This window comes from Dermacentor albipictus, unplaced genomic scaffold (assembly GCF_038994185.2).
Source record: "Dermacentor albipictus isolate Rhodes 1998 colony unplaced genomic scaffold, USDA_Dalb.pri_finalv2 scaffold_20, whole genome shotgun sequence".
NCBI classification, from domain to species: Eukaryota; Metazoa; Arthropoda; class Arachnida; order Ixodida; family Ixodidae; genus Dermacentor; species Dermacentor albipictus.
In genome coordinates, this window is record NW_027225574.1 from 5,726,737 (window position 1) to 5,798,825 (window position 72,089).

General features: G+C 45.8%; 1 long non-coding RNA gene across 10 annotated transcripts; it reads right to left on the reverse strand.

The window, feature by feature from the left end:
* Positions 1-4,070: 4,070 nt before the first annotated feature.
* Positions 4,071-47,497, reverse strand: LOC135920056 (uncharacterized). Of its 10 annotated transcripts, none has more exons than XR_010570150.1 (7): positions 47,027-47,497; positions 45,907-46,196; positions 44,184-44,765; positions 43,261-43,442; positions 37,444-37,669; positions 34,793-34,964; positions 4,071-4,460 (listed from the first exon to the last, which is right to left on the reverse strand). It is a non-coding gene; the product is annotated as an uncharacterized lncRNA (long non-coding RNA). The 10 variants fall into 10 exon arrangements; XR_010570152.1 differs by lacking the exon at positions 37,444-37,669 and adding an exon at positions 38,548-38,634; XR_010570148.1 differs by lacking the exon at positions 37,444-37,669.
* Between the last annotated feature and the right edge of the window lie 24,592 nt (positions 47,498-72,089).

Below are 72,089 nucleotides of genomic sequence, written 5' to 3' on the forward strand. Positions count from 1 at the left end.
GTATTGGGCGTGGAGAATGAAAATTTAATGAATGTCTCGTGAGCGAGGAGCCTTTTGCCTTCATACTCTTTACCGTATGTTAAGTGAGTGCCAACTTTTTATTCAATGCGAGGAAACAAGACCGAAAATAAGGCTTATGTTATGCAGATCAAAAATGACCCGAGGCAAAGCCATCAAAAGTGTGGCGCCTTCTCACAATATAAGCACGTTGTTGTTTTTATTTACATAATGAAAGTAAAAGCAAGGGAAGGAAAATAAAGAAAGGGATAAGGGGGGGGCTTGCTTTTCCCAGACAAGCAAGTCGCAACATTTCCGCAATGCTTTTCTTCTGCGCAGCATAGTTGATGATTCGGTCGAGTACCAGGAATGAGAAGCGCTTTGACGACATGAAGGCCTGGTGGGGAGCAACAGTGCCCCAAAGTTTTAAGCATGCCCTTGTCCCATCTTTTTCTCTGTGTGTAATTTTTAGCACCAATTTCCCCTCAACAGTTATGGTTAACACGATCCGGAATGAGGTAGGGCATGCCTTGGGTGGGGCCACAATATTCTTCCTGCTACAGATGTCGGGCAACACCTTTCTCCTACTTTTCTTTCCGAAAGCAGCGCTCTTCTAGCATACATTTGGCACAAACAGTGTGGTCCTAAACATTGGATTCAGGGGAGGGAGATTCTACAGCTGAAAAAATTTTCGTTGCCTCTAGTCCTAAACATTGAATTCAGGGGAGGAGGATTCTACAGCTGAAGAAATTTTCGTTGCCTCTCTGATTAGTATACCTCAAATATGCTTGCAAACTGCATATATTACGGCAAGCAGCATGGTCAGGCTACGCATCTCTTATCTATGGAGGATCACATCAGTGGTGCACTTTGTGTGCACAACTGGTGACAGGCCCAAAGCAAGGGCTAGTTGTTCTCCAGAGAACCACAAGCCATCATTCTTTCAATAAAAGGAAAATGTGCGGTTGCTTAAGACAGCATTTTGCATGCTTGTCAACTTTCCCTTCACTAAAATTTTTCTCTTTCACCAGTACTGTAATCGCTATGTGCCTGACATAGGCATATGCACCTGGGGAGAGCAACAACTCGGATAAACATCGGAGTTCACTTCGACAATGCCTTGACAACCGTCGTGAATGAAACTAAGGCACCTGAAAATTTCTGCTATATTACTAGACACAATAGACCATCAGTTTGCGCCTCTTGAAATGCGCTCTCTTAATGGTCAGCTCGCCCTCTTCATGCTCACTAGCCGGTGCGTCCTCTGCATGGGAGGCAAAATGTGTGTAAATTGCCCTAATATTCACTATTATAAATACTGTAATTATTGCAAATAGGCCCTCTGTACTTTTTTGTTCCCCACTCTGTGTTTCTCCAATTAATTAGGTAGTCTCTTAATTGCACCATCCTCCTTTCTGGCCAATGTTCAGGGGTCGGCCATCGCCAGTGCAGCTAAACAAACTCTTTCTTTAGTCCAACAAGCACAAATGCAGTCACTTTTTGCAAATCAGACGCGAGCTGATGTGGACGAGCAGCAAGCTGCACCTTTTACCTATTTGTGCTTGGCGCTATGGTGAAGACGTTTTGCGCGTGTGCCTGAGACAGGGGATCACCCAAATGGTACTCCCCCCTCCACTCAGGCAGCCACTAGCCCTCTTTCTGAGCCTCCCTCCTGAAACTTTCTGTTGCGGGAAAAAAGGGGGAGCAAGGGGGGGAGGTTCAACCCCCTCGCACAAAGGGTAAAGAGGTGACAAGACATGCAAGCCTCCTTTGCCCGCGTCTTGATCTTGCGATATTACTCTGTCATTATCTACCAACAAGCCTAAATTGTTCTCATCAGCTACATTTACTAATTCTCTGTTCTTACAATTACGTTGACACAACATTAGAAGGGCAGATGAACCCGGGAAGATGAAGACTTGAAATGATGAGGTGTGGTAGAACAAGGAACATTGCTCGAGCCAACATTTCGACATGGGGAAGGAGACAAGTCACCTTGTTGAAACATTGGCTCCAACATTCCTTGTTCTACCATCACTTACCATTAAAAGGGAGCCTTATTGCTCTTGCTGAAGTATTACGCAGTATGGGAAAAAAATTACAGGGTGAAATGTTAACTTGAAAGCTGTCATGTACTTTAATGCTAGCGCAAGAAACAGGCAGAAAAACAACAATAAAATGTAAAAGGTGCGTTATTTCTTACTACCCAACTGGCCAGCTTCATTCTCAGTTTGCACTTTATTTCATTAACAGCTGTGGCAATTTGTTAACTGAATTAGCTTGGTGATTTACTGATGTTAAGAGATGTTGAACTTGAAATCATGCAGCATAACATTACTGCAGACTGAGGTAAAATACTGTGACATTTTAAAATGGGGGCTTGCAGTTGATTAGCAGATCACTTGATGACGTAAGCCTAGGTATCAGTTGAGCTTACATGCACAGCTCTGCTGCACATTGCTTTTCGTCTTGTCCATAAACATAAAGGCAGTTTTGTTTTTATCAGGGTTCTAGTTGTATTGTAGGCCCTAACCATTTACAGTATACCTTTATCTGCATTGGCAGTCATGTTACATAAAACACTGCTACACTTTTTTTGTTGTAAATCGTGACATTGCAGGACCACTTTGTTACAGGTACAGCCTGGCAGCTCCTGCCCATGCCCCCCATTACCATGCCGTCCAGACAATGTCCACTAGAGAGTTGGCAGCCTTAGGAGGGATGAGACGAAGCAGGCCAACAGCAGATATCAGCATGCTTGTAAATGCATGTAATCTAGCCACATCTGCTTGACTGAAGCAGGTTGGCACCACTCAGTGGTGAAGGAGTTACGTGAAAGCAGTTTAGAATCCCCTCATAAGTGCAAGAATGCTTAAGTTCATGCATTTTGTCTCTGCTACCAAGAGGCTCTGTAGATGATGCTACCAAGAGGCTCTGTAGCTTTTGCACACTGTTGGGAATGATCATAGAAGCCAAGGGCACCAACGAAGAAACTATTCGCAAAATCGCAGTCAAAGTTTCTCAGACGATGCGATTGATCAAGAGAATCACCAACAGGCATGAGGGAATGAAAGAAGCAAGCGTCATGAGAATCATTCAGGCGTTCGTCATAAGTCAGATCACGTATGTGGCGGCATAGCACAGATGGTGTGCCGCAGAGAAGAAGCTAGACGGCCTGATTAGGAAGATATACAAACAAGCGATTGGACTCATGCTAAGCATGAGCATGGCGAAACTCCTAGAGCTGGGACTGCACATTACGCTAGAGGAGCTAATAGAAGCGCAAACGTATAGCGCAATGGGAACGCCTCTCCAAGACGACAGCGGGCAGACACATCCTAGATAAATTAGGGATCCGCTACCACACACAACATGGAGACAAACGGGACATACCCAAGGAAATAAGGGCCAAACTCATGGTACCCTCCTTACCAAAGAATATGCATCCTGTACTCCACGAGGGCAGGAGAAAAATCAGGGCTAAGAACTACGGAAAAAACAAGGATGTGCTCTTTGTAGATGCTGCACGTTACAAACACAAATGCAGCTTTGTGGAAGCAGTATACTTAACCACAACAGACAATGCTGCACAAGCTTGGCTATAAACACAACACGCATCGAAATGGCGGAGGAAGTGGCTATAGCATTAGCCATAGCACAAATCAATGCATACTATATAACCAGCCATTCCCAGATGGCAGTACGCAACTTCGCGAACGGCCGGATCTCAGCTGAGGCGCTAAACATACTCAGAAAAGGCAAACCTACAAGGGAAGACAGATGCGTCTAAATCCTATGAATACCAGCCCACACCACCAACTCAACGGGAGAGGACGACCATAATGTGGCGGCACACAACGTAGCTTGAGGACTGACTTTCTGAGCTGCGATGAACGTAGACCCCTTGACAGGGCCCTCCAAAGTAAGGGAATGGGAAGACAGAATGACCAGGTTCAACGACATCACCAACGACTACAGGATGCAAAGATGCACTTATCCGCCACCCCATCCAAAAATCACCAGATCGCAAGCTGTCCAGTGGCGACAACTACAAACCAAATCATACAAGAGCCTGATACTAATGCACGCTATTTATCCAGACATATACACAACAGATAGATGCAAAGTGTGTGGCACCAGAGCCACACTGGAACACATGCTATGGGAATGCCAGGGGCTAATGCAGGACAATGCGAGCGAAGCCTCCATTGACAGCCTCTGCACGCGATGGCAGGCCATGCTACTCAGCTCGAACCTGGAAGACCAACTCTGGGCAGTCCAGCGGGCCAAGGAAGCCGCCGAGAGGCAAGAAGTCTTGGCCGTAACCTTGGCGGGTGCTCCAGCCCTTTAACTCGCTGGACGCAAATCGTTCTGATCCGAAATAAAGTTTTCTCACTCACTCACTCACTGTACATGTCCTGTGCACTTGGAATGCATAAATCTTCAGCTTGAAAGCCAGTTCTCTGAAGAAAAAAGAAAGTAATAGACCATGTTGTGCATTTTTAACAGCCCATAATAAATTGAGCAATGGCTAATAATCAATTACACACAATTTTTCTGAGAAAGATTTGTTTTGCTCTCGTATTGAAAAAAATTTTTTTTTGGCCCCACCTCTTAAGACGCTAGTTTGGTGCTTTACAACAAAGATCACAAGGTACTTCTGTCGATAATAATTTTTTTTTCACAGGAAATATTTTGTGAAATGACCTTTTGTGTTATACTGAAGAGCCTCCAATTTTTCAAAAAGAGATCGCAAGTGGTCAAGTGCCAGGTTAGGACAGTTAGCATGGAATAACCCACTCAAAGAAACCGGGCATCCTGAGGGCCTAGTAAATGCACAACATACATTATGTTGAGGTACAACTATTAATGCACACAAGACAAAACGAGAAACATATCCAATAAGCAGTTCCACACATTTATTTACACCCTTTTTACATTTTTTTTACAAAGAGTCTGGTGATGTGTGTCTGTTTTCGTTATTTGCCATGTGCAAGTGGTAAGCTTGAAATTTGTCCTATGGTGAATAATATTTTGGTGCTTATAGATATCGACTTGCATTCCTCAGGTTGCCTCAAACTTTTACTCAAGCTGTGCCACACACTTGCGACAGGCCCTTTGGAAATGATGCATAACCAGACTCCAGGCATGGATGTCGAATGAGTCTTCAGATCAATGCAACCTGCGGTGCCCCAGCATGTAATTTTTGGTGGCCCTTCTACATGTTTCACCTATTTTCGCAGCTGTACCTTGGCTGCCATCTATCCAAAAGCATCACTAGCTGTGACCAACCACTGAATCATTAGCAAATACTGGAGTGTAGCCTCCCTGGGATTGACATTCTATTTGTCTCTTAGGATTCTTAGCATATACTCCTGCTAATATAAGTTATATGCGAACGTAATGTCCAGTTTTTAATGGTTACTTTGTTTTACGCTACTTCAACTTTAAATTTATTTCACATCCATAAAAGGTACAGATCACAGGGGCACAGACAAAGCCAGAAATTCAGCTTGACATCATCTTCTGCTATCAAAATTTATATCTATCTCTATGCCCAATTTTTCGTAGTTCTTTTTGTATTTGTGTACGTAATTGCTAGGTTCTTAATACTTGTAATGCACCAGACTAAAATGCCGACTTACAAAACTTTTTTTTCCTTTAATATTGTACACCACTGTAAAAGGTTCAAGAAATGTAACTTGACAAGGGCTCTGGGGCAGGTTAAATTTAGGAGTAATATGGAGTATTCTTTCATGCGCCCTTCATCTGTAAAACAGCAATAATACCGGTGCACAAGAAAGAAAATAATGAAGTAGACAACTCTGAGCACCCATCATAAGTGTGGTAGTAATGCAACTTCTTTTCAGTGCAATGATACCAGCGGCACTGGCACACAAGGTTTGCCATGCTGGCGAATGTTAGAGACATCATAGGTTTCATGCACACATTGGTGGCCATGGTAGACCTCATCATCATCATGATCATCATTTATTTTTCCTTAAGGACCCCTGTCAGGGTATGACATAAGGGGGGGTTACAGAAGATAAGGATAAAAACAAAGATATGGTTACAATTTCTTACAAGACTCAGCCTGTGGATTCGCATTAAAACAAACAAATAATAACAAAAAAAAGCCAAGAGGCACACTGAATAGAATGCAAAAGCAAATCAGCAGAACAGTCACAATGTGAAACGGCAATCACAAAAGAATGAAGACACAGTACGGTCATTATAAGGTTAGGGTTTAAGGTGATCAGTAAGCAGCTGCTTGAAAATATTGCGGTTGCGCTCATTGACAACTCTATCTGGTAAATTGTTCCACTCTACAATGGTGCTAGGCAAAAACTATTGATTAAAGGAAAGTGTTGAACCATGCAAGCGCTGGATGCTGCAAGAGTTAAAAAGGCGACGAGATGTACGGGTTGGTGGGATTAAAAGCCTTCCATGCAGTTCGGGGAAGTTATAATAAAGTCGCTGGAAATACCTTACGAGTATTGCATTTCTTGAAGGTTGATAACAGTGCTTTCAATGGCAAAGACATCTTCTAATATGTCCATATATCCATAAATTATCTTTTTTTGGTTGGCACAGCACTGACAGGTGACAGTATGAAGGTCTTTCAGATGTAAATATGGGCCTCGGGGCCTAGGTTGGTCTCCTCCTACATTGAGGATTCTAGGCCACAGTCCACGTACAAGAGGGAAGTTAATTTAAATGGGTAACATAAACATCAAAAGATTTTGATCATGACACTGATACGACAATCAGCAAGGCTCATTCTGCATTTATTTTCAAATTTGTGAGGATATACTTCATGTCACTGGTTTCATTAATGTGAAAACAAATATTTGTTTATTGTAATACTAACGCTGATAGCACCCATTTGCATGCAGTTTCTTTGCAGGCTAAATGTTCGGCATATTAATAGGGTGCTTTAGGTTTCGGGCACTCAATGTTCAAGGTGTGTAAACTGTGGCATTAAAAAAGAATACAAAGGAATGCAACAAGGCATGGAGCTTTGTAGGCAGAGGCGCTTGGGTGTGCCATTTCTAAAACTCCTTGTGGTCTGCGTCAAGGCATTTTCTAATGCTTTGGTAGAGTACATTAGTAGCCACTTATTAACTCAATATTTAATGTACAGAAGGGGCTATTTGCTATAATGAGCTACAACATAGCTCACAAAACTGAAGGCAATTCTTGTCGAAGCGACTCTAGGGTGTCTTCCCTTGGGCTACTGTTGAATGCTGTGAATTTCCCTGTGCTCACGAGAAGTGCAGCACTGAAACTTTTGGGAATGTGCCAGTTATTCACCACACTAACTGGAAAAGAAAAGACGTTTCTATGAAATGCAGAATCGACTATCACTCTGTACGACATTTAAATTTTGCCTCCATATTTTTGCTTCATTACTGCTTACATTACTGAGAGTTTCACTAATGACTGCCTTTAATTATTGAACATTACTGCTTCAAAACAGTGCAACATTTTTTGCTAACAAAAATTTATGGCAATGGCAGGCTTTGGTATTACATTACTCAAAAATTTCTGCTTTGTAAGAACTCATGCAGTAGCACTAGTTCTGAGATACGCATCCCCAAAGCCAGTGATGGAATAGATTTCTCTTTCACAGACAATTGTTCCCTCCCCCACCGAAAAAAAAAACAACACTCAGCCGCGCATGGCCGCAAACACTTGTGCTATGTACTGCGTTGCAACTCCACTAGCAGCCATATGTCAGTGCAGTGCCAAAAATGAGCACTTCAATTCCATTTTGAAACAGAAAGCGGCTATGCTTTTGTCCTGACTGCACCATAAACCATGTAGATGCCGCCTTTGGAAAATTTTGGAAAAACACTCGCATTATACTTGGGTGACACTACAAAATCATCACATTACTGACCAAGTTTTCTTGCTGCTGGTGGCAGCATGTGCTTCACTGGAGACGGATTGTGTTAGGATACTTTTTCTATTTTTTGTACCTTTTTAATTGGTTCGAATGAAGTCATGCATAAGCGAATAGAATCGAATAAATAAATCGTAACATCTAGTACGGCTCCTTCAGCATTTTGCGGCCGTGGCTTGACATCAATTTTGAAACCCACCCGCCATGGTGTTCGGCTGCTAAGCATGAGATTGCGGAATCAAATCCCGGCCATGGAAGCCACATTTAGATAGAGGTTAAACACGAAAACACCTGTGTACTTAAATTTAGGTTCACGTTAAAGAACCTCAGGAGGTCCAAATTATTCCGGAGTCCCCCGCTACGGCATGCCTCATAATAATATTGTGGTTTGGAAATCTAAAACACTGTAATTTAGTTTCATTTGTTTAAGGTGTGGTCACATTGGGTCGATACGAGACTGACAAGATGCTGACACCAACGATTGGCAGGGTATTCAACCCAGTAAGTCGCTGAGACTATTTTATTATACCAGGTCGATGACAATGCAACATACGAGCACATTGTGTCATAGTGCAATGGGCTTGTTGATGGCACCAAAAAAATCAGCTTGCTGACCATCGTTCGACTGAACCCTGTGCGACTGGCCGTCGAACTGACAATACGATAGCCACAGCACCTTCACTTGTATATATAATTAAATGTGTGCAAAAGGAGTCAAAACATGCATTCGAAGTTGAAATGTACAAGCTTCAGCCCTCTCAAGCTGTGCACATGAAGTCTGAGCCAATTTCGGTCCTATTCAGCGAAGGTTAGGTCTGGTGCCGTCGAGTTCATGCATGGACCTGAACTTAAACATAAGCAGTTAGGATGAAGGAAACTGCTTTTATATTTATTTCTGGCATTAGCGATTCCATATTAAATACTTTTTGCTTCACATGGAGCGTACATGATAAGTGCAGGAAGCAGCGACAGTGCTGTGCCAACATCTGTATGTCTCCGTTCCCGAAGGCTGCCAGTCGCATTCACTGTATAAATGGGTAGGTCTGTAGGTGTTGTTATTTCTTAATTCCAGAGAAGCTCTGAGTGAAACACGAAACAAGAGCATTCGGGACAGCAGCATAAACAACCTCCTCGCTTAGTTACCTACGCTGCCAGCGATAGCAACTATGTACACAGTCTAAAAATGAGCACTTACACAAGCGCAGTTTTCTCTAATACCTTATGCCATGTGCAAATGTAAGTATGATGAAGCTAAAGAAAAGCGAAAATCAATAATAACAGCCCGTAATACAGTCGCCGACCGTTTATTCGGACCTCATTGGGACTGCAGAAATGTACAAATAAACAGGTGTCCGAAAAAGCAGATTAAGAAAAAGAAAGAAGTCCTTTATTTCCATGCAATTATTCGGGCTCGGCAGTAGGCTTGAAGAAATCGCGAATGCGCCATTGCACGCAGTTCCATTTACGCGCAACCAGATAAGCCTGAATCTCGGAGAGGGTCGTGCGATCACTATAGGTGACTGAAAGCACAGTCACTGTTTGTACTAGGAGTCATCGGAGCCGACTCGGAGTTGTTGTCCAGCGGTGTAGCAGAAACTAGACGAATGATCTCACTGTCGCCGAGTTCTGCACATGTCAGTACAGCAGTGTCAGCACCTGTGAAACTGTCAAATGAGACGGTGTCCGGAATCGCAATGCAACCATTGCACAAGACTTGGCAGAACATTTTCAGCATCAGTAGGGAGCACATCGGAAGGTGACAAATCCGAGGCCTCCTGGCACCCGCTTGCCGGCATTCCCCAGCGCAGTCTGCATGGGCACTGTTGGCACCATTAGACACTTGACGCAATGCTTCCGTATGCTGCGTTGCATCACCACAACCTCGACACAGCACACAAAGCAAACACCACCACGCCATCACACCGACACCAGTCGCACAAACGAAAAACGTGGCCTATTCGCAGCATCGTGCACGAAGAAGAAACAAATCAGCTGCTGGATTGTCTTGACGTGGCTTACTAAGCTGAGACAGGAACTGCTGTAGTCACTCTAGCGAACCAGGCGGAAACGGTGATGATGAGCGGGGATTTGCAGTAGTGCCACTTCGTGGGGCAGCAAGAAAGCTCAGTTCAAAACAAAAATGGTGTTCAGCAAGTCGAACCATGCACTGGTCAAAGTCTGTGCATGATGCTCTCGATCGAGTTGGCTCAAGGAGTGTCCGAAAAATCAGACGAGAGGTTGCAAGGTGGCCGAACTTTCGGCAGTTGTTATACATTATGGTCTATGGGGAGAATGATGGTGCCGTGAAGCAGACCGAATAATCGAGCATGTAAGAATTTTCGGAGTCCGAGAAATCAGTCGGCGACTGTACATGTATCTGGATTACAGTTGCCATTATTTAAGTGGCTCGGCTGCTCATATTGACTTGCCTCGGAGTGGAATGCCGCTCATATGCACAGATATGTATGTTTTGCTACATTTGGACATTATTTCACAACAGTAATGCTCAGTTCCCACAATATTTGAAGTCAACAATGGTCGGCGGCTGTAGCTGTTGATGTAAACAAATGCACCACTTCGGTAAATCCAAAGCGGAAGGTTGCACTTGAACACTTGACTATGTGAAATGTCTAAAGAATGTGTAAAAGGAACCCAAAATGCCAGGTTAAAATGCAGAAACCAGCGACAACAAAGTCCAAGGCAGCTGTGTTGGCAAAAGGGACTCGGCGTGCCTTTATCAGCCACACTGTTAGCACAACAATGCACTCTGGCCGGCTCACCTAGTAGTCATTGAGTGCTACATGGCTTCCGGGAATGACATGCTGCCCTGGAGAAGTCATTAATAGTTAACTGTGATCCACGAAACACACAACCAATGCACACTCAACATGGGCACAGGTACACAAGTCAAACAGCGAAAGCCCCACCACCCTTCCGCAACGTTTCCAGCAGCATGTGGCAGCAGGCAGCACAGCAAAACGAAAAAGGCAGATTAGAGAGTTTTAGTTTAGGGGATGCAAGCGACTTGCGTACGCAAGAACTAGGGGCGACGGTACTGCGCACGCCCAGACCACTACGTCTACTTGCGTCCTTGGGTTGCTTGGCCGGCCGAAAACATCGCAGCCCTAAGTGGTCACGTTACCCACGTGACTCTCGCGGTGTGGGCGAACTTACGAGTAGCGAGCAGGTAGATAATCTAATAAATATTTCGCCAAGTGTCGACAGACGCCGTTTTTATATATAGTAGAGAGGTTTAGCATGTCTGGTATTCGGATAAATGCAGTTGGGGCGGAGCCATAAACGGAAGTGGCCTGCATGGTGCATCCACCTGGCGGCGCAAAGCTCAAACGGACAAAAGCAGCTAATATTGCTGTAACAAAGTATATTCTACTTCCCTGCTGGTGTAAATTTTCAGGCACTGGCGTAATTGTGTTGCTGCCAAAAATGTATACCCTCAGCAAAGTAAAATACACTTGGTTACTGCAATATTAGCTGTTTTTGTATGTTTGAGCTTTGCGCCACCAGGTGGCTGCACCATGCAGGACGCTCCCATTCATGGCTCCGCCCCATCGCCCCAGCCTGCGTTTACCCGAATACCGGACACTCTATACCTCTCTATTAACTTCTTTTAATAAGAATAGTTTTATGTGCTTTACTTCATATGTTTGATTTCATGTTTTAAAGAATGATAACGCAGCAAAGATCAGACGTTGATGGCGCTGCAAGCGCATGCGACGTCACTGCGGCTTGCGTTTGGGACCGCTAATCTATAACGTGTTCCTGCTTGCGTACGCAAACGCACCCAAGCGCTAGGGGCCCCAACGCCTTGCGTCTCCTAAACTAAATCTCTCTATTATCACACAGTTCTATATAATCTCTGTCACTTTTGTAAATATTGGTCATTATGTCAGCCTACTATTCTCGGTTAATAGGGATATTCATCACAGAAAGAGCTAGTACTGTGCATTGCATTTAATAATGAAGGTAATGGTCATTCATCTATTACAGTGAAATCTGTATGACTAACGTTCCGTACTTTTTTCGGCGTCCGGCAACATAAACGGACTTAGTGATTTCTAACAAGCCCATATACAATGTGTTTCACTGTTTGCTTTGTGTGTGATCCCGTACGGGTGCAGTGCGGCTGCGCAGATGTCAAAATGCGGAACAGATTAAAACGCTCATCGTGAAAAATAGCGTGACATCAAGGTTATCGCAGTATATAAGCAGAAGAGGTATCGGCACTAAAAAGAGCTGCATTATCGGTGGGGTGGACACGTATAGTCCGTGCACCAGAAGAACAATATGCGTACGAGGAGTGCCGGAGGGAACAGCAACAAGAATGTAAACGGCACCTGCACGAAACCACCACTGTCAAAGAATGTTCCTGTGATGCTGAACGAACAAATGACAATCATTCCACTCTGTGAAGATGGAACGACAGCGAAAGCACTTCACTTTTCATTTTAGAGCTTTGACTTTCGTCAGCTTTCGCTGCCATTCCATTTTCACAGAGTGGAATGGCGGTCATTTTTTTTTTCATTTTCAGCATTTGTTGTGTACCATAGCTGTTACTTCAAATCCGAAATTATGTACCCACTTCCTTATGTTAGCAAATTACAATTCAATCTGTTGGCAAAATACAGTTAACAGGCCTGATAATTAGACTATTTGGTAATTATAAATTATAGTGATAGTGAAGGTCAAGGAAACAGCATTGGCGCTAACTCACAGCTGTGCCCCTCTACAGCCATGCAGCTGTACCATAAGTTGTGCATCCGCTCAGAAGAGCTCAAAGCCACATAAGAAAAAATAATAGCCACCCAAGGCTTTTACTCGTTGCGTGCCATCTTGTAAAGAGCAGATTATTCACCAGCTGTAACTTAACCTCAGTAAATACATAAATAAGTTATCTGAGGTGCCCCATTTATTTGTTGCAGGTACAAAGTTTTTGTGATACTGCTTGTTTTTGTTTCATTTGTGAGCATGAGTGACATACTTGACTCAATGTGTATTCTAATAACTGCTTCATCCCTGAGGGTTAGGGAAGTTGATTGACACATAACTATCCCATTTACACATATAGTAGGCTTCGAGTTTTAATTCTTTTGTCTTTTATGTGTTTATTTCCCAAGTAACTTTGTCGTACATTGAAACACATCCACCCAATTGACCATGGGCACCCAAGTTAAGAATATCTGTCCTTGCTTTCTACCTTCCTTTGCTGGTTTATTAACCTAGCATTGGCCTATCTGTAGCTGCAAAAATATTTGCGAAGTGGGCAAAGCAAAAGGTGGATGAGAGGACAGAGAAACAAAGTGAAAAGGTAAGTGCTGTTATTCCGCATATCTACAGGTTCGTTTCAATTTGAAAAAATGTGACGTCCCACTATGGAGTGAGAGTTTTCAGCACTAAATGAACTTGATAGCATGTTCGCTAGAGTACACAACAAAGCAACAAGCCAGTCAGAACATAAGTGACAGTGCAAAGCGTATCACAGAAACAGTTTTATTTCATGCACCACTAATGTAGCTTATCTGCTCCTGTAGTGTGGGAATGCATACGTTGGGTAGACAGGCCTTTACACCAATGTTACATGCTACCTTAAAGGGCCCCTCAGCAGGCCCCATAGCAAATTTTGGTTATGCAGTGGAAGTTGTTACAGGTCTTCTAGAAACGCTCTGTCACAAAAATTTTTTAAATCGGCTCATTAATAGCCGAGGTAGAAATATTTAAGTGCTGCGAACCAATGATTTCAGCAGGCGAGCTCCACTGCCAAGTGACACTCTCTCCACTCGCCCCATCTAGCCTCCGCAAAGGAAATTCTTTCCCTGCGTTCTCCCGTACCGAACCTCAAGGATTGCGTGATGCATACGTCATGGGCCCAGCCTTCACTCTTTTTTCATTTTAGTTTTTTTTTTCCAGTGCTGCGCACTTTCGCTGTGAGCTGTTGTGATGGACATCCACCCATGTTAAACAGGCAGTGGGAGGCATGTGGACGAGGGAAAGAAGAGCCAAGTAGCTCTTCTGGACCAAGAGCGAGCCGTTCGCGCCAGTGGAGACCTGGACTAATGGCCCTTTTCTTTTTTGAAAAATAGAGTTTATTTCCTTCCTTCCCTCCTTCTGTCTTTCCTTCCTTCGCGCAGTGCATGATTTTGCCCGCTGTGCACGAGGACACCTGACTAGTGGTATAAGTCTGTGCTAAGCGAATACTGAGACAGACACAAGCGGATCACAGAGCATGATCCCGCGCTGGAACACAGTACAAAATGACATAGTTTCGGTGTCTGCGCACACGACTGCACGATGTGGGAACAAGCAGATGAAACGGAAGTACATCTCTCTTGCTGCGGTGCGAAGTAAAACAAAAACACGCAGACATTCGGTTTGTGTGTTTTATTATTTCTCTAAGCTTTGATTTGTCTATTCTAGCAACATATTACACAAGTAACAGATGTTGCCTTGAATAATTCTCAAAGTCCCGTGTCGCCACAAGCGACGTCAAAGCCCGAACACATGTACATAGGCGCAAATACATAGGCGCACTAGCACGTGTACGTCATCCTCCGGCATAGAGCGTGGAAGCCGCAAAGAGAAGAGAAAACGTCGTTCCGTTTGAACTTTTAGACCTTTCCGCGACGCGAAGTGATGTAATACTTTGCAGAAACAATTGTTATCACGCATTCTACACTCTGCACTTGTCAGCTCAATATGGCCAGACATGGTGAGGGGCCCTTTAAAGGGGAACTGAAGAACTTTTATAAAAACATGACTTTTAAGCTTGTAATCAGTTTTTTACCTGCTAAATTCGAAAATAGACCTGAACGTTCTTAAAAGTGTATGCAAATACTGTATAATCTCGAGTAAGGGCATCAGTTACCACAGAAAGTGAGGTGTCGACTTTTACACACAGTTGGAAAATTGAGCTGGTACGTATATATGTGTGAATAAAAACCGTGTGCACATACTTTAGCGAATGATTGGAGGGTTGTAATAAGTTATCAACCTCAATCATTCTTGGGCATCATATTAGATTTTAGCCTTCAGTTTACTCAACACATTGCCTTCATTAAGCAAAAGTGTGCCTTCGGTATTAGAGCATTAATCAAGTCAAGAACATATTTATCTAAAGACGCATTATTAGCATTATTCGTTGCCTTCATTCACAGTCACAATAATTATGGTATTGTTTCCTGGGGAAAAACATAACTGTCATACCTCGTTTATTCAGCACTTACAAAACCAAGCAGTACACATTATCACTAACAGTGGGTTTTTCACGAGCGCTACTTTACTACTTCATGAAAATAACATCTTTGTTGTAACGAACTTGTTCAACTATCATCTAATAATTATGTTTTATAAATTACGAAACAGCTCTCAACCAATTCATCGATTCTAGCTACCTCATCAGTAACAATAATACCAGGTTTGCGTGTAACTCGATCCAATTTTCTGCTACCTACGGTTTATTCTAACTATGGAAAAATGACATCATCATTCGCTGCTATAAAACTGTGGAATGGTTTGCCTGTCAGCATTAAATCTTCATCCTTTCATACATTTAGTCATGCCGTAAAGCCGTTTTATAAGTGTAACTAAGTTTACGTCATTCATTACACTACATTTGTCAATTGTGTGTACTGACAGTTTTTTTTGTTTTGCATATAGGCTTGTATACATTCAATTAGTTTTCATTGATCTTATTTTGCTATGTTGTATTTTCGCGATTGTGTGTGTTTCTTTTAGATAGCTTGCTCTTCTTTAATACATCTCTACATTGTTATTATTAACCGAGGGTCCCGCTACAGTCTTTGACTTTGGGACCCTCGTCTGTATATTGTCTCTTACGAATTCCTTGTACTTAAAGAATAAAAAACTGAACTGAACTGAATTTTACACTGTTTGGCTCCGGCATAACATGCACTTTGCAACGGCTGCATGATGTGCCAAGCAGAGTAATGTATTTGTGGTCTGTAAAGTGTGTAGTGATGGAAGCAGGTTCTTTCTTCATTCATTTAAAGAAGTGGACAAGGTACAGTTCAAGGTGCAGGGACTTAGACACAATGCCACTGAAGTATGTATCTGACATTAGCACATTGACAGGCATAAACTTCAGTGGGGTAGAAACTTGGGCCGGTTGGTGTCAGATACTTCAAATTCCGCAGGAACAGCCCTTAGAAGAAGCTTGTTCTCAAGCTTCTTTGTCAGTCTCCAAGTCTCCGCTACATATGTCAGCACTGGTAAAATGCAGTGATTATACACCTTCCTTTTCAATGATAATGGTAAGCTTCCAGTCAGGAGCTTACAATGTCTGCTGTATGCGATCCAATCAATTTTTATTCTTCTATGAATTTCCTTCTCATGATCAGGGTTCCCTGTGATTAATTCACCTAGGTATACATACTTCTTCACAGACTCTAGAGGCTGGCTGGCGATCCTGAACTCTTGTTCCCTTGCCCGGCTATTCATCATTATCGTTGTCTTCTGCATATCATTCTTCAACCCCACCCTTACACTTTCTCTGTTAAGGTCCTCAATCATTTGTTGTAACTCATCTGCATTGTTGCTTAATAGATGAATGTCATCGGCAAACCGAAGGTTGCTGAGATATTCGCCGTTTATCTTTACTTAATTAATTATGGGGTTTTACGTGCCAAAACCACTTTCTGATTATGAGGCACGCCATAGTGGAGGACTCCGGAAATTTCGACCACCTGGGGTTCTTTAACGTGCACCTAAATCTAAGCACACGGGTGTTTTCGCATTTCGCCCCCATCGAAATGCGGCCGCCGTGGCCGGGATTCGATCCCGCGACCTCGTGCTCAGCAGCCCAACACCATAGCCACTGAGCAACCACGGCGGGTGTTTATCTTTACTTCTAAGCCTTTCCAGTTTAATAGCTTGAATAGTTTTTCCAGGTACGTGGTGAATAGCATTGGAGAGATTGTGTCTCCCTGTCTGACCCCTTTCTTTATGGGTATCTTCCTGCTTTTCTTGTGTAGAATTAAGGTAGCTGCAGAACCTCTGTAGATATTTTCCAAGGTATTTACGTAAGCATTCTGTACTCCTTAATTACGTAATGCCGCTATTACTGGTGGTATTTCTACCGAATCAAATGCATTTTCCTAATCTATGAAAGCCATGTAGAGAGGCTTATTGCACTCTGCAGATTTCTCGATAACCTGATTAATGACATGGATGTGATTCATTGTAGAGTATCCCTCCCTGAAGCCAGCTTGTTCTCTTGGTTGACTAAAGCCCAGTGTTGCCCTTATTCTATTGGAGATAATTTTGGTCAATATTTTATATATTACTGGGAGTAAGCTAATGGGCCTATAATTTTTCAATTCCTTAACGTCTCCCTTTTTGTGGATTAGTATAATGTTTGCATTCTTCCAGTTTTCTGGGACCCTTGCAGTTGGTAGACACATTGTATAAAGAGCGGCCAGTTTTCCAAGCAGTATATCTCCTCCATCTTTGATTAAATCGACTGTTATTCCATCTTCTCCTGCCACTCTTCCTCGTTTCATGTCTTGCAAAACCTTTCTGACCTCATCGCTAGTTATAGGAGTTTCTGTATCCTGTTCATTACTGTTTCTAATGTATCCTGACTCCTCTGGGTATTGCACAGGTCAGTATAGAATTCTTCCACTTCTTTTACTATACTTTCGAGATTGCTGATGGTATCACCCTGCTTATCTTTCAGGGCATATATCTTGGTTTGTCCTTTGCCAAGTTTCTTTCTCACTGATTTCAGGCTGCGTCCATTTTTTATGGCTTCTTCAGTCTTTCTCGCGTTATAGTTTCGAATATCACTTATTTTCACCTTGTTGATCAGTTTTGACAGTTCTGCGAATTCTATCTTATCTCTTGCATTGGACATTTTCAGTCTTTATCAATTCTTTATTAGGTCCTTTGTTACTTGGGAGAGCTTGCCTACTGGTGTGAAGTCGTGCACTTGTGGAATTCATCCGATTTCACAAGTGCACGACTTCACACCCTGGACCCTAATTTACAACTTCGTATTCCGCCCGAGCTTCCACGACGCGACTGCACCCTCCTAGTTCGTCTATGGCTTGGAACAGCATTTTCAAATGCGTACTCCTTTCTTATCGGAATGTCCAACAGCCCACTTTGCGACTTCTGCGGGTGCAATGAAACAATCGCGCACCTTCTTTGTGAGTGCTCTCGTTTCAACCCGCAAAGAGCAGTCCTCTCAGCCACCCTAGACAAACTGGACAAGCGCCCACTGACAGAAAACAAGATCCTTGGATACTGGCCTACGCGAACATCAGCGCGATCGGCTATGAAGGCGCTGCTGCGGTATTTAAAAGACACTGGACTTTCTGACACTTCACTGTGTGACGCAAGATTGTACGGTGTCACTACATAGCACTAGGAACGCCTTTGCGGGCTGCGTGACAGTGCCCACAGAGACAGTTTGTGTGTACGTGCGTGTGTGTGTAGTTCTTTATTTTTTTTTTAAATCCTTCTCTCTCTCACCTATCGCATCCCCTTGCCCCTCCCCCAGTACAGGGTAGCCAACCGGAGATAATCTCTGGTTAACCTCCCTGTCTTTCCTTTGCCTTTCTCTCTCTCTTGCCTACTGCTTGCCTTGGTGCCTTGCCTCCCACTTTAATTGTTGCCTCTGAAGCCAGCCTGGTTACAGTTTCATTCATTAGCTCTATGTCATCATCATCTCTCTATTCTAAGGCTGCATATTTGTTTGCAAGTACCAGCCTGAATCTGTCTGCTTTTACCCTTACTGCCTCTAGGTTGACCTGTTTCTTCTGGACCAATTTTGCTGTTTCTCTCTTCAAATTGAGGTGAATCCTAGCCCTCACTAACCTATGATCACTGCACTTTACCCTACCTATCACCTATCGCATCCCCTTGCCCCTCCCCCAGTACAGGGTAGCCAACCGGAGATAATCTCTGGTTAACCTCCCTGTCTTTCCTTTGCCTTTCTCTCTCTCTTGCCTACTGCTTGCCTTGGTGCCTTGCCTCCCACTTCAATTGTTGCCTCTGAAGCCAGCCTGGTTACAGTTTCATTCATTAGCTCTATGTCATCATCATCTCTCTATTCTAAGGCTGCATATTTGTTTGCAAGTACCAGCCTGAATCTGTCTGCTTTTACCCTTACTGCCTCTAGGTTGACCTGTTTCTTCTGGACCAATTTTGCTGTTTCTCTCTTCAAATTGAGGTGAATCCTAGCCCTCACTAACCTATCACTTCTACATCCTGCACTATGCTGGGATCAGCTGAAAGTATGAAGTCAATTTCATTTCTTGTTTCACCATTAGGGCTTTTCCAGGTCCACTTTCTGTTGCTATGCTTTCTGAAACGGGTGTTCATTATTCGAAGATTATTCCTTTCTGCGAATTCTACCAGCGTCTCTCCTCTAGCGTTTCTAGAATCGACGCCAGAGTTGCCAATTGCTTGTTCACCAGCCAGCTTTTTCCACACTTTTGCATTAAAGTCGCCCATTACTACAGTATACTCAGCTTGCACTTTTCTCATCGATAATTCAACATCTTCATAAAACTGATCTACTTCCTCATCATCGTGACTGGATGTTGGAGTGTAGGCTCGTACTACCTTTAATCTATACCTCTTATTAAGTTTGATTATGACTACAGCTAGCCTCTCATTAATGCTGTATAGTTCGTCAATGTTGCCCGCTATGTCCTTATGGATTAGGAATCCTACCCCATATCACGTCTTATCTGAGAGACCTCTATAGAAGAGGACATGTCCGTTAATCAGCAATGTGTAAGCCTCACCAGTTCTAATCTCACTAAGGCTGATGATATCCCAAACAATGTCTGATAGTTCCTCAAAGAGTATTGCTAAGCTAGCCTCACTCGAGAGGGTTCGGGTGTTAAATGTTGCAAGGGTCAGTTTCCATTGGCGTCATTGGTGTCACTTCGCACTACAATCCAAGATCCATGTTTCCATTGGTGGCCTGTCCGGACCCAGAGATTCTTAGCACCCTCTGCTGCAATACAGGTCTGACCGCCGCCTTGGTCAAGTGCTCCGCAGCTTCCGGGGACTGAGGGCCATTGGGTAATTGAGAGATTCATTTGGGAGGGAGTGGCCGAATACTGCACCAGGGAAGTCAATTCCTGCTCTGGTGAGGGAGTGTCTTTGTTGAAACTTAGTGGGCCTTCCTAATTTGGCTGCACCTGGATTAGTATAGCCCCACTTGCTCTTGGCATGTTTTGCCGGTGACAGGCTACACTCCAAGCGTGCAGATGTTGTGCACTGGAGGAGGTGAATTTCAATCTCGCCATTGTAAAAAAAGAAATCTTATAAAGGGATCCGAAGTTCCGACTATGGCAACCGAGCATTCGACATAGCTCAGTCAGATAATCCCATAGGCGGCGAGGCTACCTTATCGCCAAAAGTACAGCCCAGGAGGCCCTACATACCTAAAAACTTCTTTGATTTATTCACGATAGAAGTGTTTTCCTGATTGCAATGGGTAACTCAATGTCGAACCATTTCTAAACGGTTCTGGCCTCATAGTTCCAAAATCGCATGTGCAGAGACAGCCGTGAACTCGGCCAGGCAAACCCTACAGGCGTACCGACGACCACTCGCAGTTCCGAATACATGCTCGATCATGATCTACAGGAGTAAACGGAAACCCGCGAAAACGAATATAAGTGCAAACGTACAAGAAATAACTGGACACAAACTACGACTTTTTTTTGATGAAAATCTGTTTGTGAAGTTTGCAACTGCTGACGTTACATTATTTATTTCTTATTGTTTGCGTGCTACTGCAATCCTTCTCATCTCTTTTTCTCTTCCTTTAGTGCTGCAATTCTTTTTTTTGGTCTTTTTGCCCCCCCCCCTTCCCCCCCCCCCAAAAGAAAGGAATTAGAAAGTCAGCACTCATTAGAAAGTCACCGCTCATTAGAAAGTCAGCGCGAGCCATGTCAGTAGAGTCTAAAGTTCATTTAGTATATCTGAAATGCCTGAAAACATCCTTGAATTATCCGCGGTACACGGATTTTAATGATCGTGGCAGGTGGCATGGCATAGTATTTCTCAATGGTTCTAACATCGTGGTTTCGGAGTCTCCCGTACGCAAATGGCCATGAACGCAGCTAGATACATGATATATTTTCGGCAAAATTGAACAGCACTTAAAAGTAGTGTGGAAAAAAAAAAGAAAATTAGAAAATGAAAAAAACTTTCAGCGCTTACCGTGAATTTACTAGTCACGCTTGGAGGGATGTACGTCAAACAGTTCACGGTCTAATTGTAATGAAAACAGGTTAATTCCTGACTGTAATGTGGACTCAAAAAACAGATTTTAATCAAAAATGAGCCATGTGCTGCACCTGCTTTAATCAAAGTAAGCCAGATCAGTTCAACCAGTGCTGCATCAACACTTTGTGACCAAAACAGCCAACATGGCCGCATGCAGTCTGTTTCATGTGTGCTAGTTGCTTTGATATCGTGCTTTTGGTAAAAGACGGTACATTTCAAATGGAAGGTGAAAGAAATGAAGAGACTGGAGATCAATCTATTCTTAGAAGAAGAAGAAGATGTCAAACGGCGCCGCCTAAAGCAAGCAAAGTAGAAGCAACTGCCCAAATACGTGCACAAGAAAAACAAAATTTAATGTGCCCTTGTATCGGTAAACTCAATGAAAAGCTCCAGAGAGAAATTCCAAATGCTTCCGAAGGCCCAGCATCACGCCTTCCTTTTGATTATTGTTTACCAGGCCCTGTCGAGCATCGAAGGTCAAGCGAGAACTCGTCCTCCCGCCATGGACTATCGGCGACATACACAGTACGTTTTCAGAATACGAGTGTTGTTCCTTTATGCCGAGTTATGTTTTGTGCTGTTCTTGCGGTGGTCCACACTACGGTGGCACAATTGCTAAAGCACATGCATGATAACGGAGAGACCATGGCCTGAAAGGCGAGGAGGGCACTGTAAGGTAAAGCAGTATGGACAGAACCGTGCAGCCGTAGTCGGATTCATCAAGAACCTTCAAGCAAGAGAGTCTCATTAGTCTCGAATGAAAACAAATAAGCTTTACCTGCCGTCAGAGCTCAAAAGCATTAGGAACCTTTGGCGCATATAGAGCACCCGCTGTACGCATCTAGCCATGGCCATTATGCCCATGCAACAGAGGATGCAACAGATGACAGATTGATGATGTTAAGTTTGTCGCAAAGTATTGCGATATTGCTCCATGCGCTGATATTTATAGACTTTCTTTTTTTGAATAGTCATTGCAATCACAAAAGAAACAGTTCGATCAAAATGAACCAATTACTGTCACATATCTATAAGAGCCAAATCCAAATTTTACTCCTGAATTACGGCGATAGTAGGCCATATACATTTCAAATGCTATATAGCTTTGAGGTATTTTGGTGACATGAGCGCACAGACAAAATATTGTTGGGGCAAGCTCGAGCATATTGCCAGAAACAAACAACTGCATTTTCCTCAGGTGTGTTTATTGTGGACTTCATCCTTTTAGAAGAAAAAAAAAAACACTTCAATTAAAGTGGCAGTGATAGCCATGAGTGGCTGTGTCACTAAGCGCTTGGTTGCTTTCTGTGAAAAAGAAATGCCATATCTGTATGTGCAGTGAATGGTGCACTCTGCTAATGTTCACTGGTTTTTCTCAAAGGATGAGAAGTGTTCTATGTTCTTTCTTTTTTTTCTTTTTATAGCTTTCTTCTTTTAATTCTGATGTTGCAAGGTGGCGAAGTGGCAGTTTGTTTGGAACTCACATGTGTGAATGTATAAATATTGCGAGACAGCTGTTAAGCCTCAACGGTTTATTTCGCAGGTCGCGAGCTGAAGACATTAATGCTGGCCGTGATGATGGATATATACATATGAAGATGATGAAGGGGTAATATAATGCTCACACAATTTCACCCGCGCATGGAAGTGGCCAATCTGACCGCTGGTTATGGCGGGAAATGCTGTATGAAAGGCTTTAAACGCGAAACATGCACAATCTCCGTGGCACGGCAGCGGCCGTCCAAAGGCGGAACAACTGGGGTGACAAGATAGTTTCTGTTCCTGAACAATGTAGGGCCTGATAAAATGGGACTGAAGTTTCTCGCACAATCCAGGAGCACGAACTGGGGTCCACAATAACACTTCGTCTCCTGGGTGGAAGGAAACGACACGGTGAGATGCATCATAGCGAATTTTGCGGTCTTGTTGACTGGCGTCAGTGTTTAGGCGGGCCCGTTGGCGACACCGGGCAATGCGCGAAACGAACTGCTCACATACTGATGTGGACGAAGGCACGGGGACACCGACGAAAGAAACGTCGAGGATAGTGAGCGGTTGGCGACCATACACGAGGAAAAAGGGCGAGTGCCCTGTAGAGTGTTGGACGGCCGTGTTGTATGCGAAAGTAACGAATGGTAGAATGACAACCCAATTGGTGTGGTCAGGGTTGATGTACATTGATATCATGTCAGACAGCGTGCGATGAAAGCGCTCTGTGAGACTATTAGTTTGAGGGTGGTAGCTGGAAGTCGTTTTATGGATGGTATTGCACGCACGGAGAACATCGTCGAGAAGTTTAGAGAGAAAGGTCCTGCCACGGTCACTCAAAAGGATACGTGGGGCTCCGTGTCGTAAAAAGATGGCTTCCAAGAAAAAGGCTGCCACCTCCTCTGCTGATTCCGAAGATAGTGCGGCTGTTTCAGCGTACCGTGTCAAGTGGTCTACAGCTGTGACGATCCATCGTTTTCTGCCGGTGGTTAAGGGTAGCGGTCCATAGAGGTTGATACCAACGACTGCAAAAGGAGCTTCAGGACACGGGACAGGTTGGAGCAGTCCAGCCGGAGGTGAGGTCAGTCGTTTGCGGTGTTGGCAGAGCGAACAGGAAGCCACGTATTTCACTATGCTGGTTGCAAGTCCAGGCCAAGAGAAGCGGCTGCGAATTAACTCATAGGTTTTATGGAAACCAATGTGACCGGCAGTGGGATTGTCGTGAAAGGTCCCCAATATCTGGGCCCGAAGTGATCAGGGAACGACAGAAACCCAACGGTGTCCTTCAGGATGAAACACGTACCGGTATAATATCGAATTTTCGATCTTGGAGTTCTTCAACTGCCGATGGAGCCGAGCGTTAGGTGTGCGAGGTGATCCGCGAATACGTTCCATAACGGAGTGGCAGTAGGAGTCATTACGTTGGCTAGAAGCAAACGTATGAGTATGGCTGGATGGGAGCCGGTCGAGAGCTGCGAGCGAAGGGAATGCAGGCAACGCGCCCTGCAGTTTCCTCATGGAAGGTGGTAAGCAAGCAGCGTTTGAAGACGGTGGTAGGGGACAACGAGAGAGAGCATCGGCATCCTGGTGTTTCTTTCCAGACTTGTAGGTGACTTTGAAGTCGTATTCTTGTAAACGAAGTATCCAACGACCAAAACGTCCCGTTAAATTCTTTAGCGTCGCCAACCAGCACAAGGCGTGGTGATCAGTAACGATTGTAAAGCGGCGGCTGTGCAGATAAGGCCGAAATTTTTGGACGGACCAAACAACGGCGAGACACTCTTGTTCGGTAATCGTATAATTTTTCTCTGCAGCTGTTAGCGTGCGACTTGCGTATGCAACCACACGTTCTTCAGAATTTTGCTGACGTTGCAGAAGAACAGTGCCGATACCATGTCCGCTGGCGTCAGTATGTAGAAGAGTGGGTGCGGTGCTGTCGAAATGACAAAGCACAGGTTCGAACTTGAGGGCACACTTGAGGGCGTCAAAAGCAGTTTGGCATTCATCCGACCATACGTAAGGAGCTCCAGAAGGAAGGAGTTGATGGAGCGGTGCCGCAATGGTGGCAAAGTTACGTATGAAGCGCCGGAAATATGAAGCTAGGCCAAGAAAGCTACGCAAGTCTTTGGCGCGTTGAGGCCTGGGGAAGTGGAGGACAGTGGTAATCTTGTCGGGGTCGGGTCGAAGGTCCTTCTTGCTGACAAGGCGTCCGAGCACTTAAATGTGTGTGCCCTCCACGCAGAAAACATGTCTGGCAACTATGGGCAGAGGGGACAAGTCAACATGGCGTTGAAATAAATGTGTTCATGCCATTGTTCTGTGGAGTCGGACTCATTACCACTGAGGCTGAACCGGGGTATACCAGAAGCAGACAAGTAGTCAACAAGTGGCAATGAGGACAGGATCAAGATGGAATGTACGCACAACACCCGCCAACCAAGCCCGACTACTCGGCGTTAGACACAACAGGCTGCTTCAGCACACAACAAGTGGCATGGTGCAACCAGGGAGCGCACAACCGTTGTTCACTGCATCTCCGCAATTCGATTCGAATGCAGATACGTGGACAAACTACTCCGAGCATCTAGAATCATACTTCAGTGCAAATGGAATCACTGAAGAGACTCACAAGCACACAATTTTCATAACATGTATCAGCCTGGAGGTATATGGTCATCTTCGAAGTCTGTTGTCATTGAAAAAGTCGCAGGACGAACCTTATGACGTCATCATGCTCAAGCAGCACCTCAATTCGGCACTGTCAGAAACATATGATATGTACTGGTTTCAAACCCGTGTACAGAACACTGGCGAGAAGGTAGGAAAACACCTGGCAGAACTTTGCAAGACCGCAGACAACTGTGGCTTTGGTAGTGTGTTGGAATGCAACCTGCGTGACAGATTCGTCATCGGTTTGCAAGAAAAGATGGTCCAACGGGTACTCCTCGCAAAGCCAAAGTCCCTTAACCTTCATGAAGCAGTGGATAACGCCATATCCGCAGAACTGGCGATACAAAATATTGAGCGTATACCCCACACGAATGCTTTGGGATTGACGAATGAAGTCAACACCGTAGCCTTCAAGAAGAAGACAAATCCACAATTTGGCATGCCAAGACAAAAACACCACGGCCGTGCATTCGCTGTGGCGACTGCTTGCATGATGCTCCTAACTGTCCGCATAAAATGTCGACATGCTACAATTGTCACAACAAGGGCATTTAGCCACAATGTGTTTCGGTGGCGGAAAAGGGAAAAAGCCAACAAAGTTGCACGCTAACATTGTGAGTGTTGAAACTGGCAACAACAACTGCAGTCACGTTTGGGACAGTTTCACAATAACAAGCAAAGGTACTCTGGTTGAGCCAGTCTAGAAGACAGTGAAATGACGACCAGTGGATCTTGAAATGCAGATGGGTATGGGTTTCCCAGTCTACCTTAGTTCCTGAAGAAACATATGATTTCCGTGCCAAGCCGTGGCCAGCCCTGAAGCCCACAAACAGGGAGCTTCATTGCCACTTGGAGAAGCTACCTGTCAGTGGGGTTCTTCCCATGACAGCATGGCACCAGAACTACTAGGCAACTGCTGAACTGTTTGTTGTGCAATGCCCCTGACCCACACCGTGTCGGAGAGATGCGATCAAAAAGCTTCATCTGCTGCCCAACCAGGAGGTAGGCACAAACGTGACACCGGACAATAAAATCTTAAGTGTCACAGAACAGCTGAAAGAAAAGTTCAAGGACCTCTTTCAACCAGGAACAGGACTGGTGAAGGAACCTCTTGCCAGGATTGCTATAAAGAAAGATGCAACTCCAAGATATCTGAAAGCCTGTCCACTACCGTATGCACTGTGTGAAAAACTGGGTATGGAACTGGAAAGAATGTGTCAGCAAGGAATCCTGTCTCCAGTTAGCCACAGCTATTGGGCAACACCAATCATCCCAGTGGTAAAGTCAGATGGAACCTTGAGAATTTGTGGGGATTTCAAGGTCACAATCAACCCCGAGTGTGATGTCAACCAGTATCCGCTCCCAAAAATAGATGTTATCTTTGCCTCTTTCAAGAATGGCTACTGGTTTTCAAAGTTGGACCTATGGGAAGCCTATTGCCACATGCCAATGGATGAACAAGCAAAGCAAGTTGCGGTACTGAACACCCGCAAAGGCTTATTGGCATATAACAGACTGCCATATGGCATTGCATCAGCTCCTGCCATATTCTAAAGGAAGATGGAAGAACTTCTGAAAAACATTTCAGGCACTCAAGTCTTTTTAGATGTGCTGATCGCAGAGGAAAACAATAGCTATGGGAAGATGGTGAAGAAGGCACTGGAAATCTTTCGAGAATGGTATCCGGTTGCGGAAAGACAAGTGTGTGTTTGGAGCACAAGTGACCTACCTGGGATAAAAATTTGACTGACATGGCTTGCATCCAGCAGAAAAGAAACTGGACACTATCATGAGAGCACCAGTGCCCAGAAATAGCCAAGAACTCGGATCGTTCCTGGGCCTGATCCCCCCTTACCGAAGGTTTCTGCCTAACATGTGAAGTCTCCTGGTGCCCCTGTACTGTTTGCTACAGAAAGACAGCAAATGGCTGTGGGCAGCTCAAGAGAAGACAGTGTTTGTAGCTGTAAAGAATGCTCTGATAAATTCAAATTTGCTTGTGCACTTTGACCCATGAAGGAACTAGGGCTAGAAAGTGATGCCTCGCCAGAGGGCATTGGTGCCGTGCTTTCTCACGTGTTTGATGGTACTGACAGACCAATAGCGTTCAGATCCTGCACCCTCACAAAGACAGAGAATTATATTCAGTTGGAAAGGGAATCCCTCGCCCTCGTGTTTGCAGTGGCGAAACTCCGTGACGACTGTATTTATTTGGATATAGGTCAACTTTTTTTTTTTTTAGAAAATGCTGCCCAAAATAAGATATATTCCTATATATTCTACCAATATACCTATATTTGTGAACAAAGCTAGCAAAAGTACAAACAAACGGAGTTGCTCCAACTTGCCTGCCGTAAAGCCAGTTACGAGATTAGCGAGACTGGCTTTAAGAAGTTACGTATATCTAACGCACGCAATGGTACCAAGGACGGCGTCATTTGGCATGACGAGGACGTCCGCAAAGCATCTGATAAGGATGACTTTTCTGGCAGTTCCGATGGAGATGCCACTTGCTGCATCTACTAGCAAGATCTAGTAGCCGAGCTCACGGTAAGTAAAGGTGCGTCACATTTAAAGTTCTTCGTTTGTTTCAAAAGAAATGTGTCGACCTACATTTGAAATATTATTGTTTATTTCTCAGCGCGTTGAATAGATCCAGGTCTTCAAGTAAACATGGTACATGTTACGGAGAGCGTTCACAATGAAGACTGGTCATGAACCACTGGTGGGGCTTTTAAAAGAAAACAGGCCAATTCCTAGTACTGCTGCATCACACATTCAGAGGGGGGCAAATACCCTTGGGGGATACAAGTACAGAATAATATATAAGCTTGGATCCAGCAATCAAAATGCAGATGCATTGAGTCGACTACCTGTGCCAGCCAGAGAGACTCAACTGCGGATGCAAGACTCTGACCAACAATACGGTGCACTGGTAGCCAGTATTTTGGACACAGCACCTGTCTCAAGGGAGCAGGTTGCAGACGTGACTGGAAAAGACTAACTCATGCAATGTCTGTGTGAACACATAAAGGGGGGATGGCCCAAGAAACTCCCATGGTCTAACCATGACAAAGTATGTACTGCCATTTTGGAGACGGATGAATTTCCTCCCTACAGATGGACAGCTCATCTTCATGGGAGATCAACTAGTTGTTCTTGAAGCAGCTAGGAGAGCGTTCCTGTTGGAACTGCTCAAAGCACATCCCGGAGTCAGTGCCACTAAAGCATTAGCAAGGAAACTTGTATGGTGGCCAAAAATTGATCAAGACATTGAGCAGCTTCTGCGCAATTGCCCAATCTGACAGCAGACAGCATCCATGCCACCAACTGAGAAGCCAGCTGCATGGCCAGGAACAACTCAGGCCTGGACATGTGTTCACATAGACTATGCTGGCCCAATTGAAGACAAGATGGTGTTTGTTGTTGTGGACAGCTATTCAAGCTGGATTGAAGCCGTCACAACAAATAGGGCAACCACCGCAGCAACCCTAGCAAAAATTCTAATAGAAGTTTGTATTAGTCTAATACAGTTTTGTATTAGTTGTATAAGTTTTGTATTAGACCAATAGAAATTTCTATTAGTTGCACTGATTGACCTATAAGACCAATAGAGCCTATGTATTAGCGTATTAGTCTTATACAAACAGTGTTGCATGTCTGCTAGTTTCGTTATTAGACTGACACGTGTTATTGACTTTATACAGATTGTTGCTGGTCTGTTATGCAACATGCATTGTTGAATTCTGTTGCCCCTTTTTGCTGCTTGTTTAATGCGAGGGTGAAAGTTTATGAAAAATTAAGTCTGTATTGCGGACCATTTGCAGAGAGGTCTCTGATTATTCGCTGAATAATTAAGAATTTTGCTGTACAAAATGTGCAGCACACAGTATTCGCACGTTTGTATTAGTTTCATCGCACTAAGCTTACCTCTCAGCGATATACACGAAAGCGATTGACGCGCGCCTACATGGTCTTGCCAATTTTGTTTCACTGGCGACGTCTCATGACTAGGCCTCTGTTGAGCCTCGTCGCGATGAGTCGTGAGGAAACAGCTAGTGTTTACAACACAGCAAATACTTCGCCACGAAAAAAAAAAAAAGCACAACGAACAACCAGCCGTGACCTGCAAAGCAGAGTCGCGATGCCCGGTGGGTTTACGAACGATGGTGCAATCGCAGCAACCATAGTAGTTTGCCACTGAAGTTTCGTTAGTTCCGTACCTTCTGTTGAAGTGCGCATAAAGCAGTGTTAAACTTGTAACCTAAATTGATAACTTAATACCGCATATAAAAGGCCGTAATATTTATTGACATCAATGAGCACTATCGCAGAGAAGGGAACACGGCAGGCGGGAAGATCGCAAAACTACGGCCGTAGTCAGCCGTAGTTGCGCACAGCACGTGTGCATTGGCGGCTGCCATGTTGCAGTGTACTGTAGCCATGTCAAGGCGAGGTGCGCGCGATTTTTAGTGAATGAACAATGTGTTTTTAAGGAACCCGAGGTGCTGGCGTCTGCACAACCTTATTCCTGTAGTATAATACTTGGATATGGGTGTTGTGCGACTTCAAAACAACGGAAGACAACTGTTTTTACCCCTGTCCTTCGTGGATCTATCAGCGTGCATCGATGTGATGTGTTTTCGCCGGCGCCGATTCCTTTCCATTTGGAGGTAACTATTGTACTTATTTATGCTTCTATAGTATAGTATAAGGTTGTTTCTTTTTATCCCAATGGTGGATGCACCTCAGTACAGTGTGATTGGGCTGATTTTGTGCGCATAGCAGCAGTGACATGCATGTTTCCGACAATGCTGTGCAAGATTTCTGTCTAGAGTTGTTCCTTATCTGCCTACAGTTTCGATGTAACACACAGAACACCTTTGGTGAATTTTATGTGCTGTCTAACTGTTCTGTCATATCAGATGGCGTCATTTTTCTTTATGATAAACATGTCGAACTAAGCATATCACACTTTGTCCTAAAATTAGTTTGGAAATTACGGGGCAATATTATTCCAATTTAGAAGCAAATATTGCCTGCTTAAACATTCAGTGGTAGAACTAGCACCCCTGCTTCAAAATGTTTCTATATGTGTGTATGTTTCTGCCCAGGTTTTTTTGACCACCCCAAAAGGACGTTCTCTGGTCGAAGTGGTGGAGTAAAAGCTCTGGCAATCAAGATTGCTGACCTGACGAAGATCTCAAAAGAGAAATCTGTAAAAATATTTGCGTCCTAATAAATGCTCCTAGCAATTATGCCTATTTTTCATTCTGTAACTGGTGCATTGAAACCTTTTCTTTCACACCAATAGACCTATTAGACTAATACGCCGATATACCTATTAGACTAATACGCCGATATACCTATTAGACTAATACACCAATAGACCTATCAGACTAATAGGCCAATACACCAATAGATCTATTAGACTAATACACTAATAGACATAATAGACTGTATTAGTGTCAATAACCTCATAGGCTATTAGTTTTTGTATTAGAATTTTTGCTAGGGAACTCATCATCATCATCAGCAGCAGCAGCAGCAGCAGCAGCCTGGTTATGCCCACTGCAGGAAAAAGGCCTCTCCCATACTTCTCAAACTACCCCGGTCATCTGCTAATTGTGGCCACGTGGTTCCTGCAAACTTCTTGATCTCATCCGCCCACCTAACTTTCTGCCGCCCCCTGCTACGCTTCCCTTCCCTTGGAATCTAGTCCGTAACCCTTTATGACCATCGGTTATCTTCCCACACTTTCCTCATTACATGTCCTGCCCATGCCCATTTCTTTTTCTTGATTTCAACTAAGATGTCATTTACTCACGTTTGTTTCCTCACCCAATCTGCTCTTTTCTTATCCCTTAACGTTACACCCATCATTCTTCTTTCCATAGCTCGTTGCGTCGTCCTCAATTTAAGTATGTAGAACCCTTTTCGTAAGCCTCCAGGTTTCTGCCCCGTACGTGACTACTGGCAAGACACAGCTGTTATAAACTTTTCTCTTGAGGGATAATGGCAACCTGCTGTTCATGATTTGAGAATGCCTGCCAAACGCACCCCAGCCCATTCTTATTCTGCTGATTCTTTCAGTCTCAGGATCTGGATCCGCGGTCACTACCTGCCCTAAGTAGATGTATTCCCCTACCACTTCCAGTGCCTCGCTACTTATCGTAAACTGCTGTTCTCTTCCGAGACTGTTGAACATGACTTTAGTTTTCTGCATATTAATTTTTAGACCCACCCTTCTGCTTTGCCTCTCCAGGTAAGTGAGCATGCATTGTAATTCGTCCTCTGAGTTACTAAGCAAGGCAATATTATCAACGAATCGCAAGTTACTAAGGTCTTCTTCATTAACTCTTATCCCCAATTCTTCCCAATCCAGGTCTCTGAATACCTCCTGTAAACATGCTGTGAATAGCATTGGAGAGATCGTATCTCCCTGCCTGACGCCTTTCTTTATTGGGATTTTGTAGCTTTCTTTATGGAGGACTACGGTGGCTGTGGAGCCGCTATAGATATCTTTCAGTATTTTTACATACGGCTCATCTACAGCCTGATTCCGTAATGCCTCCATGACTGCTGAGGTTTTGACTGAACCAAACGCTTTCTCGTAATCAATGAAAGCTATATATAAGGGTTTGTTATATACTGCACATTTCTCTATCACCTGATTGATAGTGTGAATATGGTCTATTGTTTAGTAGCCTTTATGGAATCCTGCCTCGTCCTTTGGTTGACAGAAGTCTAAGGTGTTCCTGTTTCTATTTGTGATTACTTTAGTAAATACTTTGTAGGCAACGGACAGTAAGCTGATCGGTCTATAATTTTTCAAGTCTTTGGCGTCCCCTTCCTTATGGATTTGGATTATGTTAACGTTCAACCAAGGTTCCGGTACGCTCGAAGTCATGAGGCATTGTGTATACAGGGTGGCCAGTTTTTCTAGAAGAATCTGCCCACCATCTTTCAAAAAATCTGCTGTTACCTGATCCTCCCCAGCTGCCTTCCCCTTTGCATAGCTCCCAAGGCATTCTTTACTTCTTCCGGCGTTACTTGTGGGATTTCAAATTCCTCTAGACTATTCTCTCTCACATTATCGTCGTGGGTGCTAATGGTACTGTAAAGATCTCTATAGAACTCCTCAGCCACTTGAACTATCTCATCCATATTAGTAACGATATTGCCGGCTTTGTCTCTTAACGCATATATCTGATTCGTGCCTATTCCTAGTTTCTTCTTCACTGCTTTTAGGATTCCTCCGTTCCTGAGAGCATGTTCAGTTCTATCCATATTATAGTTCCTTATGTCAGCTGTCTTACGCTTGTTGATTAACTTAGAAAGTTCTGCCAGTTCTATTCTAGCTTTAAGGTTAGAGGCTTTCATACATTGGCGTTTCTTGATCAGATCTTTCGTCTCCTGCGATCGCTTACTGGCATCCTGTCTAACGGAGTTACCATTGACTTCTATTGCACACTCCTTAATGATGCCCATAAGATTGTCGTTCATTGCTTGAACACTAAGGTCCGCAGCAACTATTGAGATCATAAAGGGCACATTTGCCCGATTTGGTCTGCCCAATTGTCTAGTGTCTGAAAATGGTAGTGCCTTCGTCAGAGCCTAACTCGAAAAATTCATCATGAAGAATGCTATATGGCACATCCGTACAGCACCCTTTCATCCCCAATTTAATGGGCTAGCAGAAAGAGCCGTGATGGCAGTCAAAGATGGTCTAAAAAGGCTCACAAGAGGAACACTCTCAACTCACTCAAACTGGTGGCTGCATGACCGCAGATGCACACCACCTGGAGGTAGGGAAAAATTCCTGACTGAAATGTTCCTGGGCTATCAACCCAACAGATGCCTGGACCTGGTCCTGCAGGAACCGCATGGACCGAACATAAAAAGGCACACGCCAGCAAAACGGAAATGGGTGTGTGGCCAGACTGTCCTTTGCCATAACTTTGGCCTTGGTCAGCGTTGGATGAAAGGGACTATTGAACATGTCTTGGGAAACAGAATGCACACGATCACAATGTCACCTGGCACTTTGACCATGCTCATTGTTGTAATGATGATAGCCATATTGAGCAAAATGCATGGTGGAATGGAACATACAGTCAAGCTCGGCACCAACCCCTACAAGTGAAGCTCACTCCGGATGGCCAACCCGTATCCGGCGACCGCCAAACCGACTGAACTTGTGGCCTGGAAGTCAGTGCTGTGGCTCTCAAACCAAGTGTGGGGGAGTGTAGGCTGGTGTAGAAAACACACCTGGCAACTGTGGGCAGAGGGGACAAGTCAATATGGCATTGAAATAAATGTGTTCTTGTCATTCTGCGAAGTTGGACTCATTATCGCTGAGTGCTGGCCCGAGGCACATCACGAGCGGACAAGTAGTCAACAGTTAAATGTGTTGAGGGAGTTGTTTATGGTGTTCCCCTTTCCTGTGCATCGAAATACGTAAAGCAGACTGGAAAATGCCTAAATTGTAGATTAAAGAACACTATTTAAAGATGCAGAAGGGTAGGGAAGGCTTTCCAATGTAATCAGTGTGGCTACACTCCACTGTTTTGAAGGATGAAAGTTATTGTGCAAGGGTAATAGTTGAGGTGGCAGTGATAGCCAGGAGTGGCTGTGTCACTAAGTGCTTAGTTGCTTTGTGTGACAAAGAAATACCATATCTTGAATGTGCAGTGAACGGTGCACTGTGCTAATGTTCATTGGTTTTTCTAAAAGGCTGAGAAGTGTTCTATGATCTCCTTTCTTTTTTACTATTTGTGGCTTTTTTTAATTATGTTTTTGCAAGGTGGTGACATGGCAGTTCATTTGGAGCTCGCATGTGTGAGTGTATATACAAGGTGTCCCAGCTAACTTTAGCCAAAGTTTAAATAATGCAAATGCCACGTAGCTGGACAGAAGCAAGGTAATGTTGTTTGCTGTTGCTTGCAGATACTCAAATTATTTTTTAAAATTCCACCTAATTAGATGATTAGCCTTAATTAATTACTCAATTATTACTATTAGATGAAAAGTGTCAATGAGAAAATTGTAGAGCAACATGAAAAACTACCGATACAGCTTTCTGTTGCGCAATACGTGCTACATAAAGCATTTTTCCAAGCGTGAAAAGTCCATGAATACACGTAAAGTGCCTCAAGAGGCCGATCGCGCGGCAATATTGTATGTAACTGCGGGCTTTTTTCACGCTCGGAAAAGCACTTTTATGTAGCACATTTTGATAACAAAAAGCTGTATCGGAAGTTTTTTATGTTTCTCTACAATTTTCGCATTGACACTTTTAATCTAATTACATTATTCAAGAAGTTGATTGATTAAGGCCAATTATCTAATTAGGGGGAAATAAAAAAGTAACTGGAGTATTTCCAAGCAATGTCAAACAACATTACCTTGGTTCTGTCCAACTGCAAAAAACAGTTGCAGAAGGTTTACCTGGCCTTCATTCCTTAATAAGAATATTGGCAAAACTTTGGAGCAAAGTGGAGCAGCAGGCCATGAAATGCTTCCACGCTATATGTTTGAAATGATGTTGAAAGCTGTGGCATGTCAACAAGCAGGGGCCTTGCTCTTGCTATGTCCTTCAGTGTTTTCAAGGATTTGGAGTCTGTAAGTAAAAAAAAAGAAAATAATTCTTTATAAATTAGCCTATATGCAACAACACTGAGATGGAAGAACATGATTTATGAATTGACTTTTCACTTTACTGGTAACTACAACTACACGATATTTTGCCTAGTAACCATGTACAGTAAAACCTTGTTAAACTGTGCCCGCTTAAACAGTAGTTTCATTTTAAAAGTAGTAAAGTGAAACCCCCGATTTGGCGGCCATTGAACATAATGGGTTTTGTATCCGCAAAAACAGTACCAGCTTAGTGCTTACGTATCGGTTAACACACAGTGTTCCCACTTTTTGTCAGCCCGGCCGAACAATGAGGCTCTGAGATTGGAACGGCCTCCAAGCGCAAAGCACAGAGGGCGCTTGGAAGGGTGAATCCACATCAACATCAACATCATTTTGGCACAGCCCCAGAGTCGTAGTGTTGTGACCCGTGTTGTGGTGCCGTGCACAGTAATGTTACGTGCAGGGAATTTTTCCTTTTTCAGGGAAATTTCTGACCCCAAATTTGGAAGAAAGGGAAGGAGGGAATCTTCGCAGTATTGCAGGGAATTTTAAGATTGATGAAGTAAATATTAGAATGGTACCTTTGAGCAAGCAATAACTTTGACATACCACAGCACACTCTTTTCAGTGCTCAACCCAAACTAGGACCCGGTCGGCTTCAAGTTCTAATAGCCTTAGTTGTTGAAAAGCTGGTGTGCTGTTTCAGTACAAACTGTGAACTGCAATTTCTTGCTTCAATATTGGATAGGGTAACCTACTCAGAATCGCTAAAAAGCAGCTAGCCACCAGTGTTGATGCTATAGAGCTCTGTCTACACGGGAGGTATGTCGTGAACTGACATTAAAAAGCGCCACATTAGAAATTGAGTTCTCGTATTGCCACTGAGCCAAGATTTTGAATGCACTGCAATGTTTTTGAAAACACACACACGCATATGAATGAATCGATTCTGGGTTTTACCTGCCAAAATCACAATTTGATTGTGAGGCACATCGTAGTGGGAGACTGTGGATTAATTTTGACCACCAGGGGATCTTTAATGTGCCCCCAATACACGGGACATGGGCACTTTTGCATTTTGCCTCTTCGATTTCGATATGCGGCTGCCATGGCCGGGATACATCGCGTGACGTCATGCTTAGTAGCGCAACACCATAGCTGCTAAGGCACTGCATCAGGTGCATATTATATACATATATATATATACAGTGGAGGAATCATGCTGGCCCTGTAGGAATAACTTGATTAAAGAAAAAAGTATGACATATGTTCTTGCAAAGTGTATTGCTGAGCTTTCAGCTGGTGGACCAGCCTTTGTGATTGTTATACACTGAGATTAAATTTCAGTGTACTCCAAGGCATATATATATATATATATATATATATATATATATATGCAGGGAGATTTCTGGCGATCTTTTTTGAATAAATCAGGGAAAATTGTTGCAAATAGGGAATTTTCATGCATAGAAATGGGAATTCTGCTGCGAGGTACGGAACATCACTGGTCGTGCAAGCTAGGAGAAAAACCGGGTGCTCAGCATAGAAGAAAAATTGGAAATCGTTCCAGCTGTCGAATGTGCCACAAAGAAGTCGGTGCTGGCACACGAGAGGGATATACCGTTGACTACGGTGTGAGGCATTTGGAATGCGAAGGAGAAGTTGGTCAGCAAGGCTGCTGCGACTGCGAAAATACGTCGGCTACAAGGTTTAACTTTCTGAGCTTCGATTTTTCACCACCGTTGCCTCTGTTATTGCCGAAGTGTTGCCTAACGACAGTGATGAGAACGCCATGGAAAGCAACAGCACAGGCATTTCAGGCCCAACAGTGGCAGATGCTGTGTGTTACGTCAGCCTCATGCAGGTGTTTGCTGAGAAGAGGGGGCTGGCAGAAAAGCTGGCTTGTAGCTTGAGTGAGTTTGAGGTTGCTGTTGTCGCTTCTAGCCCGCTGCAGCATCAAACGAAAATAACAGACTTTTGTCGTGCGAAGTGAATAAATACTGCATGTTTTCTGCCTTTTCATCACACTCTACCGTAGTGCCATTTCTGACAGGTAAGTGGACTATTTCGGTTAAGCAGTACTACCATTTAGTACATACCTTTTCCTAGCTCCGGCCAACTGTGGTTTAACGAGGTTTAACTGTATATAGATAACAACTATTTGAAGCAAACAGACAACGACAGCAAGGAAACTGTGTGGAAAATTAATTTTTTTTTCCTTCCTTTTTAAAGCGAAATGTAGAATTATAAATGAAAGTGAAATTAGTAATAAGCCTTTTACTTGTAATAAAGAAAACGGGAATTAAATGTGTAGGGAAAGACAACTTAGTGCCTGTGGGAGCCAAACCAAAAGCTCCACACAACTCATGCAATGGCTGACCAATTGGTATATCCCAATGGTTATTCTACAATTATCTGTCAGTCAGCGGCAAAACCGACCGGTGCCACTGAAAAGTTACTTTGTTTCTTGGCAGATTTCACAGGCTGGATGCGGCGGCATCCCCCGGATCTTATCATCCTTGTCGTCGGTCACTGGCATCACGGACGCTCTGCGGTGCATGCGGCCTCTGCATTCAAGGAACCATCCATGAACGGTTCCACAGCATCCCCTCGTGCAAGACAGCTCAACCCCGTCCGCCTGGTGTCTGTTGCAGCGTACATAAAGCCTGCCTCCCCGGTGCTTCCCTGCAGTCAGCGGCAAAACCGGCCGGTGTCACTGAAACGTTACTTCGTTGCTTGGCAGGTAGGTTTCTTAAACTGCCTTTAGTATGCACATATTTTGGTTGTTCATGGCTGTTTTACCGCTGACTGCACTGTTCTGCAATGTCTTCTGTGTGTTTGGTATGCGACAAGCCGGTAGAGGGTAAATTCCTTGTATGTTCTGGTTGCAAAGCAAGTTTCCATCTAGGGAAACACTGTTCTGCGATAACAGACAGTGTTTACACCAAAATGTCCACTGTTAAACATGAAACATGGATGTGTCATATTTGTAGGTCTGGTACCGGTTCTAGTCATAGCGATGGCTAAATTGGGCCCCACTTTTCGACTATTAATACCAAACTGGACCAACTAACTAACACTGTTCATACGCTCATGCTGAGGGTTGAGGAAGTGCTTTCTTTCAAGGCAACTTGTGAAAAGATGGCTGATACGGGGACCGACATTCAAGCCTCTATGGATTTCCTTTCTGAAAAATATGATTCTATGCTCTCTAATGTGACTACCCATCAAACGGAAGTGTCTCAGCTGCGGGCTCAAGTGGAGTCACTTTCCGGTACAGTCGTCCGTCAGGCTGAAATTCCAGACCAAACGAGAGTGCAAATAAATGAACTTGAGCAATACGGCAGGCGTTGCAATTTTGAAATCCATGGCTTCCCTTTGAAACCTGGCGAAGACTTGAAGTCCTTCATGTGCAACTTAGCTGGTCAACTGGGCCTAAGGAACTTCCAGGAAGATGAAATTTGCAGCATACACCGTTTACCTACCCAGAATAAATCTAGCACTATCCCACCTATTCTTGTGCAAGTACACAACGTTTCAGTGAAAGAAAAATGGTTTCGCACTTGGAAAGGTCTCCCGGATCTTGCTCAGCCGGAGAAGTTTCCTCGTCTGTTCATTAACGAAAATATGACGCAGATGAACCAGGAGCTCTTCCGGTTGGCCCACACCAAAGGAAAGGAAAATGGATATAAGTTTGTGTGGACGACAAACGGAAAGGTTCTGGCGAGAAAATCTGAGGGAGCACCTTTCACTCGAGTCGAAGAATTCTCGGATTTGGATAAGATTGCCTACACATGGCTGACATAGAGAGTATCAAATGCACTGACTTTGCGGATGTAAATACGTTTTTTTTTTTTCTGATGCCTCCACCAGCAGTTTTAAATTTGCACATGTGAACATTCGCAGCCTTCGGAAACATTGGAATCAGTTTTATGCCATCACTTCATCATCTCGCCTAACGTTCGATGTTTTTGTACTTACTGAAATTAATATTTCTTCCGAGAGCATTCCACAGTATTCATTACCGGGTTGCCAAGCTTTTTCATACATGCATCCAACAAGAAAAGGAGGAGGCATCGCAGCCTTTTCCCAAGCTGAAGTGATATTGCTGTGCTTGAGTTCACCTGTTTTTTCAGTGATTCTGTTATCGGTTTACCGACCTTCCAGTTTCAATGCGTGGCTTTTCTCATCCGAACTCAATTCCACGTTGTCAACCTTATCGCTTGAAGAGTATGTGTATATCATAAGTGATATCAATATTGACCTTTTGCATCCTACTGTAGGCTTGGTCGCAGATTATCTCGATAGCCTTTCCAAATGGGGCTTGGAATTCGTCATTTATCAAGCAACCCAAGAGAAATTTTTGGCCAGTAAGCTCGCCGTGTCCTGCATTGATCACATTATCGTTCATGCTCAGAATCTAGCCGCAACATCCGCTATAGTAGAAATTAAACTTGCTGACCATTAATTGGTTTGCGGCTCAATGAGTTATCCAGATACTTCGACAGCACCCACAGATTCTAAAAAACTAATTTCAGTGCTTGATCCGAAAATATTTGATAAGCTGTTGGCTAAATATGACTGGAAATCTTTTTTTAGCAATAGTGTCTCCTGCTGACCTTTATGACAAGCTCGTAGAAGTGTTCCAGAACTTAAAAGAAAGTGCTACCCGAACACTACACATCAAACAACGTAACGTGGACAACAAATGGGTGTCGTCTGACATACTCGCTGCAATAAAAGAAAAGGACTTACTTTGGGCCCAATGCAAGCATGCCCCAAATTGTGCAGCCCTACGGGTCAAATTTAAGCACTTGAGAAACAAAGTTACTGGCATGAACCACTCCGCAAAGTGAATACACTTTCGAGACAAATTTAAATCTGCTAGTTACAGTAGTAAGAAAACATGGTCGTTAATTAACAGCTTTAGAGGGCTAAAACGTGAGCTAATATAATGAATTATTTTCCTTCCAGTTTATCCAGCGGCACACAGAGTATTTCTGATCAGCTTAACAACCACTTCTCTCGTGTAATCTAACTTACAGGTAGATTTCTGCACTAGGCGTCACAGCATTAGTGAATCGGCATATCTGCCTTCAATTTCTAACGAAAAGCTAAGATCGATTATTTTCAGTTTAAAATGTAATAAATCTCCTGGAATTGACAGTATTTCCATTAATGACTTGCGCAGAAAATAAGACTACATCCAAGAGGTTTTGCTAGCACTACTCAATCGCATAATTTCAAGAGGTGAAATTCGTGTAAAACTGAAAACAGCAATAGTTATACCTCTTTCTAAAAGCTGTGCATGTAATAAAATTGAAAATTATCACCCCATTTCAATTGTGCCTTCTATAGCTCAAATACTAGAAAAACACTTATTGTTAACGATGACAAGTTTTTTAGATGCCCACAGCATTTTGTCGCCTAGTCAGTATGGCTTCCGGCCCGGCAAAAGCACTCAAACCCTTCTGTAAGATTTCTCCGATCAGTTGAATCTATAGCTTTCGATAATAATAATGTTGCTTGTGCGCTCCTTCTCGATTGTAGCAAGGCTTTTGACAGTCTTTATCATGGTCTTTTGTTAAAGAAGCTTTACTCGTAAGGATTTCGCGGTGCTTTCTGGTCGTTGTTAGCAAATTTTCTTCAGGGTAGGCGTCAGGTCGTCTCAGTTGGGCAAGTTCATAGCGCATTCTCCATTATTCATTCTGGAGTTCTGCAGGGATCTATACTCAGCCAGTTATTATTTCATATTTTTGTAAATGACCTCTATAGCATGATACCTGTTTCTCTTTATCAATACGCCGATGACACGATGATCGTAACTTCTGCCCATAGCTATTACGATGTGACTGCTTCTTTACAGTCTGCTACCACAAAAGCTATGGACTGGTTTCAAAATAACCTAATTCATATAAATGCACCTAAGACGCAATTAATCTGCTTCCATAATCCTTTGAGGAAGGTAGCCCATGACTATCCTTTTGTTTTGCATTGTTCAGATTGTTCATCTTGTTCTTGTAGACCATTACAGTACTCATCTGTGGTAAAGTATCTTGGTTTATACCTTGACAGTGACCTTTCTTGTAACAGCCACCTGGCTTACGTTTGCAAAAAACCTCGCGCCGTATCATGTCTACTGTACAATATAAGATATTACAAGCCCTTATCAGTAAGGAAAACAATAACACATGCTTTAGGCTACAGTCTGCTGCAGTATGGAATAACAATTTACGGGCACTGTGCTGTTCGCTGGCACAACAAAATAAATGCAATACTGCACTCCCTCTTAAATAAAATATGTTATCATCTGAGCCTGAATGCTGACGCCAACCGTTTCAAAATATTTTCGATGCCGAATTTCAACGACCTTCTAATGCAAACGGTTGTTTTAAAACACTTCTGGTCCAGTGAATTCCTAGTTCCGTACACCTCTTCCCGTTGCTTAAGGCCCAGGGACCCCTTTTGGAGGCCCCGTTGTTCCACAAGGTATGGCACTAGAGCTCGCGCCCATTACGTTCCAACCTACTTCAATAAATTACCCCCCAGCACCTTCTGTGCAAAAACAAAATACAAGAGACTGCTAAGGCGTATTTGTTTGTAAAGGCCTATTTGTTCATTTTGTTCACTGTTATTACTTGTGTTCGTGCATGTGATTGTGCAATTCCTCTGCACCATGACGGTCAGATTGGTGTATGGTTATCTATTATCTCATGGCCATTTTGTTCACACACATTGCTGTGTTTCTGTGTTTCATTATGCTAACTGAAAATTTTTTTCATAGACACTGCATAAATTTTAATAACTTTTTTTCTCGTATGCTATACTCAAGTTAGCTGCTTATAAATAACCTATTAATGTACCGTGCATGGTTTTGCTGCCTGCCAGGCTCTGCTGTTCAAGCCTTCAAAGGCTTTGGCAGGTTTCTATGAATGTACTGATTTGATTATTGGCAATAAAGCTATTATTATTATTATTATTATTATTATTATTATTATTATTATTATTATTTGTTCTATATATATGGCCGTGCCAGCAGGTGCATTATGGTGGAACAAGACAACCACGGAAGTGGGACAAAAGGTGCTCAATTTCAAATGTTCCTTACAACAGTTCTTGCAACAGCCATTAAGCAGCCAAGGAAGAATAGCAGCCTTTATTAACAGCTGACATAATATATCTCTCACAGATGTTCAATGTAATATGTGAAAGTATCAGCTGAAAGAAAGTTGTGTTCTAGAATATTATTCATTTGTTTGTTAGTGTTTTCAGCATTCTTCAAGACAAAAATTTGAAGGACGCTTAAGCTTCGCCTTTGTGAGCAGAATGTGACAGCATTCAAAGATCCCCGACTGCTTCTCACACTTCCCGGCAACTGGAGCTTATGTAACCCTAACTGTTTACCAGGAAATGCTGGCAGGAAATGCTACGGAGGAAGGCGAGCATTCTGGTAGAAACATGGCCTCCTGCATAGGCCAATCCCGCAGGTAGCGCACAGCCGCTCCAAAAGAAGTACATAATTTTCAGGTTTCTGTTATTGTTTTGCACTTTTTAATATTTAAGTCGGAGAATATTTAACATAAAAGGCATGCCCTGTCGGTGTTTTGTTTCATGATATTTGTTTGTGGGCTGTCATTTCCAAAATTCCGAGGAATAATTTTGTCAAGAATGTAAGACAAGCTGTGAGCAACTTTAGTGATAGAATGGTGTGGCAATATGATCCACATATACCGCATGTCATATAGCAAGGCATGGAATATACATATACCTAAATGTGTACAGAAATTTTTGCTCACAGATAACTCTGCTGACACCCGATTTTCTGTGACATGGGGCCCTTAGCGTTGTTGCGTTAAAATTCAGCCTTTCTATAAGACAAGCACATTTCCAAGTTTATTATAAAAACAGCGCAACAGCGGACGGAAAGAAGGAAAGAACAAACTTTTTTTCCTTCATCTGCTGTTGAGCTGCTTTTATAATGGATTACCAACTAGCCCAGTCCCATACATTGCATTTCTATAACATTCAGTTCTGTCTTATGCTTCTGTTTATCTAATTCAACATAGCATAAAATGTTTTTAGGCTTCCCGGACCTAGTGATTAGGTAATTGGTACCACATTAGTAGCATTTAACTAAATGTGTTTGCATGAAAAAATTATGTGGTTTAGTACTTGAAAAACAAGATATCTCCATATGTAAGTACAATAAGGCCCACCTCCATCCAGCCATTCCCTTGGCTCAATCTTTCCATGAAGATAAGAAGAAAACGAATCACCTTCATGAGCATGAATATCCTTGACCTGGCTCAGCAGAAAAAGCCAATTTGGCACAAGGAGCCCCTTGTGGCCTACACTTGAAGCAGCTGACCAGTTCAGATTATTTTCTGTGGACTTCACCACAGGTCGAGTGCTGTACAGCCAGAGTGCTTTGCTGTGGTAAGAAGTTTCTCGGAGATACCTGAAATATGTTTTAGAAAACGTTGGTCACATGGAGTTCAATATCTGTATGTGCATCAAAGAAGTCGGCCTGTTGAAAGCACCTTTCACCGCTTGCCAAAGGTTGCATTTATGTGCGATACTTGGCTTCTCCTTTTTAAAGAAGCATTTTATTTGGGCACCTCTCTGTCACAACAGAAGAAATTTCAATGTTCTTGTTTTCAAGGAAAGCTATGGCTCATTTCAGGCCCTCCAGTGCCATACAACAACTGCCTCCAACTTCATTTGACTGAAAAACAAATTTCACAAACCAAGGGACTTGAAATCAAGATCTTCATATACTAATTGTGGCAGCATGAATTTAGTTTCTGCCACTGAAAAACTTCTGAGTTGCTTACACAGGTGTGTCATAGCCTTCAAGTCTCTTAAAAAGTCTTTTCACAGGTAACCTTTTGTGTAGCACACTGCATACAGCCTGTGACAACAGCAAAATAGCATTAACATTAGGCTCAGTGTTGAGCACTTGAGAGAAAAGTTTTAGCTGATGTATACACTAAAATTTTTTTACTCAACGAGAAGTAATGGCCTGTCTGTGTTATTAACAATGCAACTGTGACGCTGTGGCTCTCCAGAAATACAAGAGCACATTTTACACCTTCAAGCTCCATGTAGCAGCTCCCACAAGATTCATTTAACTAAGACAAGAGGCACATTTCTCCCCATGGTATTTCATAAAAGACAAAAAGCAGCATTTATAACAAACCTGCACAAGTTCAGAATGGACTATATTTTTGGTCTCCACATCCAGCAGCATGTACATGCCAAAATTGGCACTGTAACCTGGGGAGTCAGCTTGTCCATCCCCAGCTAGACTTAGTCTTCCACGAGCTTCCTCAAGTACTTCAGCTGTCCAAAGCTACAAGCACAAAACTTTGCGCATTTACATGTTTAAAAAGAAATAGTTTGCCCATTTCTTGTGCACCCTGCTTATTGTGTCAATTGCTGGCCATAAATAGCTGCTCTCAAGGATGGAAAAGGTCCTTTCACTAACCACCTGGACACCAAGGGAGGCCAGCATTGTCAGACAGGAAGTCTAGTTGTTTCCCAAAAACAGCACTGCAGCACACAGCTGTAGTTTCAACACTGGTTCTACCAAAAGAAGTGGTGCCCAGCATAGCATTCTGTGTAAATGTACACCACAGTTCCATTGCTCTGGATGTCCACTTGCTTGCATGGTGAGAGGCAGGTACGACAGGCTTGCACTAGCTTTCTTAAGTGCTCCTCCTGCACTTGACTGCCTCGCTGGTGGTTGGTGCTAGCCCTTTCCACAAGGGCGCATGTGTTCCTGGAGAAACCACAGAGCAATACTAAAAGATTAGAGGGGAAGCCAACTCGACAAATTTTGTTTAGAGTACAGCTCTTAGGCGCCCGTTTTTGCATTGAGCGTCGCCATCCCTCAGGAGGGTACAGTGGAACCATGAGGTGGAAAGCGGAGGAGGGAGGGTATGGCAAAAGTGTGAGAAGAAAGCACAAGACGAAGCCACACAAGACGAGTTCTACAGCGATGAATGCTGTGACATGGCACCAGAGTAGCGCGTGTCATCTGTTCGCCGATGATGCCATTGATAAGGCAAGCGGAGAGCGTGTGCACCATATTATAGGGAAACAAAGTGCTGCATGAGCAGAGGTCTGTCTGTGGCGGCTGCTGTGAATTGCGCCTATACGCATCACTCCCGCACTGCCTCTCACAACCTCCCGATTAGCAAGGCAGTCGCACCACAATTCGCTCCATTTGCAACATACTGCACTTGACAGATTGTCAGCACTAACCAATATATCGTGAAATGAAAATATATAGAGCTGCGCACAAATTTTGCATTAGGGAGCTTTTTTGCTTCTGATGCTCGAGGGTAAGGTGCCTCAATGTTAATAACTGATAAGCCCAGTAATGATCAAATTCACTGATGGAAAGAAATGTGACAATGTTAGCTTACTCATCGCTCTGGGCCAATATGATGTAAGACTATTCCAATCTGTTTTTATTCCAAGTTGGCCATTAGTGCTCCATGATAGTGCGAAATGGCTTGGGCTCTGCCCATTTGCGTGTGGTGACCGCCCATAGGTAGGATTTGAACCATTCTGGCCTATCATGGAGGGCTAACGGTGGCTTTGAAATAAAAACAGATTGGAATAGTTTTATGTTATACTAGCTCTGGTCGCCAAGAAGTCTGTAGTCATCACCGATGCCCTGGTCAGGCGCAGGCTCACTGTCAACCATTTTACTGTTTACACAAGTGCACAGCACTTGAGGCACCATGTTCACTTGAGTCTACACATCTGTTGTGCGGTCACCAACTTGCACACGTGAAAAAAGTTACATGTGACGTACAAAACTGTGCATGTACAAAAATGCACATGTATGCATGCGTGTTACAACTGTAATATGTGGACACCTATGCCACGAGTAGGCGCAGTTCAGAACATACCAAGCGAAGTGCAATGTGGTTGAGATTGAACAGAGCATGACGTGGTGCTTTTCTTCTGGCCTGGTTGCGCAGATTTCCTGCATGTATGCACCAGTCCTTGAGTGGTCTTTTCAGCTGACTGTATCCAAGACTACTGCAGTGTTTCCCAGAGGGTTGAGTCTAGTAGGGGACGACACAACTTCGACGATGTCCCCTGCATTAAGGCAGCCACAATCCTCAGCAGCATTGGCAGAGGTACCACTTCCTTCATGTGATCCTTTCTGGCTGGTTCCCAACAGCTCATTTAGAATCTGAAATAACCACATACAATATGTTAACCTAGTGCCAAGCATACAGTGCTTGAATATTAGTCCAGTAAATCTGGTTTTAATTTAACAATGAACTCAAGCAAAAAATTTCCATCTCCGCTATCCACCTCTCAAAGAAAACTGCTTAGTAAATGTCTCTATACACTAAACAATCGCTCACTTCATAATTAAATGATGTGCTCTTACGTGCAAAATGCACGCTCTCATTATGAGGAACGTTATAGCAGGGGGGCTCCTGAATAACTATGAACACTTCGGTTTCTTTAGCGTGCACCCAGTTCACGGTACGCGAGTGTTTTTTGCATTCTGCGCCACTAGAATGAGGCCGCTGCGTCCGGGATCCAAACCGCGATCTTGAGCTCAGCTGGCCAACGCCACCATGGCCACACGCATTGCATGGGCTACGGCGGGTTGTAATGGCTAATTGCGCACTCAACAATGCAGCACCTGCCAACGAAAGAAGCACTTCCCGTGATATGCAACACTGCGCGGCTTTACATGCTGAGCGCTATGTGCAAGTATATATATATATATTTTCACTGCGAGCGTACCATTAACATCCCGAAAGGCGACGACAGTTGCTCGTGTCCAGTGATCACCGCTAGAAACGTGCGACCAACTGCAACTGTAACTAGGATAACTTTTATCGGAACTAAGCCACAAATAATTAGGATATGATAGCAAGTGAAGCGTGTTTGCTAGCGTGAGGGGTGTGCAGAACATAATACACTGACGAGAGAACGCGACTGCGCTGCATAGATACTCTGCACGCATGTTTCTCTGCTCAGGAATCTGCGCTTTCCAACTCTTACCTTCGTTTTTCTTTTGGCGAAAGCTGCTCTCGGCGGCGGCGGCGACTGATTCCTTCTGCGAGCGAATACTGAAGGGACTGCGCCATGTATCATTCGGGCACACTTGACGGGAATTCCTATTGACCTCATTATCGACAGACTGCGGTAATATTCGTCGTTGCGGAAGTGGTCTGAGCAGATCACGTAGTGGATCGTAGGCCTAAAATTATTTTTCTTTACTGCCGCAATCCACCGAACTGCTTTCTAGAGTGTAGCTTTTTACCTTTGGGGAAGTGATGCTCGTCGCGGCTGCTGTTTGAGCAGCCATATGCCGCACAAAACGATGGCATTGCGGTCAACAGTATTCAGAAAAAGCCTGACTCCAAACACTCCTGAACGATTCACGAGGTATACAAAACAAAAACAAAAATCAACAGGCGAGGCGTAAACTCGCAGATGCTCATGGGACGCGTCGTCTGCTCGGCGCTTCCGGTTCAACAGGCGACTGTTTCGGCGCACAATTTTCGCTCGCGCTTGCTCTCTGCGCATCCTCATCGCAAGATATTGCCAGGGTCCTTGTATTGCCCCCGCTGCTGATTTCTAGAGCACGTATAGCGTGAACACTTGAACCATACTTCTGATTTCGGTTTTGGCGCGCGCAGTTCGAACGCTGGTTAGTACGTGTTACGCCGGCTGCACTGATCAGCGGAGCATTTGTTTTTTGCTTGTACTGCTCAACCGCATGTTATCTTGATGCGCAGTGGCGTAGCAACAGGGGGGGCCGGGGGGCTGTGGGCTCCGGGTGCAAGGGGCCGGGGGGGGGGGGGGGGGGGTGTCATATACGCCTGAAGACACCCCTCTTTCCGCCGGCTTGACTGGGCGCAAATTGCAAAGAATGCTCCGGTATCCAGTACCCCGAGCTCATGCACCCGATACGTTGCGCTGCAGAATTGTCGGCTGCAGCTCTATCAACACCCCACGAAATAATTAATTGCACGTGAAGTGAAGAAACGCCTCGACGACAAGTACCTCCCGGTCACTCCCACAGACACGCACCCGGACTACCTAGGCGAAGCAAACGAGTGGCTAGATCGAGACATTGAAGTATGGGAAGTACGGGTTGCCCTGCACGATCTCAACAGCAACTCCGCCGCTGGTCCCGACGGCGTTACGAACAGAGCGCTGAAAAATCTTAACGAAGCGGCGATAGAGAACCTCACGGCATACTTCAACACTTGCTGGCGAGCCGGATCATTACCTCGGCAGTGGAAAGCAGCCAAGACCATCTTGATTCCCAAGCCGGGCAAGCCACCCAACATTGAGAACCTCCGGCCGATCTCGCTTACGTCCTGTGTGGGCAAAGCGTTGGAGCATGTACTCATGAACAGGTGGCAGAGGTACCTGGAAGATTCGGGGCTCTACCCAAACACCATCATCGGGTTCCGAAACAAGCTCGGAACTCAGGACGCCATGATACAACTGAACAATGACATCCTCGATGACACTACCAACACGAAAGACAAGCGAGCCATCTTGGGTTTGGACCTGCAGAGCGCTTTTGACAAAGTAAGACACTCTGCGATTCTGGCCCAGGTGTCACGGCTAAACATGGGCAAGAGAACTTATGCGTACATCAAGGATTTTTTGACGGAGCGGACTACTGAAATCATCGCCGGTGACCTGCAGCTCCAAAAGAAGAAGCTCGGCAGTGTCGGGACCCCCCAGGGCTCAGTCATCTCGCCATTGCTTTTCAACCTTGTAATGATAGGGGTGGCCGAGCGCCTCTCACGAGTCGCGCGGGTCCGACACACTATCTATGCCGACGACATAACGCTCTGGGTCCCAGGAGGAAGCGACGGACACATCGAGAATACATTGCAAGAGGCGGTTGACGCTATCGAGGAGCAGCTGGACGGGTCTGGGCTCGTCTGCTCCCCAAGCAAGTCTGAGCTGTTGGTGGTTCCTCCGAAAAGGACAGCTAGGAAGACGAAAGGCAACGAGCCTGCGAGAGAGCAAGACACAATAAAGATCAAGACGACCGGTGGTCACATGATCCCGGCTGTCGAGAAGATCCGAGTGCTGGGGATGCTGATTGAGCGCAAACGAGTCAACGGCGAGACGGTCAACCGTCTGGCGGCCAAAGTCACCACGGCCATCCGCCTCATTAAGAGGGTGTCGCACAGAACAGCAGGCATGAAGGAAGAAAGCCTCACCCGGCTAGTGGAATCCATCGCTATAAGCCACATTAGATACGTTGCTGCTTTCCACAACTGGAGGCAGTGCGAACGCAATAAGATCAATGCGCTCATACGCAAAGCGTACAAGGCTGCACTCGGACTTCTCGATTGCACAAGCACCGACAAGTTCCTGGCCTTGGGGGTGCATAACACCCTGGAGGAAATCGCCGAGGCGCAGAGGACCGCTCAGCTCGCGCGGCTATCAGAAACAAGAACGGGCAGACAAGTGCTGCGTGACCTAGGCCTGGGACCAAAGGATATGGGACCCGAAAATACAGACGTGCCTGTACCGGACGCAATTAGTAGACGGCTACGGGTATGTCCGGTGCCAAGAAATATGAACCCTGAGTTCCACAAAGAGCGGCGGGCGGCGAGGGCCAAGGCGCTCATCGATCTCCATGCCAAAGACAGGGGTGCCGTGTTTGTGGACGCGGCAGAGTATCCCCATGACAGAAAGGCATTCGCCGCTGCAGTCGTCGGGGCATCGACCGGTGCAACTAGAACAGCGGCGAGTGTGCGGACTCGAGGGGCGCATCAAGCCGAGGAGGTGGCCATTGCTTTGGCCATCGCCGACCCCGAGTGCACGACTGTGCTCTGTGATTCTAGGACGGCAGTGAAAAATTACGCCAGAGCAAGGGTGTGTGGTGAAGCCGCGCGTGTGCTGCGTGTGGTCGATCTCGCGAGTGAAGTCGGTGTGTGGTGATAAAGTGGTTTCCGGCCCACATGGGCAGTGATGTGTCGGATCGCGGCAACGCTAACCACAACGAGACGGCGAACGCGGCGGCGCGAGGACTAACCAACCGTGCCGCTGCTACTACAGCCGACCCGTCGTGGTGGTGGGAAACCAAGGACAAAATGACTTCGTACAATGAAATTGTGAAATGGTACCGACTAGAGCGAAGGACTATGCCGCCACCTCATCCGGGCTTGACCCGTAAGGAGGCGGTTTTATACCGACAACTTCAAACGGGGTCGTTATTCACCCCGGTGCTGATGAGGCACGTGTGTCCAAGTGTTTATGAAAGTGATCTGTGTTGTGTGTGCCGAAAGGAAAGAGCCACTGCAGCTCACATCCTTTGGGACTGCGCTAAGAATCCGCATGAAGCTGCAACACTAACAACGATCCCGCCGCGGCTCGAGGCCGCAACGAGATGCTATGACCAAGATGTTCAAACCCAGGCCGTCCAGCAGATCTCGGCGGCCCTCGAAAGGCAACGACCGAGCGAAACCGGAGGGAGGCTGCCACCCCAAAGGAGGGGCAGGCGCGGTCGACCAAAGGGAATAGTGCGGCCGCGGCCGAAGTAGAGGCGCCACACGCCGCGAAGACGTCATGGCCGCGTCACGGTAACGCCTCCCTAACAGGGGAAGGCTAACCGTTCTGCAGGTGTTCAGAACAAAGTTTCGTCACTCACTCACTCACGAATGTGCGGGCTAAAAAATTCAATTCGCGAAATGGTCGCTAAACTGCTCGCTTTAGCGGAACGTCTCATGTGGGGTGCGCTCGTGTTGTGCGTTCATGCTGGGAGCAGGAGTCGCTAAACATACAGTGAGGCGTTGTAAGGCGTTGGGGCTCTTGGGTACCTCTTCCGTTCAGAACGCGCAGCGAAGACGAACAAAGACAGCAGCAAGAGGGCGTTCAACCAGTGCGCCCGGCGCTCGCGTTTACGGCGAAGCGTTCGTTGAGAGCGACGTTGCATAAGTGGGGTCGTCAAAAATAGCGAATGCGATTCTCTGGATCGTCTTCTGACTCGGTTCGGCCGAAGAGTTTGGCGGTGTATGACTCTACAGGCTGTAGTCGCGGGCCCGCCGCGATGTCCGGCTCGCTTTTACTTCCCCTCTCCCGCTCGCTCCGAGAAGCCGCTGCGAAACCTCAGTTATGTTTCACGCTTTCCTTCTTACCCTCGAAAGTTTCAGAAAACTGTTGTTGTTGCGTGAGTTCATGTCACAAGTACAGTGTCTGTATTAGCTGCAGATAATTTTATAAAAGAAAGTGAATTTTGTAAGGGTATTTCCCGATCGAGATTCTATAAAGTTATGTCTTTTTGTGATTACTAGGAAGGCTCAGTAGCGCGAAAAATATGGCAGATAAGTGATAACCATATCCTTAATAATCCCGTAATTAGTACTTATAGAGGAAGCACTTCAATTCGAGAATCGAGGACTCAAAGTCATATTATTAACTCAACAAAAACTTCTTAAACAAAATCGTTTTGGGTGCTACAACCTACAGTACGTTGGCACTGCGGGCGGCGCCCAGTATATGGCAGAATCGAAAGAAATATGAAATAGCGGACCAGTGACGTTGATCTAATTCCCTCCATTGTGAGTGCAGACCAACAGTAGTGCAAGCTTTCGCTGGCATGGGCTTCATCGCGGCCTTTTCTTTCTTTTTTTTATGGTGACGCCAAGAATCTACGCGAAGCGAGCTCTATTCTGTTCCCAATCTTGCGGTGGTACCGCAGCACGGATAATCACGTTTGTCCGTATAGCAGGAAATGAAAACAGAATCATTGATTGAATTATTGATCAGAATGAAGAGAACTCGTAATTAATTTGTCATAGCATTCGCACCCGCGCAGCGGAGAGGCAGGTAGTGTGTCTAATAGGTTGGGGAGATCAGCGTCACTGACAAACAATTTAGTTTTCGTTTTCATTCAGGGCTGCGCACAGACAAAATACTGCGTGCCATAGTACCTACGACGATTTTTGTGAAGTTGTTGTTGGGCAAGATATGAATGTCGGGCTTCAATTTTGCAAATGCAATATTGTCGCTAAAATTGGTAATTAAAACTTTATTATAAAGATATTTGTTGTTACTTGTGACGTGAGTCATGTTTTCCACGATGCCGCATTTGTATTGGCTGCCAGGCCTTACAGTCTGACAGAAGATGTGCACATGGGCTTATCACACGTGATCAGTGCAGCACCCTGTGGTATTTGGCGCAGGAAAAACAGCGTGTATATTTGCTGCATTCGCGGTCTCTGGGAAAGAAAGCGAAGGAGAGGGGGACCCGGTGAACGTGCGCGGTATCCAAGGCGGTTGTACTGGTGCTGAAACCCGGAAATTGTCGATATCCTCGCCTTCCTCGACTACATCGGGGGGGGGGGGGGGGGAGATGACAGAAGACCTATGGGCCCCGGGTGCCAGACGACCTAGCTACGCCACTGTTGATGCGGAATCGTTTCTTTAGTAAGATAAATGTGATTGTGAGCTATCTCTGCAAGCTTCCACCGAATCTGTCCTCTGTGCAACGTGCACTTTCATAAAGTAGACGCAATTGGAAACCTTAATTAAGTACAAGCTTGCCTTGCGGCATGAGGAAATGTTCGCTTTGCTCTATAAAAATGCTCGTGCTCAGATTTTTCTGTTTATCCAACGTTGTGGCACCAGGTAAGCACCAGTAGTTCCCGCACGAAGCTTGACCGCATGGTAGTGGTGAAAAGCATCTATTGGGCTATATAGATGTGCTCGGGGAAAACCTCTAGTGGGTTGCGCCCATACTGGGCGGACTCTCTCATTCCGGGACCCCGTTTGGTCTTGACCGCTGCGCAGGTCCGCCGAACTAGGGCTTGTTGGGCCAATAGTTCCTGGCAGCCGAGTAGGGTCGCCTCCCAGTCCTCTCGAGAAGGGGTGATGGGGGGGGGGGAGAAGGATTTTGCCTGCATGCCCAAACCATGTGGAAGGTGCCGGCCACCTCCCCACAGAATGAGCAGCGGCCGTCAAAAGAAGGATCAAAGTGCATGAGAACCGCCGGGCACAGCTTTACCCAGTCCCTTCATAGGAACCGGATAACGGCGGTGTTCGGCACGATAGTGCTCAGTATAATGTCTTCAAAAGAGAGAAGAGGGCTGTGATCTGGGTCAAGGCCCTCCCAAGTGATGCCTGGTGCCCGGTAAGTGAGTGCGCGGGCTGCCGCATGGGCGGCTTCGTTACCTGGGATGCTTTGGTGGCTGGGAACCCATATAATTGAGCGATGAGTTGGATCGCAGCCGCGAATACTGCGGCGAAAAATTTTGTCAGCGAGAGGAGTGATCCATCCGAATTTAAAGTTCAGAAAGGCTCCACGGGAGTCTGTGAGGATGAATTTAGAGTCGGGATAGGAGGCAGCGAAGGCGATCGCCGCCTCCTCCGCATGCGTTGAGCTGGGTGCTTTGAACGAGAGGCCGCCCACTTGGCTGTCCTCGTGTATGATTGCAGCCGTGTACCATCCCCCCCCCCTCCCCCCCCTCGAGTGGTTGGAGCCTGCAATATCGACGTAGAAGACGTGTGTCTTAGAGCCATAGTGGCGGTGCAGGGCATCCGCCCGCGCCTGGCGCCGGCCATTATGGTCCTCCTTGTTCATCTTAGTTGGAAGGGGTCGAACGTAGACGGCGCGTCTATACAGTTCGGGCTAGTGTTCCTGTATATGCTCTCGCAGGGAGCATATACAGGAACACTAGTTCGGGCACTCGAACCCTTTCCATCGTATAGTGATCATGTTTAATATGTAACCGGTCTAAGAGGTGGCGACCGGACACGGACTGGGCGAGACGCGCGTATTGTTTAACGAGGTGCGCCTCGCGAAGTTCCCGATAGGTGTTCACCACCCCCAACGCGAGAAGACGCGCGTTGGAAGTGGAGATCGGGATTTCGAGGGCTCTCTTGAGCATTTTGCGGAGTACAACCTCCAAGCAATCTTCGTCATGTTTCCGTAAGCGTAGGTATGGGGTCGAGTACAGCACTCTACTAGTTACGAAGGCATGTGCGAGTCACACCGCATCCTTACTTCGCAACCCTCCTCGCTTGTTGGAAACGCGGCGAACCATCCGGCCCACCTGGTCGCCGACCTTGCGGAGTTTGGCAAGAGTTGTGTCTGCCTTGCAATGTTGATTAATGAAGAGACCGAGTATTCGAATCTCCTCCACTTCTCGGATGCGGCCACTGGCGAGAAAAAGCTGAACTGAGATTTTGCATTTCGGGGAAGGTCGAATATGCACAAATCGAGACTTGGACGGGGAGCATTGGAGGCCGCAGTAGGTGGCATAGTGGTCTACTATATATATGCTCGCCGCTGCTTGCAGGCATTCCTACATCTCTCGTATGTTTCCCGTAGTGGCCTAGATGGTGATGTCGTCGGCCTACACTGCAGCGCATGCTGAACACCATCGACACCCGCCACCCGCCGTGGTTGCTCAGTGGCTATGGTGTTGGGCTGCTGAGCACGCGGTCGCGGGATCGAATCCCGGCCACGGCGGCCGCATTTCGATGGGGGCGGAATGCGAAAACGCCCGTGTACTTAGATTTAGGTGCACGTTAAAGAACCCAAGGTGGTCAAAATTTCCGGAGTCCCCCACTACGGCGTGCCTCATAATCAGAAAGTGGTTTTGGCACGTAAAACCCCATAATTTAATTTTTAATCGACACCCGCCAGCTGTGCCGGGAGGTGTCTCACGGCAATGTTAAAGAGAAGCGGGGACAACACAGCGCCTTGTGGTGTGCCCCGTGTTCCCATCTCAAACGGGTCGTACTCGGTCTCTTGTAGGCGTATATAGGCCAAGCGGTCCGTTAAGAAATGTTTGATATAGTTGGATGTACGAGCACCGCAGTTGGTCCTAAGATGCATTAGTACGACGGCGTGCTTAACACTATCAAAGGCACCTTTGAGATCGAGTGACAGGACTATCTTAACGTTATGGGAGTGTATATGACTGTGTTTTCGTGCTTGCCAGTGATAATCTTTTTAACTACAACCCATACAGCATAAACTTCAGCAGTGAAAACAGAAGCATATTTTGGTAGACGAATACTTGTTTCCCAATTTTCTGTTACTGCCCCTACACCCACGTGTTCTTTTGTTTTGGAGCCATCCGTGTAGAATTCCATGTGATTTTTATACTTGTCCTGAAGAGCACGGAATTCTTGTACGATGTGTTCGTGTGGAGTGTTTCTTTTCTTTAAATGTGTTAATGTTCAGTCGCACAACTGTGTGAAATTGTACCATGGGGCCAATCGTTGTGGTTTCTTGGCAACCTGGAGGACTTCTTGGGGGATGTCGTAATACCGACAGTATTGCTCATACCGCAGGACAAGTGGCCTAATCATGTTCGGTTTATTTGTGTAGTGTAAGCGTGAGTTGCACTGTGTAAGAATGTTGTAGCATATGTGTTGTGGTGATGACTGAATTCTGAGTAGGTAAGAGAATGTTAGTAATGCTCTGCGCTGCTGTAATGAGGGTTCATTACACTCAACATATAAACTTTGAATGGGTGACGTTCTGTAGGCACCACTTGCCAGTCGCAATCCAAGGTTATTTACTGGATCAAGTAGTTGGATGTAAGGTTGCCTGGCTGAGCCGTAAACCACGGAGCCGTAGTCTAGAAGGATACGCACAAGAGACCGGTAAATACGTAGAAGACAGATTCGGTCGGAACCCCAGTGCTTATGAGACAAAACCTTTAGGATATTCAATGCTTTATTCGCCTTAATCTTTAGTGTTTTAATGTGGGCTAGGAAGTTTAGTTTTTTATCAAAGATTACTCCCAAGAATTTATATTCTTGTTTTACCGGCAGCGCGACATCATTCAATTTTAGAACCGGGTCTAAGTACAATCCTCGTTTTTGCGAGAATAGCACTGTAATGGTTTTTTGAGTGGAGAAGCGGAAGCCATTTTTCTCAGCGCACTCGGTTAGTTTATTAATTGTTATCTAGAGCTGCCTTTCACATGTTTGTAAGTTTGAGGCGCGGCACGCTATTTGCATATCATCGACGTATATGGAGTGCATAACAGAGGGGGGAATGGCTTTGTTAACAGAGTTCATTTTTACTATAAAGAGTGTTGTGCTTAGTACGCATCCTTGTGGCACACCATTTTCCTGAATGAATACACGTGACAGCGCCGTTCCTAAACGCACCTGGAATGTTCGGTTCGACATGAAATCGGCTAGACATTTCAGCATTCTACCCCGGATTCCTAAGTCTGCTAAGTCCCTTAAGATACCAAACCTCCATGTTGTGTCGTACGCCTTTTCAAGATCAAAGAAAACTGTGAGACAATATTGCTTGTGTAGAAAGGCCGCACGTATCTCGTCTTTTAGCCGAACTAGGTGTTCTATTGTGGAGCAACCTTTCTTGTATCCACACTGATGGTTATCTAGCATGTTGTCTGTTTCAAGGACGTATGTCAATCTTATGTTGATAATGGCTTCATAGGACTTTGCGAGACATCTTGTGAGTGCTATGGGTCTATAACTGGTTGCTGTTGTGGGAGGTTTTCCAGATTTCAAGAACGGGATTAGGATAGCTTTCTTCCACTCTTTGGGCATTTTTCCCGTTTCCCAGATTATGTTGAAGAAATGAAGCAAGGTCTCAACTGCTTTAGGGGATAGGTGAGCTAGCATTGAATAGTGTACCCTGTCCGGACCGGGTGCTGTTTTCTTTCCTCTAGTAAGTACTCTGTTGATTTGTGGAAGTGTTAAAGCGCCATTATACAGTCTTTCTGAACTTCCTGTGGTCGGAAGCTTTAGTTTTTCTGCTAATTGTTTATGTTTCAGGAATGCAGCATGCAGAGTAGTTTTTCGAGCTTGATATATCATGGAAATGTTGACCTAATATGTCTGCTTGTTCTTCTATATTTGTTTGTGTGCCTGGAGGTGACTGCATGGGGATAATGTAAGAAGCGTAATCGCCTCTAAACTTGCGAAGCTGATCCCACATTCGTTTGGATGTTATTGAACTATTTATAGACGATACATAATTTTTCCATGACTGTCTTTCTGCTTGTCTGCGTGTGTACCTGGCTTTCGCTTTTGCTTTTTTGAAAGAGAGTAGATTATCTTGTGTTGGGTATCACCGAAAGATACCCCACGCTTTGTTTTGTAGTTTTTTTGATTGCGCACACTCTTTCGTCCACTAGGGTTTTAGGTTTTTCCTTAGGAAGCCTGACGATTGTGGGATTGTTTCTGCTGCTGCAGCAATACAGGCGGTGACCTACGGGTACAGGCGGGTGATACAGGCGGGTAACGAAGCAGCCGATACATGTGCATCGATGGCAGCACTCAAAGACCTAATAAACACAGCACTTCCATGTAAAGATAATATCCGTGACATTATGAAGGCCTTGATGACAAAGTGGCAACACGAATGGGACCATTGTAGAGAAAACAAGCTATATCTCACTAAACCACTACTTGGTGAGTGGAAGTCGTGCAACCATCAGGAGCGCTTTTTTGAAGTAGTTCTATGCCGACTCACACACCTCACACACAATTATCTACTTACAAAAGAAGACGTGCCAACATGTGAAAAATGCCAAGAACAACTAACAGTCATGCATATATATACTACTCACAAGCACACACATTGAAGTACAAAGACGAAACTTTTTGCACAACCTATATCAAATGCACATACCTTTACATCCTTCTTTAATTTTAGGAGACGATTCGATAATCCCATTACCTGACCTGCGCAAATTCCTAAACGACACTGGCTTTTTAAACAAATTATAGATTAACATGGCCTTTCTCCTCTTAAATAGTATTATAAAACACCTCGTGTTTGGCGCAGCGTAGCCTTAGCCGCTTTTGCGCCACTAAACCACATTTAACCAACCAACCAACCGCCATGGGAGTGTTCTGGTTCGAGCATCTCGTGATGAAGCTGTAAAAGGATGCCTTGTGGCGACTTATGAGGTCGGAAGCCGAACATGGTGTCGGCGAAAGTGTCCTTGCTGTCGAGATATTTCGAGAGGCGGTCACGGACGATCGTTTCCACGAGTTTCCCTACACATGAAGTGAGGGAGATGGCCGGAGGTTGTCTATGTTTACCGATTTCCCCGCCTTCGGGATAAAGGTTAGCAATGATGTCTTCCAATCGGCTGGCAACGAAGTGTCCCCGGTCCAAATGGCATTGATGTATTCGAGTAGGGTTCTGTACGCCCGATCTGGAAGGTTTACCAATAGTTTGACTGTTACCTTATCCCTTCCAGGCGCCGCCCCCTGCGCATTCGTGCAAGAGCCGCGCGAAGGTAGTGAAGCTGGAAAGGCTGATCCATTTCCGGATTATCGCAGCCTGCATACGAATAATCCATCCCTCGCGGGTCTCGATCCTGATTAAGGTATTGTGGCCGCAAAGCGTTCGCTAGCTGCTCATGTTTCCTTGAAAGTTGTGTAGTGCGCGAGTGAGGTGTTTCTTGGTTTCCGATCGTGTTTGTGTAGGGTCTATGACACTCCTGAAGAGCCGCCTAGTGTTGCGGCTCGACATCTGTATTGCTGTTCTATTACATCTATCTACCCCGTTAGTGTCGGAGGGCTGGGCAGCGTACTCGGCTGCTTGCTGAGTAAGGTCAGAGATGCGAGCGCGGAGTTTACGATTGTGTTTCTGCCGCCACCGTCGTTTGGTTAGGCTGCGGCGAGCTTCCCAGAGGTGCATCAGGTGGTTATCCACGTCCGGTGCAGATTCCGTAAGCTGTATCTGCTTTTCGTGTGAACGGAGTGGTTGCATGAGTCCGTGCGCCCAAGTGGAGTATAGCCTTGTTCCAAGAGAGAAGTTACTGGGAGGGCCTGGCGGAAAGCATTCCAGTCGGGAACTTCGGCTTGTGCAAGGGGGCGATGTAAGGGTCGAGTATAAATGACAGTGTTCAGTATGCAGTGGTCGTTACCGAGAGTGTCCTCGGTGTTGATCCAGTCTGCGTGTCGGATGTATTTCATGAGGGTACGGTCGAGGCAGGGGCCCCGAAAGGAATTCCCTACACGTGTTGGGTGGACCGGGTCGGTTAGAAGAGTGATGCCCAGCGTAGATAAAAGTCCCGCCAACTTACGACCACGCGGCTCTTCCTTGCGATAGCCCCACATGCAACAGGGGGCTTTAAAGCCGCCCACTATCATCAGGGGATCGCGACCCGCGATCCTTAGCGGTGGTATACAAGAAGCGGTGCGCTAAACATGTTAGAAAAAGTGACCTCTCTTAGTTTCGGGGGAGAGTATATATTAAGTATGTGTACGGGGCTATCTGTTCGCCGCAGGGGTAGGACTGAGACCATCACGTACGAATATTCCAGATTTAGGTCGAGATCAACCTCCTGCGCTCTGTAGCCTTTATTGACTAGGAGACAGGTGGACGGGTCTCGCTGAAAAGCGTTATAGCCCGAGAGCTTAACCGCAGCCCAGGTTTCTTGCAGCGCAAGGACTGCGGCGGGGTATTCGAGAATGTCAATGTACGCCCTTAAGTGGGCGCGTTTCGTCCTGTCTTTGAAACCCTGACAGTTCCACTGTACGAGAGAGAGAGAGCTTGCTGTCTTTGCGGGGGGCGCCGCCCTCTAGGGGGTTGGTTGGGAGGGTACGCAGCCATGTTGATTTGGAGGGAAAAGCGTTGGAGAGCCAGCCCAGGTTCCGCCACCTGCAGCGGGAGCGATTCCGGCTCCTCCGAGAGTTCGGTTAGGTCGATGGGTCGGATGAATTTTGATGGGCGGTTCGCGTCATTCAGGGGTCCCGTTCGGCGGAGAAGCCGGGGGTTTGGCTCTAGCTACGTCTTAATGTTGGCCGTCACGGCGGCCGTAACCATGGCTGTGACTGCCTTGAGAAGGCTGTCTTGGATTTGGCCAAAATTTGATATCTGAGTCGTTAATTCGGCAAGGGCGTTTTCGAGGGCGGTGAAACGCACGTCAGAGCTAGAGGGTGTCAGGCCCGCCGGCACCACTTGCATCGGTTTCGGAGCTACCTGGGCAGGGGGCGGGGAGGACCGAGCCGTTTCTAGCGCGTGAATTTTGGCGTTAAGTGGAGCATTTTGTGCCCGGAGAGTCTCGAGCTCGCGGCGGAGGTCCGCCACGTCAGAATTAATGGGGGGGGGGGGGATGAGGAGGAAGCTTTGGTGGGGGAGAAGGTAGGGGAGTGCGGGGAGGCGGAGGAGGCTAAAGCCCCTGAGGAGGCCCATCTCGGCTGCCTACCTTGGGCTGAGACGCATTCTTTGATGCGCCAGACGGAGGGCCCCCGAGAGCCGGGAAATCCCCGTCTTGGAATGTAGGGGCGTCTGGATCCCGTGACGCTTTCGGGTTAGTTGACCGAGGAGACTTGGGGGCACGTCCAGGCAAGGTGCCCGCCGGTGGCGTTGGTCCGGTTGTGCCTTTCGTCATCTTGTTGCTAGGCGTGGGAGCTCTTGGAGTGGTGTCAGGACTCGAGGGCGCTGCAGTCCGAGGTTGGGTTCGTTGACCGGTTGGGTTGCCCGGTTGTTGCAGCCGTCGGAATTTCGCTTTGCAGTCTTGCGCCATGTTGCCGTCTTCGAGGACTGCGACCGTTTCGCCGCAGTGTCCACAGCGATTGTCTTGAGGATTCGGGCATAAGTCCGGACGGTGACCGATGGTTCCGCATCGGAAACACGCGGGGATAGTCCGCTTATATTCGCGCCCCACAGTCACCACACTGTTATAGTGCACGTAGCGCGGTACTCTGTGTCCCACGAAGGTGAGCAGGGCAATCGTCGACTTTCCCAGCTTGCGGATGAAGACTATCTCTCCTCCGCGCCACTGGACTTTAGATTTCAGGGTGGTAGAAGTTTCCTGCTCATGGACCTTAATAATCCCCCTGCAGACTTCACCGTTCACTTTGGCGTGTCCGACCACCGGGATGGGGCCTTTGGAAGCATTGAGTGTAAATTCACGAGTGAGCGCGTTCGCCGCATCGACGTATTGAGTGGTGGCAATGACGATATTCTGGTCCCAGATCGGCCAGACACGAAGAATGTCCACCGAAGGTCGATTTACATAGGCAGAGAGCAAAGCACCAAGCTCACCGTTCTGCAGGGCTGTCTTCAGGGAGATCGTTACTCTGGACTTGATGCCAATCGTGAAATATTCTTTGCGGAGTCGAGGCATAGCGGCGGGCCGCCATTTCTTCGATCCCGCTGCTTGCGAGAGCTGAGGGTTGGACTTTGCAGGATTCGGAGGCACAGAAACACCGGCACTCATGGAGAGTCGGTTGACCGCCGAGGTGTTCGAGCGTTGCTGGCGTTTACGAAGTGCCACCAACGATACTTTATTCTTAAGTTATACCTTATACCTTATATATACTATATATATATATACTATATACCTTATACCTTATACCCGATACCTTATCCATAAGTTCAAGACATTGCAACCAATAGGCATAAACGTTTCAAGGGGAGCTTTAGAATCTATTCGCTATGCTAAACCTCAAGCTATAGGCAACAACACTTAGTTTGATTTCTTGGCGTATCCCCCACCCCCTTTCCTTTGTCTTCCCTTTTTTTTTGTCAGCCGGCGTGTCAGACGCCCTTGACACGCCGGCTAATGCGCGTGTGTTGACAGAGTGGGGTGAGGGGAGGGGGGGTCCTGGCTTTGACCTTGTACTCCTTTACTAATTCGACACGCTAACACACTTTCCCTCGTTTCCGCGCCCTCCCGCCTCACACCCCCTCCTCTTTAGAAGAACCCCACCTATATATACTGTGGCGAGGAAAGCATATGTCGCCTTGAAGAAGACAAGTCCACTTGTCGAAACGTTGGCTCCTGCATTCATGCATATACGCATGAAAGTGGTTTTAAAAATTATGGGGTTTTACGTGCCAAAACCACTTTCTGATTATGAGGCACGCCGTAGTGGAGGACTCCGGAAATTTCGACCACCTGGGGTTCTTTAACGTACTGCAGTAAAACACGTTGTGGGGCTAGTTGGTGCATAGCTTTCAATAGAATAAGCGCCAAAAGTGACGGCACACAAGGAGAAATACAGACAGGACAAGGCGCTTCCTGGCTGTATTTCTTGTGTGCCGTCACTTTTTGGCTGCACCGCCTTGTCCTGTCTGTATTTCTTCTTGTGTGCCGTCACTTTTGGCGCTTATTTAATTGAAATGAAATTCTTTAACGTGTACATAAATCTAAGTACACGGGTGTTTTCGCATTTCGCCCCCATCGAAATGCAGCCGCCGGAGCCGGGATTCGATTCCGCGACCTCTTGCTCGGCAGCCCAACACCATAGCCACTGAGCAACCGCGGCTTGGAACGTAAAACCCTATAATGTATTTTGGAAAATTTGGGTACCATTATGGGAAAAAGGAGAAATTAGAAGGAAACGAGGGGCGTTTCTCGACACTGGAAGCCACAACTCACAACACGCACAGCGCGAACGTGTTATCGCGCTTTCCGGGTGCTCTCATGGTGGTGTTAGTGCGGCACTGTGCGTGGGTCATGCATTACTCGTTCCACAGCGCATTGCACGTACTCGCGTATGGGAGCATCATGGAAAACTTTGGGGAAACATTTGAATTCGAAGCGAACTGCACAGACGAAGTTGGTACACTTCGTCTCTGCTTGTGAGAGAAAAACGCTTTTGAGAGAAAAAATGGCTGTGGCTTAGCTAAGGTTAAGCCCAGGATGCGAAGCATACTAGCCTTTATTTTAGTTGTTGAACCACTGTTTAGCCTGGTGAACTGCTGTTGCTTGGCTATATTTGGTTCGGCTAGACGAAGGAACAACTCATGCAGGCGAGCGCACGAGCTGAGACCCGGCTATGTAGCTACGCGGCCGCAAGCGAGCGCACGAGTTGAGCCTCCGCTTTTGCAGCTGTTATGACGTCATATGGTAGCTACGCGGCCGCGCGCAGCGCAGCAAGGAGGAGGTGGAGGAGGAGGAGGAACTTTATTATTGGAGAAGCCGTTGCGCGGTTTATTCCTGGGTGGTTCCCTCTGACAGGGCTCCACTGGCGATCGCGGCTCGCCGGGCCTGGTCGAGGGTCGCCAGTTGGCTTCCCAGGTCCAGTTCGGAGAGTCTCGCCTTCCAAGACCACGTAGTGAGTGTGTGTGTTGTGACTCGTGGCGAAATTGCGTCGCCCGGACGGTCGGTGCATTCGTGTGTTATGTGCGCGAGTGTCGCTGTGTGGTTGCTACACCCGGGACATGTTCTGGACGTATAACTGTCTGGGTAGATTGCATGTAGACGAGACAAGTGTGGGTATGTGTTAGTTTGCAGGAAGAGCGTGGTTGTGCGGCTAGTATCCTTCGCATAAAAAAGAAACATACTTCGGGCGCCTACACAGGCTGGCCCGTTTCGGCGCATAAGGAACAAAATATTTCACAAACACTTGCTTCACGGCTTCATGAAGTTGCTTGAATAAGAAAGAAGTCTTCAGAAATTCACGCAGTGAGTAATGCATGTAGGCGCATGTAGGCGTGTGCATGAAGTGAACAGCCAGTGCCAGTCCTAAGGAAGATGCTGTAGTGTTCATGTAAAGGCCGTGTTTTTCTGCGCGTTGCCTTGATTTACACCAGTAGTCCAAATGCCCCTTCGTTGCGTACTCACCCTCATCATCCAGCCATGGCGGTATAGCCTGTTCAGGATGCAACGAGCTCAACTTTAGGGACGTCGCATCGAGTGCTTTTGGTCAGTAGGTGACGTGAGGGAATCTAATTTATGTTGGATAGTAATAAACTACCCGCCATGACATGACTCCAGACGTGTGGTGGATAACTACAGCATGGATATTCATTAACTTCAGAGACTTCTAGACGTATGGAAACCACGCAGAAGCGGTCTGGTGGGGCTGCACAGGTGCGGCCAATCAAATATAGCATGAACGATGCGGTGCGCATTCACATACCAGGTGTTCTTATTTTTGGCTGCACCAAATTTTTAAAGACAGGCTGTGGCAGGTAGCACAAATCTAACCTTCGAGCTAAATTACTCGACGGGAAACTTCTTCCTACAAAACAATCAAAATGCTTAATTGAATAATAAGCATAAGTACACTAATTAACTTTAAAATTATTAACCTTGCAGCAGATATTTCAATTTGCGAATTGTAGCCGGTAATTTCGCAAGGCATATCCACTTATAACGAAATCTCATGGCTACACCAATTTCGAGATAATTTTTTAAGTGTCTGACGAAATGCACTGACGTTCTATAGTTACGCGTTTGTGCTTCCATGCATAAAAGAACGTTTTCTTAAAAAAAGTTAGTCGAACAACAGAACACTTTATTACCGCTAGTCTGGGGCTGCATATCTCGAAACTGGTGCCATCGTCAGAATACGTTCCAAGTCGATATGCCTTGCACGCTCACTAGCTACAGTTCGTAGACTGAAATATGTAGCCTAAAGTAATTATTTTTATTTTTACTTACACACACTGTCGTCTCAGTGCTAGACATCGCAGGAGTTAATACAAAAAGAACATACACAGGCAAAGGAACATGATATAGATACTAACATAATTCGGTTAGCACCATAAACAAACTATGTACACTCTATACGTATAGAGTGAAACAGGTCGATAACTAATGTCGTTCGCAGAGCATCCGAGGTGCGTTGCGATGAAACAATCAAACACGATAAAAAAAACTAACGCAACTCTCTTAGCATCCTAATCAGACAACATGTGCACGCTATTAATACAGGATGAAAAAGGATAACTAATTCAATCCGCGTAGCATCATAAAAAAAAGTAATGGGTTACGTTAGGCTAGGCAGTTCTGTTGGAAATTGATTCTTTGGAGGTTGCCTCAGAGCACCATTAAGGTTATTCCGCAGTTCTGCTGTTACCGAAAAAAAAGGGAAATTTCATACAGTTCGAAAGCGTCTGGCAGGGAACAATGTTCAGAAGGTGAGCACGGCGCGTTGTGCGTGCATGCGGAACCATCAATGAGTGAAATTGGCGCTGCAATAACTGTTGAAGATTGGACAACGCTATGCACAGTAATGAGGCGCTCGCAGATGCGCCTGTGTTCCCATGTGTCTGCAATGATAAAGAGTGCACGCGCTATGAAGCGGAAAAGTAATGGTCGTATCTGTTAAACATGAGCCTTATCGCTTTATTTTTCATAGATTAGAACTTGTTAATATCGTGGAACAATGTGGCGACAAGACAGCAGAAGCATACTCGATTACTGGTCTTATCAACTTTTTGGACACGGTCAGTTCGCATTTTTTGGTTTATTTTTTTTTTCCGAGTTCATTTTAAAAGCGTGAGTTTGAGAAGTGCTTTTGAATGTATGGCCTCGATGTGCTTGTGCCATCATAAGTTACTAGTAAAGTTACCCCGAGATACTTATACTCATCCCCGGGGGTAAGAGTGGTTCCTTTGTTGCTGTAAGCAAAAGCTAGGGGCCGTTGTTTGGGAAGGCCATAGCCACTGTCTTCTAGAAGTTGATAGTCAGCTGCCATGACGCGCTCCTTTCACAAGACATAGAAAATACGTTGTTCAAGATTGGTTGATCGTGCGAACTACATATGTCAGTGTAGAGAACGCAATCATCAGCATACAATCTCAATGTTATTGGTGTATTACAAGCAACTTGAGCGACATCAATAATGTAAGTAGTAAACAAAAGTGGACCCAACACTGAGCCATGGGGTACATCGAAATTGACTTCAGCAGTGGAGGATGGAGCATAACTTTGAGAAATGTAGCTTTCTTAGCATATGTTTCAGTGAGTTTAGTAAGGTTTCTCTATTTCAGTCAGAGTTACGGCTTATGCGAAGGCGTTTTATGTGGCGGGTTAGCTGAATAATTTCGCGATCGTACCATGGTTGTCTGCAATATCGCTTTATACATTTCGTCGGGACGTAGACTGAAATACATTAGTGTACAATGCTGTAAAATTGGTTCAGCAAGAAAGCAGCATCATAGTAGTCACTGTAATGAAGAAAGTCATCATAGGCTGACGCTAACATATTCACGATACAGTTGTCATCCGCGTGATTAAAGTTAGGCACATATTTGTACACCGGCCTGCCCAATTCACACGCAACATTGAGGGTAGGAGAGACAGCTCTATGGTCAGACAAGCCTGCCACAGTTTCACATATAAATCAGCCTCTCAACAATCGGTCAGTAACGAATACAAGATAAAGCAGGGCTTTATCACGCGTCGGACGCTTTACCTTACTTAGATCAAATGATAGCGCCATACTGATTAAGGAATCACAGAGTTCATGATGTAGTTTTGTGCAGCGCTCACATATCGACGTAGCACGAAGCAGAAACACACGGAACAGGCGCTGACTCTTAACTTACCTTTGTTAAAAATATTTAGAAAGAGAGTAATCCGTAATCTTTGAAAACGTGACGAACCACCCGAAGCGTTGCTGTCTTCTTGGCACATACTCCAATTTGAAGCGCATCATCAGCTCCTATCTGATGCTGCCACATGTGCTCAACAAACATTTTAATTCCTTTTCCCATGACCGAATTCATGGTTGACTGACACAGCTATCCCATTTTCTTCTAGTGTGAAATGCTTCGATTATTTCACGCCCAGACTGGGCTCTGTGCCTCGATAAGACACTGGTGTCGCTGAAATATGGTTGACAACCACATTCTCGGCAATGACCAGCTAGGTGAGACGGCTTGGTATCAGCCAGCCTTATCCAGCCAGCCAGGTCTTATCGAGGCTCAGAGCCTAGTCTGGGCATGAAATAATCGAAGCATTTCACATTACAAGAAAATGGGATAGATGTGTCAGTCAACGGTCAATTAGGCTATGCGAAAAGGAATTTGAATATTTGTTTACCATGTGCGGCAGCATTAGATAGAAGCTGATGATGCGCTTCAAATTGGAGTATGCGCCAAAAAGACAGCAACGCTTCGGGTGCAATATCACGTGTTGAAAGATTACGAATTGCTTTCTTAATGTTTTTCAAAATAAACGTCAATTGAGAGTCAGTGCGTGTTCCGTGTGTTTCTGCTTCGTCCTTCGTCGATTTGTGGGCCCTGGACAAAAATACATCCGGAACGTTTACCAACTCGCTCAATTTTCTATCCTAATCACAGAGTTGTTTATCGCGACCAGTTGTTTTAAGTAAGAGGCAGTCTATAAAAGGGGATGAATGAGTGAATGAATTAATTCTGGGGCTTTGCGTGCGAAAATTGCGATTTGATTATGAGGCACGCCGTAGTGGGCGACTCCAGATTAATTTTGACCAAGTGGGGACCTTTGACGTGCCCCCAAAGCACTGGACAGAGAGAGAGAGAGAATCAACTTTTGTGCTGAGCCCTTAGTGACGGGTGGTGCGCGCTTGCACCAGATGGGGTGGAACCTTATTCTCAGGTCCCATATGTGTCCAGCAGTTCCTGGCCCCTAGCCGCCAGCGCGAGCTGGGTCGGTAGGTCGGGGCTGGACAACAAGGTCTCCCATCGCTCGGGGGGGTTGGGGCTGGGGAGGGTGGGGGGTTCTTGAGCTTAGTGCACTCTGCAAGGATGTGTGCTAGAGTGCCTTTTGACCGTCTGCAAAAAGGGCATGAAGTGTCATGCTCTGTTGGGAACATCTTATGCAAGAGCACTGGATGCGCTAGCGACCCCGCTTGCATGCGTCGCACGATCGTTTGCTGAATTCGGTTGAGTTGCGGATGCGGACGGGGAAGCCTACATCTGCCGCTTCTGTACATTTGCGTGATGTCTTTGTAGCTTGTCACGGGGTGCGGTAGCCCTGGCTCGTCCTCGGCCCGGATCGATAGTTCTCGGGCATAGTGGTCGGCGAGTGCGTTGCCTTCCACTTGCGAGTGAGCCGGGACCCACACGAGCTCAACGGCCCGCCCCGGTGATTTGCATTTGTTGAGGATCGCTAGTGCCACGGAAGGGATGTTCCCCTTGCGGTAGCTTGCGTAGGCGGTCTGGGAGTCTGTGACAACGGTCCTCACTCCCGGTTGTGCGAGTGCGAGGGCCACGGCCACTTCTTCTGCTTCGGCTGTATTCGTCGTCCGTATCGACGCGCCTGTGACAAGTTTATCTATGGTGGTGACGACTGCCGTTGCTCTGGTTCCGTGCTTGGGAAGTGAGGCGTCCGCGTAGAGGACCTCGGGGTCCTCTTCCAGCTGTCGAGCCAGTGCCTTGGCCCGCGCAGAGCGTCTCTCGTTGTTCCTCCCCGGCTGCATGTTCCGGGGGAGGGGCTTGGTCTTAATAATGTCTCTCCACGTTGTGGGGAGCGGCTCCGTTGTCGGTAGCTGTTCAATTTGCCATCCTATCTTGCGTAGGACGGCCCGACCGTGCTCTGTCCGGCTCAGCCTTACCCTCTGGTGGGATAGGTGTGCTTCCACCAGCTCTTCCACCGTGTTGTGGGCACCCATTTCCAGCAGCTTCTGCGTTGACGAGTAGACTGGGATGCCCATGGCGAGTTTTACTGCTTTCCTTATCGTCGTGTTCAGCGTTTCGCGGTTCACCTTCGCAAGCTGGAGGTACGGGGCGGAGTACGTTACGCGTGACACGACGAATGCCTGCACCAGGCGCAGTGCGTCTTCTTCTTTGATTCCTCTGTTCCGGTTGGTGACTCTCCGGATCATGCTGAGGACTTGCTCGGATGTGGTCTTGATTTTGTTGACGGCTGCGTGCGCCTTGCCGTCGCTGCACAACAGCAGGCCCAGTATCCGGATCTGCTGCGTTGGTTTGATCTCTGTGCCGTCGATGGTGATGATTATGTTTGGCGGCGGCTCTTTCTTCGGTCTTCCGGGCTGTACCATGAGCAGCTCCGATTTCTGTGGAGCGCAGCTCAGGCCACAGGTCCTGGCATACTCGTGGACGGTCGTTGCCGCTCTCTGCAGGGCTTCCTCCACCCAGGCATCGGAACCCGCGCGGTTCGTCCACACCGTTATATCGTCGGCATAGAACGCGTGGTCCACGCCCTCGATCTGATTGAGTAGTTCGGGCAGGGGCAGGAGTGCTAGGTTGAAAAGCAGAGGCGACAGGACAGACCCCTGTGGGGTACCCCTGTCTCCGAGCTCCACAGGCTCTGACCGTTCATTTCCTATCCGGATAGTTGTTGCTCTATTGGTTAGGAAATCTTTGATATAACCGTAGGTCTTGCGGCCACACCCCGTCTTGCGCAGGTTCTCGAGCACGCTGGCGTGGGACACGTTGTCAAAGGCCCCTTTGAGGTCCAAAGCCAGTATACCCCGGGGCGCGTGCCTCGTTGCTTTTTTAATCACCAATTCGTGTAATTGGATCAAGACGTCTTGGGTGCTCAGGTGCTGGCGGAATCCATACATGGTCGCCGGCATCTGATTTGTCTCGTCCAGGTGTGCTTGAAGTCTTCTGAGAACCATGCGTTCCATGACCTTGCCCACACAGGACGTGAGCGAGATTGGGCGCATGTTCTCGATGGTCAGAGGTTTGCCCGGTTTAGGTATGAACCGTACCTCGGCCTCTTTCCATTCTGCGGGCAACTTCGAGCTTTCCCAGGTTCTGTTGATGTGACCCAGGAGCCCACGTGCCGCCGCATCACTCATGTTATTGAGCAGCTTGTATGTAATGGCGTCCATTCCTGGTGCGCTCGCCTTATTACTCTCGTCTATGGCTGTTAACAACTCCGTGATGGTGAACGGTTCATCCAATGCCGGATTTTCCGGTCCCCCGTACTCCTCCGGTATCGGAAATCGCCCTCTCTCCGTCTTGAGGTAGATCGCCTTGAGGTCTTCAATGAGCCTTTGGCCGTTGCCATCGTAAGCGTTCAGAACTTTGGTGAGGTTGCGGTTGGTTGCGGTCTTGCTGCTCAACGGTCTTGCTGCTCAACGAGTACGCAACCAAGCTGTGCCGAGAGAACTGGATGAGTACGTGCGACGGGCTGCAGGGAACGCTGTCGGCGCGCAAGACCTGGTGCCTGCTCAGACACCTGATCGACCCGTTGAGCACTGGACACGGGCGTTTCTGAATTTGGCCCCCATCGAAATGCGGCCGCCGTGGCCGGGAGTTGATCCTGTGACTATGTGCTTAGCAGCACGACACCGAAGCCGCTAAGGCACCATGGTGTGTTCTATACAAGGGGCATTAAAATCACCGCACAATACTTGTTGGCGGCAATATAGTCTATGCTGAACTATGTATTCACTTATGGAATCAATGATGTCGCTCCCAGATAAGGAGCATGATACGAGGGCGAATCAGAAAGCATTAGTCCCTATATTTTAATAATCAAAATATGGTATATACAGGTAATTACATATATACGTACTATTCTACGTATCTTACACAATATTTTCCATATAGCCCGCACACCGGTTCAAGCATTTGTCCTGTCGCAGCACTAAATTTGAGGTGCGGAATTGCATCCCCGCGAAAAATGTTGTCGTCAGTCAGCAACGCACGCGACCTCCCCGAACGCTCATTGTCATGCAAGTCTTCAAGGATTTTTGAGAAATCACAACATCATATCTCGCACTTCTCAAAGCAAGGTACCTTTCCCCATACGTGGGATGCATTTCCATGTGGATTTCGATGGGTGTTCATCTCTTGCTCCAAAGAAAAGTAATCACACTTCGTTGCTCGTACGCCGTGGACGTGTGATACACAGCCGCCATCTTAAACAACTGACAGCAGTGCCATGCTGCCGAGCTACCAGCGGATAAGACCGGGCTGGTCCAAGAAATGTCCACCACTGGGAATGGATATGTTGATTTCACATTTACAGCCGTTTTTTGGTTTTAAAAAATAGGAGCAAATACTTTGTGATTCGGCCTCCTATATTGCTGTAAATGCAACCAAACTACCAAGATTAAGTTTACAACACAGGCATTCGGCGTAAGGAAGTTCTGGTAATGAGGGGAATTCAATACCTTTTCCAATAAAAATCACAATGCCACAACCTCTACCGGCAGCCCTGTCATGTTTTAGCACAACGTAATTAGGAGGTGGGAATTCACTGTCAGCTATTGAATCATTAAGCCCTGTTTCAGTGATGCATATGAGTTCTGGATTGTGACATTCCACTACGCAATTAAAATCAAGAGCCTTGTTAACTAGGATGCGCGCATTCACCTTCAGAAGTGGCAGCTTTGTTTCCAGGGAAGGTCAGATCCTTCGTCGCATCACGCGGTTATGAGTTGCTTTGATGACACGGTTGCTGAGATCATCGCACTTATAGCGAACGCTCCACGGTGTCCTGACGGGGCTGTGCTTTCTGTGCGTTTTTTTTTCCTAATTCAGATGACTTTTGCCACAAAGCTGCGAAACGAGCCGCGAGCCGCGAAATCTTCAGCTATACATAGTTTGGAACCTTTAAGCTTGCATGCGTGCTTCAATATTTTGACCTTGGACCTGTATCTGTATCTGACCCCGGACTTGTATCTTGGACAGCAGCTTAAGTATGATGGGCCTTTGACATCATTGTTTACGTGCACCGAGTCTATGACAACGCTCTATATCGTCGCACCTAATGCCGAGCATAGAAGGAAAAAATTTGCGTCAGAGGTGAGCAGTTTTTCAGTTGATTCAACTGGTGCCTCAGGAAAATCACGAATTAATATATTATTGATGCGAAAGCATCAAGTGGCCCATTGGGTGAAAAAGCCAGCGTCTGTTTAGATAAGCGAAAAGCGGCGCCTAAATTCCCATTGGCTACGATGCTATATCACGAGCGCGCTTCCACGGAGCAGAGCGGGGGCAGGGTTTTGTGTGAGAGGAGGGGGCATCGCCACGACACGACGTCCTCCTCAATCTCTTAGGAGTCTGTGTTATCCGCGCGTTCTTTGTCCGCGCAAGCTCTCGCCCGCATTTCAGCTGATAATATTGTGACTCGTTCTAACTTATAAATACTATGGCTCGTTTGTCTACGATTTCAGTCTAATGCTTTACAGCAAAATCTTTACTCATAGTTGCGCTAGAAAAAAATTACCAACATAAAATGGTTGAGTAATATGATGTCTTTCTACTCTGCAGTATCAACATACATCCTATTCTCAATAATGCAAGAGCTTATTACTGGTCTTTAGGCTGGCTGAACATATGTATCGGCAGCGCCTCTCTATACAACTCTGCTGCAAAGACTGAATTTCTTGGTATGTCATTGTGATCATAAGCATCCTTAATAATGAACAAACGAGGTGTATGAGTTGGCGTATACATATTTCATTTTTATAGTGAGCTAAACGC